Genomic DNA, 53,566 nt, shown 5'->3' on the forward strand with positions numbered 1-53,566 from the left:
ACGGTTGCCAGAACTAAATGTATTCATTTTTGAATAAGAGTAAATCCTTTCGAACTTTTCTTGCATGAATTTTAAACGAAAAGTATTGTAATTTTTTAATAATTTAAAGGAAAGTGCCGGGGTCGAGTGACATATGAAAAGGTATGGAATGTTACATGCGAAAATACGAAAAAGAACGGATGGGAGGTTGATGGTAATACGAACGGAGAAGAATCGATGCGGTATTGGTGATAGTGAAGAAAAAGCAAAGAATGCGGTGGTATAGAGTGGTGTAGATGAAGATGAAGAAGATGATGATGAAAGATGATGATAATGAAAGACAGAACAGACACATGGAGAAATAAGAACATTATCTGGTACAACCTGTTGTGGTAGTAGAGGCAACAGTAGATGTAGCAATAGTAGAAGGTGTAGTAGTAGTAGTAGCAGTAATAGTAGTAGCAGTAGATGAGGTGATAACAAAGAAATTAACTGTATTGCTTGCACCACGACTTTCGAACCCCATTTGGACATCTTCCGTCGAACTGATGGTGATGAGATCGCCATCTTCGTCTTGGTACTTGAGGCCGATCAATGTACTATTTACGTCATGGTAGTACACACGAATCTTGCGGTCGATACGCTCCAACAGCTCGTTGTAGGTAATGTCTAATGGTGCTACTACCACATAGATCCCATCCATGTAATTCAATTTGACCTTGACGTTCGCACCCAGCAGTTGTTGCTGCTGAGAAACCGGCAATGGAGGATGGTCTTCATATTGATGTCCCGTACTGAGCCGTTTCCGTTGTTGCTGGTGGTAATATAACGTCCGTGAATTGATCGGCAGGGGTACATCTTTTGCGTCTTCAAACAGTGGCGTTTGTTGATGAATGTTTGGACTGCTTTGCGACCGCATGCGGCTGCTGTTATTGTTGTTGCTCTGTGTTTCTTTACTATCCGTCGAAAACGGATAATCATCAACTCCTACTACGACCCCTTCGTTCAGGATGGTCCGTCCGTTCATTTCTCCTGGCAACAGACCAGCAGTATCACCTTGACGACGTTGCTGTTGCCATATTTGACTTGATCCGGAACTGCTGGTGGTGGATGCTCGTGTGGATGCAGATGGCGATGATGGATATGAGTTTGTGAGTGGTGAGGATGGGTATGAAATGGGAGGCGAGCATGAGTATCCGGGGCTCGTATCAACACCCGAATCACGTGGAAGTGGTGGCAGCGTCATCCCTGGCATGACAGGCTGGCGACTGTTGTTGCTGTTCGTGTTGATGCCGTTGACGCAGCTGGATGGAAGTGATACGGAACTTTGAGACTTGCTGTGCGAGTGATAAGAATCAGCACTTTGCGAGCTACTGCGCAACCTCCCATAAAAGCCAGAATCTTCTTCGTCGCTCGAATGCAACAGTTCGTCGTATTCATCTTCGTCGTCCTCGTCATCATCGCCAGGAGATTGCTCAGGGAAGGAATCAGACAACACCGGGTGAACGGGATGTTGTTGCGGTTGCGGTTGCGTAGGAGTCACTGGCATCGATGGTGTCTGCTGATGTTTCCAAACCAACGCTTCAGCAGCCGCGCGGCTTTCACGGGATAGGCGTTTCTCGTTTTGGATAAGCTTGTTTAACGCAGCCTCCCATTGCCTCAGCTGCTCGCCGTTACGACATTTCAAGATAAACGACTTTAGGTTGAACGACTGGATGCTGTAGGGTTTTGGATCTCGTTCTGACCAGAAGATCCGCAGTGACCATAAACCTGATGGTTGAAAGAAGAAGGTTAGGGCAGGTTGTTAACGGAACATGAATGAAATCAACAAACAAAACAAATAAGGGAGCGTGCATGTGTTCTGAGGGAAAGAAAGGCTAGCTTGTGGAAACAGGTATAGGGAAGTGTGTGTTTACATACCTGACTGGCTGACATCGGTGATCTGAGCAATCTGTGATATGAAGATACGGCCCTTGACATGCAATCCGCCTTCTTTTGTCGGCTTTTTCTTCTTGACGGAAATGGTGTTTGATTTCTTGGGCACGTCCTTCTCCTCTGTACAGATAAACAAGGACTTTTCAAACAGGTACATGAGCACGTCGTAATCGGCATCGTTACGATAGATGACGAACCGTTCGTGCAACAGCAAAAATCCGTAGGAGGGGATTGCCCCTTTCCAGGACTCGTCGAGGATGCGTCGTTTAAGATCATCGACAAACACCATGTTCTCTTGCCGTCGCTTCGTTTCATTGACTTTGCTCGTCACGCGTTGAATGGCCTCCAGCCCCATTTTCATTTCGGCATAATAGGTCCAATCCTCCGGCGTCGATTTGACGAGCTCCTGTAAAAGCAAAGGGTACTTGCATACACGCTGCACGGGCTTTATCAACATGGATGGTAATTCGTAAGTAGGCGACATGATATCGGCTAATTTCTGCAGCTTGACAGTCTCTTGAACTACCAGCGCCTGTGCCGTTTGGAAGTTGGCGCAAAATGGTTCGTACACCGAAAAGGCGTCTTCCAGCTGGACGAACAGGCTGCCGAATCGTTGCTCGCGTGGTGGTCGGTCTGCATTGTCTTCAGCATGGATCAAAAACCGTCGTTGGAAATCGACTAGGGCGTTCAGGTTGCCAAAGAGCTGATGCAGCGTGTCTGGTGGGAGCACTTTTTGTGCCTGCGCTTCTCGCATATAGTACTGCATTAGTGTGATAAATAAGGAAAATACAAATATGAGTAATGCGTTGGCGATCTGATGTAGTATGCGCTCAATTACACGCCCTTTATTCCACTACTACTGCTTACCTGAAGTGATTCAAGGTCCTGCACGTATTTACGTTCTGTCTCCAAGAGTTCGGTCACAACCTTGCTACGGGTGTCCTTTGGGGTACTCGTACTAGAATGACGACGATGGTATTGGATACAGATAATGCCGTTGACTTCGAGCAACTCGAGGATTTTTCTTACTGTATTAACGACCTAGATCATACAAGTACGCATGCATAAATTGTTTATCTCGATGTATGCCGATCTCGCTCTACAAGCCAATACTACAGAGAAGCGCGAAATTACCTTGACGAAGCCATTGGTATCGTCTTGATATAAGTCGGTCACCGTGAAGGGACCCTCTTGGTCCAAGCCAAGATGGTCCCGACAAGCGATAATAAAGTGATAAACACATGCTTTTGGCTTCATGAGATCGCCATTGGTTTGTTGAAGTTGGATAGCCACCTCGGGCTTTAGGGTGTTGAAGAGGAGGCACAAGCTTGCTCCTTGTCTGCATATAAACCATAGTTTGCTTAAAGGATCGTTCTTATTCGAAGCTACTGGTGCTGGTGTTGTTGGTGAGGCTGCTGGATCGCCGACGGTTGACGTTGTTGCCGTCGCAATAGTGGGTGAATATTGCTGCTCTGTTGTCGTCGAGGTAGGTTCCATCTTAAGATAGTAGTCAAAGCCGGGAACAGCGGCCAGGCCGTTCAGGACAGCGCGGCATGTGTGATACAACGATGCTTTTTGTGAAGAGGGTTTATTCGTTACGGAGTCGGTAGCGATAGGTAGGTCGATTTGAGACGGTGGTTGCATGCTTTATATATTGCTAAAGGAAGTTAAAGGAGTAGGAGAGAAAGAGAGTGTATATGAAAAAGAGGTAAAGACGGGTCCAGATTAGTGTTGCTGTTGCTATTGATAACGAGGGCAAGCCCCTGTTTTCGTAATGAGAGTGAAGGTGATGATCAAGCGTGGCCCGTCAAAAAAGCGATCGCAGAAAAGAGTGGATAAAGAAGGGGTTGCGAGGAGAAGAGGAGGAGGAGGAGGAGGACGTGTGCTTTTTGAGAATTGGCGATCGTGAAAGAAAGCGAGGGAAAGAGAAGAAGGGAAAGAGGTGTATGAAAGTGAAAGGAATGAGATGAGGAAACGGATCTTGGGAAAGAGCAAAAGAAATAAAGTAAAAGGAAAAGAAGAGAGAGAAAGAAAGAAAGAAAGAAAGAGAAGAGCAGATGTGATTACTGTGCGAGAATAATAATAATAATAGTAGCTATTTTCTGTGGGTTTTGCCATTTGCCATGCTTGGAAGCGTGCACATTTGAAAGGGATTGTCGGCTTTCCGTTCGTGGCACGCGGGGTGTGCAAATTACAGCGGCAGCACGATATGGAGAGGCATGCATATGCCATATATACACTTTACATATGCGGCAGTGCTTATGTTATTCTCTCAAAGCAAGTCCCCCCCCCCCCCTTCGCCCCCTTACAAAGAGCTCCTCGCTCCTTGGCCTCTTCATCTCTCTTTATTATTTGCTTCTTGTATCCACTGCCTTGCCATTGTATCCACCCGCTGCATACAAGTAAACACATCGTCATCGCCCGTCCGTCTGTTTCAAGACAGCATGCAATCGGATGAGTAGTTTGTGTCATGGTAGCCAACCCATTGGTTCTCCGCCTTTGACATTGCTCCGCGCATGGTAAAACAGAGAAACTGAGTGGTTTGAGTAACGTGCAGCGCGTGTTCTTGCACGACCTACTTGTCATCATCTCCTGCCTGCTTCCTCCACTTAGGCTTGGCTTGACCTGACTGGTGCTTATTGACCAGTCTGGGGACTTTATACTTTCATTTTCATGCTTAGACCAAAACAAGTAAGAGCTTTCTGCTTCTTGCGTCTTCTGGGCAACGATCCTCCCCTTATTATTAATATATACTACATACGCAGCAGGCGCCACCTCTTCTTCTTCTTCTTTAGCTTCTTCTTGTCGAGTCTTGATAGGGGAGTATGGATATGTACCAGCAATAAAGTGGTAAAATGAGATGATCGCCCTAATTCTCTCGCTTATCGGATCTGCTGTGGGTGGCGATGATAAGGACCACCAGTGGGTATAATTGCTATATACCAACTTGTTAATGATCGGAGAGCGAAGAATACTAATAAACGATGACGGTATTTGATCGGTCGTAACATAGTAGTACCAGATCGAGGGTTGTTTCCATGTTGACTGGCTTTTGTCCGAGACCCAGTAGGAAGCATTCTATGCAGTGCAACAAGACCCCAAAATGGTGCGATGTACCACTTTCGCACTTGCAAGAAGCTTACGCACTACTATTGTGATGGTCCAGCCATATGTCCTCTCTTCATCTTCCGTGCAAACTATAAACAAAGAACTTTCCTGATCACTACTCCCACTCTTCTCCTATTTTCTCTTTTCTACCAACGATATAATAGGCTTAGTGCTTTCACATTACACTCACACGACATACTGCCAACCTACCTGGCCGACGGTACTGCACAAAAGGGTATAAACATAAGATGGATAGCGACTTGGATGAGCCGAGTGCCACTCATTCAAAGCAGCAAGAGCATCAATAGTATCCATGCGTCATTCGGAATCAGACATAGATCAACCCAATCTTCCTTATTCCTTTGCACATTAAAGTCAATATGGAAGGAAAACAGGTTTTTATGCTGGATTTGCCATGGCAGCGCAATCTATACACCAGCGAAGAAAAATATAAATCCATATCGTAACTCCGACGTTATTTTTTCAAGGTACAAGCGCAGCCTCATACGCGTTTATTTTTCCATAGGCGTCGCCGTTCTCTGTTGCTTGCTTTGTGAAGCGTATTCTATGTGCTAAACCCTAACCCTGTGTGTGCCTGTGTCGTGTGGTTCCCAACCCCAGTTAATAATACTGTATACCAACTCTTTCTCTCTCCTCCACACACACATCTCCCCTGCGTCTACATACCATGGAAAGACCGATCAGTGGGTCCCAAGCAGCAACAATAGCAACAACCACCGTCGATAAACCTCCATTGGCAACCACCACCAACAATGCTGCTGCTGCTTCTGCAACACATGCAGGCGATTCCATTAAAAACCTTAAACAAAAGTTCTCCGAATTCAAGTTTTACTTGGATAATGTTGACGAACAAAGCATGAAAAAGATACGAGATCGGTTAAAACTTCTCAACTCTGTAAGTTTCTTTACGGGATTTTTTTTCCCGTGAGACTACTGACAAACATTCTGCTAATTCTGCCCGTTATAGTCTGCAGAACCATTCTTTTCGAACAAATGCACACACGTTATCACGACCAAATCCATTCCTGGAAAATTAACCGCCCTGGGTGAAAATGGACGAACGGTGGACCCGATTATTAGCAACTCACTAAAGTGGGGCCTAAAAGTGTGGAGTCTCGATTGTAAGCAGCATACTTGCAATTTTCCCGATCATACTTCTTTTACGTGTGTATGTACGCAGCCTCTCATCCTCTTTTTCTTTTTTTTTATGTAAAACAGACATGAACAAGCTATTGCAATCATTGATGACGGGACACAGTACTGGCCATCGGGCAAACCGTAAAGGTATCAACAAATTGCTAGAGGACGAAAAGAGGTTTGGCGTAGGCACGAATCATGGTGGATCAGCCAATGCCCGCGACCCAACAAAACCCGCACGACCTGTATTTGTACCTTTCGAAAATTACTATATATCTGTCGAGGATATGCGAGGGGTCCATCGACCTGTTGCTGTCAAGCAGTACGACGTCATAGGCTCGTGGCCATATATTAAAGGCACACCATCTGGCAAATCACCTTTCATCCGTACGCCAGGACGGCATCCGCTACTTCCCACGCAGCAACAGCAACAGCAGCTATTACAGCAACAACGTCAGCAACAACAACAACAACAACAACAACAACAGGCACCAAAAGCAGCATCACAACCCATCAACGATCAGCATCCAAAGGAGGACGACAAGGAAAACGGTCGTCCTTCATCACAGCAATTATTAAAAACGCATCATCCATCTTATCCACAACAGTCACTACTACTACAACAACAACAACAACAGCAACCACCTTACCAACCACATGCATTTGCAAAACCGCTGGAGCCATTCAAAGCAGCAGTGATACCAAACAATACAACAACCACAATAACACCACCCATGACACCCCATGATCCGCGCCTCTCTACCTTATTTAACAACGCCAATATCCATAATAGTACCGCTGATATTAACAATGAGAACAATAACAACAACAACATCGCACAACATTCATCATCCACTCTAAAAGCATCTGGGCTCGGCCCAACACATTCTTTAAATCTTACTTCACGCACCAACACCCGAACCGTTTTGACATCATCACGCATCGTATCCACGTCCGAAGCAACCACCAAAGCTTACACGGACAACTCACAGAATCAAGACGAGCGAGTTGCACGACTTGATAGGCGGATGGTAGATAATCGGGCAGGAAGGAACAACAACGGCGGAAACGCAAAGCAGTTGCTCAAGACTGCAGCCATGAACCAAACAGCTACAAAAGAGACCGATGCCCGCGCCAAAGAACAGGAACGAGAGAAACAACGTCAGCAAGAACGCGAGAAGGCGCAGGCACAGAAAAAGCTGGAGTTGGAGATGCATTGGTGCGAAAACTGTAACAAGCGTTACTCCAATCTGAAAGAGGTAACTTTTCCCTTTTGTTTTCGCTCTTTTTTGGCACGCTTACTTAATCCACTTTCTCTGCTTCTTCCTAATAGCATATACAAGAAAAGGCACATCAGACATTTGTACGTGATCAAAACAACTTTAGACGCTTCGATGAAGTGGTTGCCAAGTTGCGACGCCAGCATAAAGCACAGATACCTCCTCTTTCCACGCTGAATCTTCCAGACTTTGACGGCAAAACCAAGGCCTTGAAGGATGTAGATAGTAGCAATCAGCTGGAAACTCATTTCATGGATATCGACCACGAGCATGATCCAGTAATGCAAACTGTGGGTGAATAGAACAAAACGTAGTGTGCATTGCGCCACCTGATCAGCTAAGCTGCTCGAAGCAATATACAGTATTTCAAGAAATAAAGTCGCTGGTTTCGAATTTGATCGTGTTCAACAATGAACATGCTACAACCATTTAAAGCTATCATGTTGTTCCAAAGCTGTTAATTAGCCACCACGATCGAAGTATATTTGGCAAGCGTATCGTCACGTACCGAATAGGGACTAATGAAGGAAAAAACAATCTTTTGACAAGATCATTTAGTTTTTTTAGCCCTGCCTTTTTAATGGTAGTTAAGTTAAGGGGTAAGATCAAAGGTAAAATGAGAACCTGGGAAACAGGCTAAGGGATGAGATCAGACATGATAGAAATTTGGAATAAAGCAAGAGGGTAAGGCCAAATATAAAATCAAAGGAAATATAACACCAAAGGAATGTGTAAATATGCAATCAGAGAAATTTCGAAGGCAAAGAGATATCGAATGAAACGAGGCGTCCAATTGTTGTATACACATCTTTCCTTGTCGACAGGTACTTGCTTAGAGGCAATACAGTCGAAAAAATCGAGAATGCTGTATTTTGTCGGTTTAATCACTAAAAATGAACACGACTTTAGGTCATCCAGTGCACTATTTAGGGCTGTGGTTCCAATTGTCAATTACCAAGAGTGTCTTCATTTGATCTTGCTGAGCTTACGTTTACCTTTCAGGTTGGGCAAAGCCATAATGTGTGGGCTAATGCGATCCACGTCAACAGGCCATTCATTGCCATAGTTTTGCGATAACCAGGCCTCAGCAGCACTACAGTGATCACTTGAGTCCAAAAAACGCTTCGACATTGCCACAAGCACTCGGATGCGACGCCTTGGAGTTTCATTGTAGTTTTGCTCATCTTCTTCGTCGTCGTCTTGAGCTCTGGAGCTTTCATACAGAAAGCAAGTTTGTGTTGCCGTACAGTACAACATTTGCAAGCGGGAGGTCTTCTTGCATGTTCAACAAAAAGGTATCGAACACCGCTTCGTCCGTACTTTTGTAGTACGAACTGTGCAGAAGCTGCTGGAAGCGCCGGACGTAATTGTCTAGGCCTTCAAAATCGCCTTGTCTGCAAAGCAAGACTTGACGATTGCTTTCACGCTTTTGTACAGCAGTGTCATAGATGGAGATCAGCACATCTTTGGCTTGACTCCAAGTTGCCTTAGCAATGCCTCTACTAGAAAGGTGCTTGGACAACTGATCACGCTGTGACTGATTTAGAGCTTGTTGAATCAGTCGGCGCCAGTGGGGCTCAATATCCAAGTTGTGAACCGTGATTGACGTATCGAAATCTTTGGTCCACGCTTCTGCTGAAGAGAAGGTCATGGTGGCTCGTTTACTGCCATGAGAAAGACCATGCAGCTGCAAGTACGGCAAAGATTTTGGTATTGGCTGTGCACCTCTTTCATACGCGCGTGCTGAGAACCGTACTTCTCTGTGGTCCAGAACAAGGGCTCATTCGGATATATGCAGTTGAAGGTACGTCTCGCTTCTTCGAGCTCATTGTTGAACTTTTTCAAAACCAGCGACTAATTTCTTGAAATGACTGTAATGTTCTGCGCGGAACGAACCAATGAAAATGCTTTCTGATTGCTGCGGCAAGCGAAAATTCACAGTATTAAAAAAGACGTTGCAAGCTTGAATAAACCTTCGTTGTCGTTTTCCAATTCCAAAAACCACCCTTTATTAGAAAAGAGATAAAGTTACTTTTGTAATTGTGGGCGTTTTGGATCTTTTTTTAATTTGCAAAATGGCCTCCAGCATACCTTTCCCTCTTCGTGAACCTCAACAAAAAGATCAAGGACCCCAACAATTCCAACCAAACTTAAATGTTAGGCTGACTTGTCCTGATTGCCGTGTGAATCCACCTCACATTATTGAAGAATTCGCCTCTGGTGATCTTGTTTGCGGCGACTGTGGTCTTGTTTTGGGTGATCGTATCATTGACACAAGATCGGAATGGCGTACTTTTGCCAATGATGAGGGCGATGTATGAGATTCCTCTTTTTGGGAAAGAGAACCTATAATGAGAAGGGGTTAGGGCTTGGGGCTTGGTGGTTTAGTTGGACATGAATGGTAATAACACATACACACATATAAATAAAATAATCTATAATGAATATTCACGTATCATTAGGATCCGTCTCGTGTTGGTGCAGCAGCGAATCCATTGTTAGATGGAAACCAGCTCGACACTGTGATTTCTCGACGAGACGGTGGAACGGGTGCTGCAAAGGATCTCAACAAGGTCCACGGTCGTGCAACGGCCATCAAAGGAGAACGCAATCTCGTGCAAGCATACAAAGAGATCAGTGCCATGTGCGACTCGATTTCTCTGTCAAAGATTGTCAGCGATACCGCGAAGCAATTATACAAGCGTGTCGAGGATGAAAAGCTGTTGAGAGGCAAGTCGAGCGACGCCATTATCGCCGCATGCATTTTCATCGCTTGTCGACAAGAAAAGGTGGGCCGTACATTCCGAGAAATCTGTGCGTTGACACGGGTGCCAAAGAAAGAAATTGGACGATGCTACAAGTCGCTGCAGGCGAAGCTTCAGACCAACACTACGATCATGAACTCGGAAGACTTGATGTCTCGTTTCTGCTCCAACTTGCAGCTTCCCAATTACGTTCAGAAAGCAGGTGTCGATCTGGTCAAGCGGGCAAAAGAGTTGGGTACGCTGGCAGGCAAGTCTCCCATCTCGGTAGCTGCCGCTTGTATCTACTTGGTATCCTATCTCTACCGCACCCCCAAATCCACGCGTGACATTGCTGTTGTTGCTGGTGTATCTGAGGTGACCATCAAGTCTGCGTACAAGTCGCTTTATGCCGAACGCAAAAGCCTCATTGATTTGGACTCGCTCAAGGACAAGCCTCACGGCGAGAACTTGTCCTTTGAAGATCTTGCTTTCCCTTAATAATCATCGATCTTCTTTTTTCTTTCGCATTCCCACCATATGAAACCCATCCCATCCCATTCCATAACATAACGCAATCGTACATACATATTTCGGTAAATAACAATTAAAAAAAGGCAGCAGCTTCATATGGAAAGCAACGCAAGTATTGTTGTGCTATTATAGAATCAGTTTTTATGTAGTATATATTATATACAGAGAAGAACCCGAGCTCTTCTAGTTCTGGACTTTGTAAGGATTCGAGATAGGGAGAGACAATATATGCGTGGTGTGATAAGAGAAAGAGGGTAAAATTGTGTTGTTGTTGTTTTTTAGTATACGGTCATCAATGCAAAGCTAGCATAAAAGAGACCGACAGGATATGCCACCAGGACCCGCTGCTCACTCATATGAAGCACGCTAGTAAACATGCCAGAGCCCGAGAACGTACACCACAGGATGCTGACCACGGTCAAGACCAGTCCAACATAGCCGCCCAAGGGCAAGACAACGCTAAACCCACTCAACATCACCATGGGCAGCAGACAGTAACCAAGCACACTTGCTGTTCGTGACCAGTCAACACCGCTACCGCTCATTAGATTCAGGATCAAAAAGATGGAAACCACGCCGAGAAGACCCACACCATAAATGTATCCGAAATGCACCTTGCCCGACAGCATGAGAAAAACGCCAAATAAAAGCATGAACAGCAGTGGTCCTGCCAGATCAGCGTCGTCCATGATTGTATCTGGAACAACTCGGAACGGATTCAATACTGCAAGACTCTATTATTTAGAAAGGTGTATATGCAAAAATAACGTTTGAGTTTCCCCCATTATTGCATCCAAACATGAACACAGTGCTACTCTGTTTATCGGTCAATAATAACTGTAAAGAAACAAACCTTGGTTTTAATATGTTCAAAGTTGATTCCTAGTTCTTCCAACAGAGGTGGTTCATCTGCAAATCCACCCGTGCCAAACGCGCTCCAAAACGATCCTGATTGATAGTCGAAACCAGCACTTTGCATTTCGCCTGTAGCATCCGTAGGTGGACTGGCATAATAGGATGATGAGCCGTATTGATCGCCATATGAAGATGCGTAGAATTGAAGACCATCGCCTCCAGCGGCAGCCGGTGAATCGTAGTATCCGCCTCCTCCTCCTCCTCCTCCTCCTCCTGCTCCTGCTGCTGCTGCTCCTCCTTGTGGTGCTGAATTATCAAACAACACGGAATGCACGGGCTGATTGGACGCCATGTGGTATATGTATATATTAGTAATGCGTCTCGAGAGCTCCAGAAAGAATTAGAAACGTGTCTGAAGCAGGAGCCCTTTTCTCCCGACACTGACCTGAGCACCACGGGTCGTCACGCAATGGTGCTCTAAATGATTTTTTAGTTGTGTAACCCATATTCGTGTGTGCACATAAATCTCTATACTTTCATATGGCAACAGCAAGATGTATAATACACACTATGAGAATGCGTGCTGATGATGGTCGAGAATAGCGCAAGTATCCTAGTGGATCTCTCCTCTCAATACTGAATCCCTTGAGAAAACGACATTTTTCTAAATACATGGACTATGAACAGAACGTTTTATTCTTTACATGAAGAATGCGAGCGACTTTTTGGTGAAATAAGCAAGAAAAATGAAAAGAAAGAAAAAGAAACACAAGGGAAGATCGATATGCAAGATGTCTTGTTTTGTTACTAAAAGGCGTTATTAAGTAAATACTTTGATGGAAAGGGTAAAAAAAAACCAGAAATCGTAATCTCTTTAATTTTTTTTAATACACCAGTTTTTCGTACTATTAAAGGCAGTGGGAAAGATATTAGAAAACACTCCAGAACACAATGTGATGATAACAACTTACAAGGTCCTTGGTCGTAGCGACGCACTCGTCATACAATTCCTTGTAATCCGCAGCAGCCTTCTCATCCTTGTTCTTGCCACCGAAAACAATCATCGTCACCGATGTAGGACGCTTGGTGTGGCTAGCTTCTCCAAGCTTCTGCTTGGAGGGAACGAAGATATATGGAATATCGTGATCTTCGCAAAACACAGGAAAGTGGGCAATCACGTCCATGGGCGAAATGTCACCAGCAATCAGGACCAGACCCTTCTCGCCTTTACGGATAGCCTTTCCAACTTCCTTGACACCGCGACGAATGTGCTTTACTTTGCTGGCTGTTATTGTTTGCAACAACAGTGTCGATGGACCGAAAACAAGAAATTTTTTTAAATACCAGTTGTTTCTTGTTTTTCGACTGTTGATCACTCGACAAGAATGAATCTAAGAATATCTTGGTGACACTTACCCTTCTTGACAGTCTTGAACAATTTCTTGGACAATTTCTTTTCGGCCAATGGGTGTGCGATGGGTGAGATGAATTTTGGTGATTCGTCTTCGGTGTCCTGATCGACGTCCATGGAAGCAGCAGTAGCGGCAACCTTCTCCTTCTTTTGCTTCTTATCCTTGGCCATTTTCGCTTTTTTTTGGGTTGATTGTGTTGTGCAAAGCAAAAAAAAATGTCAAAAATGCATCCGCCACCCGAAAAGACGAAAAGTTTTAGCGGGGTTGCAATTAAGCTCACGCTTGGCTCTATATGGAGAGGGGGCATGGCTTGCTTAAACTAATCGCAGGCTATAGACTCATTTGGTGCGTTATTTAATGTTATTGCTTTTTCTTACATAGGATCGTTCCAAATGGCATATAAAAGCACAATTAGGTAAACATATTGGGTGGTCAGATATAATAACGTAGCACAACCAGGTTTCGGATGATGATGCTTGGTGAAAGTGTCAACGCCGGAAGAAGCGCAGTGTTGTTCATGCCCGCAAAGCTTGTTAAATGGAGAGCTTTGACCTTATACGGTATCTTGTTCTTCGCACGTTTATTGTTTTGGAGAGCTGGTCATTGCAGCTGGTGGTGTCTACTTGCTGCCACGAACGGTTGCCTTGGCTCTATAATGACAGATTTTGTTATTACAGGACAAAACGAGACGGCAGGGTGCATTTTAGTCTTCATTGACGGTCTGAACATATCCGGCAAAAGAAGGACGATAATGGATTGGTTAAAGGTAACTTCGGACAACCCGGATCATGTCTGTCATCATTTTTTTTCATCGAAGATGCAGCTGTCAAAAATTATAAGCGGCCCGCGCTTTTCGTCCTAATGTACCTGCCATGTTTACTTTGCTTATGATACGCAAATAACAGACAAGGGCATCGACATACAGTAGTTCAGTATCCACAGCGCCCTTTCCTTTTTCTTCTGGTGCTTATCAACAGCTCACATTGACTACTTCCGGTAAAATGTGCGTGGAGCTCACAGGAAAGGTGATGCTTGTCCTTTTAATTTCTGTCGAGCGCGTATTTCAGTTTGCAAGGATTCAAGCAACCTCTGCACAATGCTTTTTAGATGGTTGGCTGGTTCCACATTTTGAATTTGAAAATATGCAGAGTTATCAAAGGATGTGTTCTTGGCAGCCTAATTCAGCTTTGAGTTTTACTATCCAGTGAAGCTCTATCCAAAGTAACTCTGCTTGTATATACTGCTTTTCGAGGCTCTGCTGCTAATTCAGAAAGTTATTGTACATGTTAAAACGGCATACGCACTTGACAAAATATACGCTAATACGTAATCATTGTCCTGTAGTTACTACTTACCATTATTATCATTTTGCTGGTGCTGCTGTTATTGTTGCATATTAATGTACCCTCATTTAGGGTGCACTTGAGTACTATGTATATGATATAGTTATATGTAAAGCGATCAGTTGACCACAAAGTAAAAAACGATGTACCTGCACTCTTGAAAGAGTGCTCTTCTCTTAAAAGTAGTTATATGTATCATATCGTGTTGTTTTGCTGTTATCGCTACAGTCAGCAGTAGAGGTTAGCGTTCAAAAGCGTGTGTTACACGCCAACATGCAGCAGCGACAAACCTCGTGACCTCACTCCCACTCGGTCAATCACGTCATGTGACGTAGCATGAGAAGATCTGGTACAGGTGGGAAGGCTGTCATTGTCATTATGTGGGTATATTATGTCTACGAGAAATTTGTATGTCAAAAGAGACCAGGTGCATGTCAGTCCATGGCGCCAGGGGTGGGTCAATTGACTGACCGTTTCACAGCACCAAATAAGGGTTGCTTTGTCCGGCCCCACTTTGGAAAGGTGGCTTTTTTTTTTGCAGATGGGACTACATATCACCAATTTTAATCAGAACCGGACCCCGTCTTTCTGTAGGAAAGTGAGAGGATCATATTTTTTGGGCCGTTGTTCTTGACCCTTTCTCTTGCCAGTAGTTATGGGACACGTATCTTACCGTAATGCGGTACATATCATGTATGTAGTACATCCGTCGCGTTGTGATTTGTAAGGAATTTGCCAAGAATCATCTGGTTTTATACAAGCGACAACTGAACTGTTTACACGACGTTGCTGCTGTCCCCGTTGTTGCTTTGGAGAATAAGACACTAGATGCCATGTCATCTCCACAAGGCAAGCTGCCAAGTTCTGAGCAGGGCATCAGTCTTCTTAACAAAATGCCGCTACCAACCTGAGAAACCTTTCTGTCTCGAAAACAAAGTGGTCTGCCCGCAACCCCATCGTTTCGGAGTGTATCGAGCGCCCCTCAAACCCATCCTTAAGCAGCCCAGAGATTTCACGTGAACCCAGGCCTGGATAGTGTAACCATTCGAATCTTCGGGCCCTGCGGAACCCGCAAGAGTTGCGCTTTCTGCTTCTTCCTTCTCTTTCTTTCTCCTTCGCTCTGTTCAACCAGAATCGCCTTGCCCTCGACTTGCGAACACTTACACAGCAGAGAGAACATTAAGCAAACAATGAGCGTCGATTCGGAGCTACGCCACCGTAATATGGCACCGTCAGAGAACGATGGCCATGGAAAGAGCAGACGTTTGTCGCAATTGTCTTCAGATTCATCGTCGTCGTCGTCTGCCGATTATGACATGAACAAAACCGCGCGCTTTTCGTATGGCAAGACACCTGACGGCAAAGGTTAGTTGCAATGCTTTATCTCGTGGGGCTATATGCATATTTCGCGGAAGGGCTTACTCATCCCGAGGCAATATCTTTACATGTTCTGTTTGACAGTCTTTCGCGTACCTGCCACGCGTGATATGGTGACAGCATTGTTGAACCCCAAAGAAAAGAAGAGCTTTTTCGATCTTCTGACACTGGGCACCATGGCCGTCGAGATTGCTTTGCTGTTCTTGCTCCCTACGTGGGCCAAGCAGACACTGTTCATCTTCATCTTTTTCTTTTGGCGATTGGCATACAATGCCGGTCTGGGCGCACTACTGAAATACCAGAGCGATAGCCGAGGACTGGTCCGCATGGCCCAGAAGTACCAAATCTTTGACCAAGATGCAAACCCAAAGGCTTACCGTTGGCTCAAGACACAGTTGAGTATGAAGATGGGCGATGACTATGACTTTGCGGTAAGGTTTTTTTTGGATTTTGCGTTGAATGTCCGATGTAATCGAGCAAAAACGATTGGGGGGTGGGGGAGAGAGAGAAGAAAGCTGATCACTTTCGCGTTCGTGTATGCTGTTTTTTTTTTGCTGCAGTCGGCTCCGATAGAGTACAATACCTGGCTGCTGTACCGCCAGTTGGTCGACTTGATCCTGATGAACGACTTTACCTCGTACATCTGCTTTACCTTGGCCTGGTTTAATCTCTCTCCCCAGTCCACGTTCATCTTTGGCGATGCTCTGCGCTGGGCTGGCGGCCTCTTTATGATCCTATTCAACATCTGGGTCAAGCTCGATGCTCAGCGCGTAGTCAAGGACTTTGCATGGTGTAAGTGGAGCCCTCTTTTGTAACAATAGATGGATAGGCCTATGGGATGATGTTGATAAAAAGGGGCAACGGGAGGCAAAAAGGTACAATATTCCTGGTCAGGTGTGGATGCTAATTAATGAATGTGAATCGATATACTAGATTGGGGCGACTTCTTTTACCTGATCGAGCAGTCCCTGACCTTCGATGGCGTGTTTGAGATGGCACCTCATCCGATGTACTCGGTGGGCTACATTGGCTACTACGGTCTCTCCCTGATGAGTGCAAGCTACACGGTGCTCTTTGTCAGTATCGCTGCACATGCATTGCAGTTTGCCTTCCTTGTTTATGTGGAAACTCCTCGTAAGTGTTTCACATCACGCATGATTTTATTTGTGTGTCTCGCTCGCTTACCTCATCACTTTTTTCTCCTTTCTACTGCAGATATCGACAAGACCTACAACCCGCCTACCCTTCCCAAGCGCCAACCTACAGCTGGTGGCTTCGTTTCATCCGACGAAGATGCTCGAGATATCAATACGACCTTGGACAAAAACGCCACACGCGACTTTTACTCGTACTATTTCCGCCGCGATCTGATTGTGTTCAAGAACTTTGACCTCTGCCGCTCCACCGATCTTGCATCCGCCGTTCTCATGTTCTACTCGCTCATCACCCCGCTCATTATCGGTGGTGAGGCTGGTGTTGCATTTGCTGTTGGACAAGCCGTGTTCTGGCGCATCTTCCATTCGTACGGTCTGGGTGCTTTGTTGCGTGCACAATCCCAGAACAAGCTGTTCACGCGTCATTTCGTCAAGTGGGGTGGTGGTGTCGAGCAAGCCTTTGCCAACTGGAAGAGCATCTATAACCTCTCATTGTGCATGACTTACATTACCTTCTCTGTGGCCTGTTGGGAAATGTACTCCTTGCCGAGCAACTGGACATATGGTTTGACATTATTGCGACACACGCTCGGCTTGGGTTTCATTTCTTTGCATATTTGGACTGCGGTATCGATCTATGAAGTGCTCGGTGATTATGGCTGGTAAAGTATTGCAAGGAAAAAGCAGGGCTATTCAAACTTCATACTGGAAAGCATGTACTTAATAAGATACAAACGTAGGTTCTATGGTGATTTCTTCATGGAGGATCAACAGACCACCCTTTTGTACACTGGCATCTACCGCTACCTCAACAACCCTGAAAAGATTGTCGGCCACGCTGCAATCTGGGGCATGACACTCATGGCCAACAGCTGGGCTATCTATGTCCTTGCCTTGTTCTCGCAAATTTCGACCTTTTTGTTCCTGAACTACGTCGAAGCACCGCATATGCGCAAGCTCTACGGTAATCAGATCCGCAAGGAGGCCGGTTTGACAAAGACCCTGAAGTCTGCTGCTATTGCTTTGCCCAACGCTATTCCGGACAAATTCCAGCAAGAAGTCAGCAAGTTGATCCGCGAAACCGCCGAATTGCAAGCTGCTGTCAACACAACCAAGAACGTCGAACGTATTGTCAAGGAGATGGTTGAAAAGGTGGAAAAAACTGCTGAGGAAACGGCTGGTGCTGTGGGTGATATGGTCGAGGCTGCCCGTCCTCGCTTGCAGGAAGTTTTGGAGGAAACCAAGACGCTGCTCGAAACCTCACGCTCGCGCCTGATCCATCCTTTGGTTGACAACAACATTGGCACGTACGATTTGAGTCGCTACTCTGTTCAAATCAAGACCCCCTCTGCAGACGGATTCACTCTCGGTCATCCTATACAATTATCATGGACTGCGCCCGAGAAGCACGGAGAGCGTGATTGGATCGGCGTGTATAAGGTCACGGCAAACAAGCATCGACATATTACAAACATCAGCTCACGGGGCTTGTGGCAATGGACAACCGCTAAACAAGGCGAAACTGAGGGCACATTGGTCTTTAAGGGGACTCAGTTGCCTTGGAAGACCGGCACATACGAATTCCGATACCACCATGACGGCAAACACAATGTCATGGCACGAAGTGTGGCGTTTGAAATCACAGCACCCAAGGCACCATCTGTGCAGGACACTGATGCAGTGCAACGCTGCATGCTCCGCTTGATCCAGAATGTTCTCGGTAATGATCCCGAACGTATGCCCGTGACGCCAGTCGATGAATACATTGGGATGGGTGAGACTGAAGCACAGTATATCGCATATGCCATCAAGTTTATGTACGGTGTTGAATTCGCTTGGGAGATCGTACTAGCCGACAAGTGTGTGGCGCGACTGACAAAGCGAATTAGTCATGCTTTGGACGCGTTAGCACCATTCTCGGCAGTAGTGGAGGAGAAGAAGCATGCCGCAACAAATGGCCACGCACCTTCATCATCATCAACAACTTCTTCGTCTCCGTCCAAAAACCCATGTAGTCCAACTATGATGGCCAAGGTCACTAGTGATTCCGCACTGTATTGATTTACCCTTCTTCCAGCCCTTATTGCCACCCCTCTCTAAACCCACCCCTTCCTCTGTCAAATATATACATATACAGCATCCTTTATATACGCAGCTTTCTTTCCCCCTTCCCCTTCTGCTTTTTTCTTGCTTAATGTTCTTTTTATCTTTGGTTTTTTAGTATACTTTGCAGACAGAAAAAGAAAAGAATGTGACTTTTTAAATTTTGGGTCTTATGTAGATCAGAAAGAGATATGTGAATGATTATGTGTTATATACTATTTGTGTGTGTTTTTTACAATGTAGTCCAGCCACCAACATCGTAAGATGCTTCAATTTGTCTCGCTACGTATGCAGGTATACCATGTTGCAACCATAGTTTACGGGTATCTGCGTATCGCTTGGCAGCCAAAAACTGGGGTCGACCTCGTCGTAATCCTTCATCCACTTCACCATGTGCATCCAAATAAGGTGCTTGCATAAACCATCCATTCTCGTTATGGAGTACCAGTAAAGAACACCGTTTGATTAACAAGTACAAGCCGATCTCGCCACCACACCTATCAGACGAAGATTAACATGATTGCCAGTGGCCAGAAACCCAATTCATATGTAGCACTTACTCTAACATGTGCAAATTGCACTCGCCTTCTTCACCTTCAGAACAACAAAAGCTTTGAGCACATACAAATGTACCACAGAGCAGACAGACAGCTGGGTCTGTAGGTACGGTCTTGCATCTTGGACATATACGGCGCATACTTTCATCCATCAACGCGTCCAATCTTGTCGGTAATCGAATCAATGATAGTGGTGTTGGGAGATCTAATACGGTCCGCTGTGGTTCGCCTCGTCGCTCGGCTTCTTTGGCAAGTTGACCGCACCATCCAGCCACCATCTGCTCTGTATCCTGATGTCTCAGCAGTGTAGCCAAACTAGGAAGATGCAATATCCGTAAAAGGCGGTCAAACTCGCTTTCTTCTTGTGTCAATGATAGATCCACGATAAGGCCAAACCGTGCAACTAGCAGAATCATTGTGCGACGCAAAAATGGCAGTGCAAACGACTTGAGCAACTTGTCGAATCTGGCACTAGCACTAATATCGACTTGGCTATTGAGCTTGCTTGACACCATAGCAACAAACTCTCGCGTTGCAATGGCATCATCGCTATCGTTGGTTATTTCGCCGCCATCATTGTTTGCTTGATAAAGCGGGAGGGAGCCCTCTTGCAGCAAGCCAACAGTGATCTTGGTTAGCTCAGCCAACAGCAGCACGCGCATAAACGGATATACATCGGTCTTGGTAACTTGGACCAGATGGACCGAAAGTTCGGAAAGTATCATGAAGGGGTCATCAGTCAAAAGTGGGGCGTTGTCATAGAGACGGGTATTTGGGGCAGCCGCAGCTTGCTGATTGGTCGTCGTAGCCGTATCCGAAGCAAACAGCTGAAGCATTCTTTGTACAGCAACAGTATGCACTTGAACCATGGTGCTGCTATCGTGTGAAACAGGTGGAATGTTAAATAATCGCGAGCCTGAATGCGGCGGTTCACTCTGGCACATTAGACTTGCGTAGGATATCACCGTGTCGCTCAAAATACGCAACAGCATTTGTGCTTGACTAGGTAATTGGTCGTATAGTGTGTCGGATGAAGAGGATGCGCCTCGCATGGCTATCTCGACGGCCGCAATGGTATACCCGAGCACTCCCCAAAGTGTATCAACATTCTTGATGCTGGTTGACAGACTTCGAGTCGCTTCAACGCCACAGATATCGAGGATGGCAGAGAGGACATCAAATATCCGAGTGTATGCAGAGCTGATAGCAGGAATAACACCGACAGCCGAGCGGAACAGCATTTCTGGTGGGCCCAGTCGGTTCAACCGTTGTTGATGTTGTTCGTTGGCAGCCAGTCCAAGTAGCGTGGAAAACCCAGGAATTTTGTCCCGCGAGCTGCTATTTTCTCCGCGTAAAGATGGCAGTCGTGGTGCAAAAAGCATGTCACCACCAGCACTCCAAATACCGTACCCAGGCGGTTGTGATGGATTGATCGCATGCTGAAGCTTTTCTGCTGTCAAGTGAATGTCCGCTTGAAGAAAGTGGTTGTATGATTCTTCGTCTGCGTTGGTGAGCACGCCAGGATGGGATTCGACCTTGCCTTTCCATAGGATGGGCATCAGCACATTACCCAATGATTTGCACAGTGGGCAAGTGAATTCCTTGCGGATGCGGTTTTCAGGGTGGTTGCGCGTAAGTTGAGCCGTGTGTCGCTGCTCGATAGAAGCATAGTAGGCATCAAAGCACTTCATATGCATCAAATGACCGCATGTTGTCGCACAAAGACCAGCCTTGTGTCGGTCTGATGGAAAGCTGCCGCATGTTTGGCTTTCTTTATCGTCGCTGTTTGGTACTTGGGCATCAGGCCAGTCGCGGTCAAGACTGGGTCCCATCTCCGCCATGTTTTTAAATGTAGCGGGATTGTCCATTTCTGCCTCGCGCAAAATGTTCGATATCTGGATCAAGACAAGCATGCCGTACGGAAGGGATCGCTCGTTGACGTCTTCTTGACAAACAATGCATGTGCCTGTTGGATACGCGCATACTCGCTGAACCGTCGTAGCATCACCATCGACATCATTGATACCTTCTCCTTCGTTCTGCGCTTCTTCTTGTTCTTCCTCTTCTTCGTCGTAAAGATCTTCATTTTGCTCCATAAATGCAGACTGCGCTTGGGCAAACATGGCCATGATCTTTTGCTGCCTTTCCTTAGCCGCCTTCTTCTTTTGTTCTTGTTCAGACAACTCCTGCGTATTCGCATCCGCCGAAACATCATCATCCTTTTGTATGGTCTCAGAATACTGCTTTACTGCAAATTGAGCCTGGTCGCCACCACGCGTCTTCATTTGTTCCAAGATCCAATCAATCCGTGCGTGAGTTTCTTTGTATTGCTCGTCGTTACGATACTGGATCAGCACCTGGAATAAGCTCATCTCTTGTTCGCTGGCATCGTCAGGCGACTCAAATGTAAATACACGACCTGTTGCATATTGGCAAAACTCGCTTGGGTCTTGTACGGTCATGGAAAGCAGGATTAAATACATGGCCTCATCAAGCACCGTATCACTCTTGTGACTCTCGCGCAGGCGTCGAACGTTGTAAAGTGTGTACACTATCATCTGAACAATGACTGGCGAGCTAAGCAAACGCTCTAATCCTTGAAAAGGTCCTTGGACCCATTCGAAAGGCTTTGGCAGCACAAAAAAGGTCGATTCGTCCTGATCTGGATGTTCCTTCTTCCACCGGTTCTTGAGCACGAGTTCCGCCTCACCACGGTTATTTCGGCTGTAGTGCCAGAAATAGGGATCCACCATGTTAAAATACTCGTCACGCAACTCATACCGTCCAGAGTCATTGAGCGTAACAGGTTCTTTAAATATGGCAACCTCGTTGAGGATTTCGTCAAAGTCGTGGTGTTCAGTCAAACGTTCAGGTATCCGCTTGACGAGTTCCGAGTAAACTGTGTGGCCGAGGCAAAGGTGATGGACAATTTCACGTCTGATCTTGTCTTGAACCGGCTTGTGTGTGGCATTCGTGCGTTCAGAGACACACAGGATCAAAAGATACAGAATTTCTTCCACCATAAACGTAGACTGCATGTTATCGTATTGACCGTGTTCAGTGTCACCTGTAAACCATGGGACTAGGTCGAAGCGATCCATCAAGGTTGCAAGCACATAGTTGGGGTCGATCGTTACGAATGCGAACTGTAGGAGGAAAATATCACTGTCGTAGGTTGCTTCACGGAGTGATATGTCACGATAATGGTGGACCTGGAAAAGAAACAACAGTTAGTGACTTTATAACCAAATATGATATTTTCACTCATGTCGTACCTGATTTCGAATATTGTATCCATTCCTAACCCAAACACCAGCTCTAATCTGCGAAGAGAATGCCAGTGTGCGAATAGGGAAATCCAAAATACGAGGTAGCATATCCGTGTCCATCGAATTGAACAGTGCGACGGCGTTGGCAAATCCAGAGGACCATCCTGATTGTTGCAAAACATCATCGGTTATCCAGCTTGCCGCCTCAAGAACACCCGCCAAAAGCCAGTGGAGTGGATGATGGAAGGAAACCGGCTCGGAGGAAATATCGTACTTGATTAGACTCATATCGCCAAGGTAGGGCAAGGTGACGGTGTGTCGATTTACACTAGTTGTTGCGGGAACCATACCGTCTTCGATGGTACCCACGCCCCACGCATCAATGGCTTTAAGTATCCTAGCAACAGCACGGACCAGCGTTTGTGCAGATTGAATTTGTTGCTCCGATGTCTCGGACGGCAATGCATTGTAACAGTCAGAGAATGCACGGCAACACTTGGCGATCTGCAAGGTGACATTGAATGCATTGACCCATATTTCGGATTCGTATTCGACATGCGTATCCTTTTGACATAATTGTGGATTCATGGCCTGGAAGAGCGAAATGAGGTCGAGATAATGCCGTAAGAACACTGGATCTTGGGCAAGCAACGGCTTGAGAAGGTCGACGTTGAGGATATAGCGTAAGTCGTGGAATGCGTTAAAGTATCGGCGGGTGCGGAAAGCCTTTGATTCACAGCTAAGTCTTGTTGGTAGATTAGGGCGTTCACTAGGTGGAAGATAGTAGATTTGATCGGTGGTAAAGAACGCTGCTAATGTAGAGCAAATGAGACCGAAAAAGTAATATTCGTTCACGAGCAAACTGCATACTGATGGCACAGTGAGGAGCTGGACAGAGAACAGGATGAAGGCACTTTCAGGCTCTCGATCCCGGAACAAGAAAGCATCTGCCAATCTTGCGTAGTTCCGTACTAGTCGCTTGCCTATTTCAAAAAACTTCATCAATTAGCAAAGCTATCCTGTTCACTACCACTCAAAGGAGCAAAATATACGAAACTTACCGAATCGCTTCTTAAACACTGGGTTGGATCCAAGTGTTAAGATGTAAAGCTCGCGCAAAGATATCCGTACTTCTTTCCAAACTCGGAGATCATAAAGTAAGAAATAGTCGAGTCTACGCTTCTTTTCAAATTCGCGCTGGATAGCCAAGGCCAAGGCACGCGTTTCATTCATTTCTCTGACAGGGATCAGTTGACGTGGTATATCAAGGAATGCAGCGAAATTCTGTTCTTCTAGAGCCAAACGACGATGATCTTTGACCATTGGTGCTGGATCCCATTCGATGCTGGCGATATCGTTTTGGTTCTGATATATAATCGGGTAATTATCAGGATCGATATGCTCGATAACAGGTACAACAATATCCGCTGCTTCATCTGGCTCGTCCATCTCGACATCCTCTTCTTCCTCGACTTCTTGTGTATGGGCCACCAACATTTCTCCTTGCTCTGATTCAGATCCATTCATCACTGTGTCGTCCCCACTTGCAATGTTATAATCTTCCAAATCGTCTTCCTCATCTTCTGACAAGAGTCGTACCGGTGGCGAACCTGTTGTAAGAATAGCAAGCGGCCGTGGTAACTCCCAGCAAACACAAAATTCCTCACACAAGATTGTCCGGATAGTGTCGTTCTCGTTCAATGGAAATGGAGCCCGAGCAAGCTCCTGAAGCCAGTCGATCAGTACAGCACATACTTGTTCTCGAAACACATCGCGTGCTGGTTTAATCGTTACACCAAATCCAATATTCGTCAACGGTGCTGCCATGGACCGTAGTTCGTCCAAGTTAACTGACGTTCCGAGCTTTTCTCGACCTTGCATCTGGATTGTCTCGACGATACGTCGCGCATGTTCATAGTCGCAAGGCAAGGCACGCATTACCGATTCACACACGTCTTTGAGTGAATGTGTCTCGTCGTTCCATGCAATTAATGAATAGAGCATATCGTCATCCACAGCCTGTCGCGCTGCACTCGCACTCTCTTCTTGATTTTCCTTGTCCATGTCCATATCGTCATGAAATTGCTGCTGTGCGCGTTGCTTTCGCTTCTTGTGCAGGCCTGTCCGTGCTGGTACTTTCATTCGGCGAAAAATGACACACTCGTTCTTGTTCCACTGGATGATTTCGTCGTTTGTAGCTGGTAATGCGATTTCTTCGGATGCAAGGGAAAACACGCAGAGGATAAAATCGAGGATTGTCGTTAAGCATTTGCGTATGTGCTTTTCCATGGCTTTGGATGAAGCTGATCGCTGCCCAGGCGAGAACGCTGCACGAGAGCAGTGAGCGTCGCACTCTAATGGCACCTTCCATGCCTCGGGGTCGCCGCAGTCGCAACAACCGCCTGAGCCAGGGCTGATTGATACGAATACAGTGTGGTGTTCGTGATTGCTGGAATGAAAGCACTTTGAACAAAGCACACACGTATCATCAAGACCGCAGTTTCTTTTGAGACAATGAATATTAATACACATCAGCGTCCCTAGCTTGATCCGTATACAAGCTTTCAAATCGCAGAAACTATATGCTTACCTACACCGGTAAACCGGTTCTCCTTTGCGAAACACTCGGCCACAGCGTTCAAGATGAGGTCGTTTGTACGTGTGCATGTTGCTGGTGTTGCTGTTGTTGTTGTCCATGTCTGCATCCTCTTGTGCCTGACTTAAACCAGTGCGATCGCTTGTTCCTTCATCGTTGTTACGCGTACGTCGATGACGGTGCAAGAGTGACCGATCGATCGATTCGTCAAATTCTCGACGATCTGGGAAGAAGTGTTGCTGCATCAATTCGTTCTTGTTTTTCCAGAGCGATGCATAACATTTCTGCAGAAGAGCCCGTTTAGCTGCGTCGTCGAACGTGTAATCGAAAATAAACGGTGTTTGCCACAGAAAAGTGGCAAGATCGTACGATGCATAAGGTGTAGATGGGTCAATGGTAAACGGCATGGCTGAATTTTCCTGCTGTAGCTGTTGGTGGTGTTGCTGATCGTCGACACTGCTGAGTCGACGTTTCGACATGTTGGAAGAACAAGAGAGAGAAAGACGAGGAGACCTTTACGAACGCATGGAGGGTTTGACACTCAGATTCAGTCGAAGCGAAGAACGCCCGCAAATGCAGCAGCAAACGGCGTGTTTGAACGAATCAATCGCCCCGTCACCATAATAGTGGGTAGTAAATCAACCTCAGCTAGACATCCTTAACAACGCCATCCAGGGGGGACCTCATAGTAGTCCATCGTTTATTTGTTTTGTTGTAAAAGTAAACCGCTATCTATATAAGCTTTTTTTCCCTTCGATCATCTGACTTGATACGGTATGGTGTACATATAAAAGCATGGATACCCAAAGAGCAACTGTTGCCATCATTCAAGGATGAGAAACCCTCACAACCTGCAGCCATTTTCAGCACCCAAGTGCTAGGGCAAATCGTGCAGCTAGGTAATGCTCTACTTTCCGTTACGAGGACCCATGTCAAAAGTAGGTTGTATACGACTAGAAAAACACCCGTACTAAGCGATTATTGCGTATGCGTCAAACAGACAAAGAAAAAAGCCAGAGTGGCGTTTATCCTGATAATGGCGGAACTCAGAAGTAATAATGAAGAGGGGAGTGATGGGAAAGACTTACAAGATTTTGCTGTCGAACTCTATATGCTCAATGTAAGCCTCCTCGAAAACCCTTTTTTTCACTTTTTTTTTTCTAAAATTGACAAGAAGTGTACTGTACTCAATTTAAGGCCTAAGCGGCATATCACCATTTTGTGTGTCGGTGACCCTGTTCTTACCAGACAAAGTATATAATCAATTCGAAACATTGTTGCCCACTCAACCTTCTTTCAGACACTGGTTTTAGGAGCGATAAGATACAGCATGTATAGATTCGCGGGTGCTAAAGACGATACTCAAATTCCACATAATATGTACTTTAATCGGTGTAAAAAGAATCACAAAAGCAATTGATATCTTATATACAAAGCTGCATCATCCATTTCTGTGTTAGTGAATGACTCTCTAAGCAATCCAGTCGCTCAAGGACGAGGATTAAGACGAGGCGAGTCAATTCTCCAATACTGTTAAAATAGCTTTCGGCCATTCATTCGCACAGTCTTGGCCGATCCACACTAATTGGAATGAGGTTTTCTCTGGTCCGACCGGTTGGCTCCCTTCGTAGCGTGGGCTAACCGCCCATCAAAGCGCTGGGTTATGTAGACGACGCCCTCTTCTTCCACTCCTGTCTTAATGATTTTCGACGACTTTAAGACTCTCTGTCGCTATATAGCCGTGCCTCCAATGCCAGAATCAAGTACCAGAAGACAGCTACGTAGCTTAAAGTTACCAAATTTCTCATGTATTACATGTTTTCCCCAGTGCGCTATATTACTCTCACTTTCCCTAAATCCATTGGTAGTCTCGGGATTCTGGATGCAAGATTACAACAACAGGCTTAGCACATTTAGATGGCTTGCTACACTTTTTACATCTAGATTATACCATAAACTTTGTACATGTAGCTTTGCCTTGCCTGTTATGTAATCTTGTCTTCAGTCTCCCAACCACCGCCAATGAATTCGGCGGAGGAGGCCGTTATATCATATCTATCATAGGTTGCGTGGTTATTATGTTTGATGGAAGGTAACCAAGCGGGTATAGACTGGTGTAGTTATGTTTTGGTTCTGTGCTTTTTTAACCATTAGATACGTGCATTTAGAATGAACTGAAGATATTGGAATATCTTTCCTTGCGCCAAAAACATATTCATCTAAAGAGACACTCCTGAATCAATAGGGAGAATGATGTCACTGCATTGCTTATTGAGACGTTCAATTAATGACAATTGATAAAATCGGCATAAAGACTAGAAAATCTTTGTGTTGGTGAGGCACTTTAATTACAATTTCCTGTTCAAATATGGATCCCAAGGATGGTCTTCATTTTATAGGTAGAGATTTTCGCTTTCCTTATACAAATCCAAATGGTATCATAATGTCGGCAGCTGAGCATTTGTAGCGGGAGCCTTCGATAATGTACGATGATACGTAGCATTTTGAAGAGGTCATCAAGGGCGTTTATTATATCATTCTTTATCTTGGGTTTTGCAACTGTCACAAGTTCATTGAGCGTATAGATACTAGGATGGAGATGTGTAAGTGCATAGAATGTAATTGTTGTTCCAAGTGCTTGAAAACACAACACGCCGGTCAAATTGCTGATGACAATCTCCAGTTTTGCAAACACTCCCAAGCGGTAAAAATCTATGATGCATTCATAACGATCCTTGAAAACCAAAGGAAAACAATTGGTCTTGCGCTTAGTCGTACTCATAACCGCAGCATCTGATGGTCCTTCAACTTTCAGTTCCCCAAAGCATGTACGAATGGATGGTTGGTATCGTTCGTAAAGACGGTCACTTCATAATCAAGTCGTCGTCCCATATCTATGCCGTTTTCAGGGATGGTGTTCGTGCATTTGGCCTTTTTCTCAACCATTTATATGCAAGTAAAGATTGAATGAGGGGGTGAACAATTGAACAAGCCAATTCGAATTCACCCATTTCGCCTGTATCTAAATCCTTCATGACAGATAGGAGTCACTCGACCGCAACAATAACACTTCCTTCTGGGCCATCTTTTGTCATGGCAAGATTGATAAGCTTTTGTCGCGTACCCAAGTTGCTGGTTTTATTTTCATGATACATTGGAGGATGCCTTTGATAGACATGAACAAGCCAGGGTCAAGGATGCTTGGTACTACAAGGATGTGGAACCGTCTCGATGTAAAGTTGCCAACAAAGAAGGAGGGAAATGTTCGATTGGCACAGTTTCGTATCTTACGGGATTTTGTAGTACCAGCACGGATGAAATGCACCTGTGAACAACAACGAAAACTATATTAACAAAATGTAGAGTCAGTTGAACTGAGAATACTTACAGAAGTCCTTGAAGCATCGATCAACATCCATGTTGTTGTTGTTGTTGTTGTTGTTGTTTTTAAATAAGCAGTTCATGCGTTGCTGTGCAGGAGCAGCATGATTTCCAACAATTTAGAAGCACGATGCTGTTACTGTTGTTGCAACTTTACTGTGTGCAAAAATGGAGATAGTTTGATATGCAGCAGTAAGTATATATGTTATTGAATCCGACAACGACTGTGTACTTTCAATCGCAAAGAGTATAGGTACTCGCATATGTCATGATGAGCATCAAAAGGTGAAAATTCGGATATAATGTACTATATAATATCGTAGCACTGAATAACTCGAATCCCATCAGCGTCAACATCTTCTCCAACAAAAGCTCTGCATCTATACAGTACACTCTGTGGGCCGACCGCCTAGGACCGTGCAATAAATAATAATTATTTCCAAACATGTACATATTATTCTATTTTACCACCGACCACATATGATAACAGCCGCATTGATCTGTGGTTTTATCAAGATATAAAGCAAGGCAGTGCCATTTTCAAGATGAAAAGTAATAAGAGTCCTCCCTTACAGCAGTACCCTGCTTCTGCCAGTAACAGTGCTACACAGACTGCTAATTTTGATGAGGCTTGTGCGCTTCTTACTTAGCCAAGACCTGAGATCTCTGTGGGAACATGCAGCACTGGTGACACACACAAGTTATTCTTCTCTTTGTCCATGCAGAGAGAACGAATCAGCAAACAATAAGGTATGATTTTGCACGCACGTGAACAATAAGGACAACATCTCCAACAAATCAATAATATTGATACACTCGCTCTCTTTCTCTCTGACCGAATCTCGACACGCACAAAACAGTATAAAGGGAAAAGATGAGTGTGAGCACAGCAATACCATCTCGATAAGAAGAAAACGAGGGACTTCAGGTAAAGAAAAAGAATATACAGATCACTTGTGAAAAAAAAATATTGAAAAAAAAAAAAAAACTGTTCAGCCACAAAGCGCCACAGGTTATATAAAAAAAAAGGAGGGGTAACAAAAAAAAAAAGAGTATAGAGCAGACCCAGAGAGGCCAGTGAGATTGAATAGTATGCTTAGGTAATTCATGGGATGCAAAGGTGCGACTTGTCCTAGTCGTCTCCGTGAGGAAACGAAGCGGGCAATAAGTCGGGTGAGGATGGGGTGGAGGATGCAATAGAGATCGAATCCATATCTATGTCGTCGTCGGTATCGTCGCCATCGTCATCATCGATCCGGATAGACTTTTCGTCATCGTCATCGATCTCATGACCATGCTGCTGGTGTTGATGTTGATGATGATGGTGGTGGTGCTGGTGGTGGTGAAGGTAATGATGGGGTTGTTGTTCCTTGGGTAATTCGTCCTGTTGTGGATGGTCTCCTTGCTCCTGTCGTGCTTGCTCTTGTTCCACTCGCTTCGTATCCAAGCTCACAAGGATAGCAGCAGCTTCCAGCATTTGCACTTGCTGGTGTTTTGTGAGTAATAGCTTGCTCGTCAGTTCCCATTCGTCCGAATGTTCCCACCGATGCTTTGAGAGACAGCTTGGGTGCTTGTACACTTTTCCACAGTCCTCGCAGCGATGCAGCATCTTGCCGCTACCACCATGCGTGCTGGTGCCGGTGCTGCCTTCCCGGCTCTTGCGGATGGCACCATTGCTGTGAAAATTTGGAAGCGACGACGACGACGAGGAGGATGATGATGATGATGCCGTCGTATCCAATTTCTGGCGGCCATGATTGCTGTTGCGAATCGTCCGTCCGCCCGTGGCAGCAGCAGTAGCAGTAGGCGATAAATGATGGTATATAGGGGATTCTGCGCGTTGTGGCAGTAGCTTAGTGTTGCCGTTGTTATTGCGAGAGTGTGGGGAAGAAGACTGGATCGGTATCGGAGAGGAGGAATGCTCAATGGTATAGTTCTCAGGGAGTGACGTAGAAAAGTGCTGCAACGTTAGCGCATTAAAGTGGGTCGGCAGTGAGTCTCTGCGCTCTTGTTCCTTGGACGGACCAACGTCTGCATTGGCAATGGAAGCCTCATCACCGTAAGATGAGTTGGGTGGTGACGGAAGGCTCACGGCAGGACCGAGGTGCTTCACGGCAGCAACTTTGTCTTGCTGTTGCTGGCGGAGCTGGAACGTAAGCGAGGACGACATTCTGGAGCGACTGGGAAGAATGGAAAATGAAAGAAGTGAATGAAGAGTAAAGAGTAATAAAAAAAAAGAAGGGCCTGCAGAGTGAGTTAGAGTGAGGCCAAAAGGAGGTGTGCTTAATAGGGCTAATAGTGTGTGTGTGTGTGTGTGTGTGTAAAGGTGGATAACGACAGTGCCTGGGTTCAGGATAGCGGAGTTGTTTCCTGATAGCATCTTGCAAAGGGAAAAACGAAGAGAAGAAGAAGGATTGAATGAAAGGAGTACCTTTTTTTTTTTTGCTTAACGAAGCGTTGCCGTATTTCTTGTGTGGGATGTGGATTAAAGAAGAGAGAAGAAAGAAAAAGATTATTGGCACAGAAAAAAAAAAAAAAAGAAGAAAAGGCAGAGGGCGAAAGCCACTGGCGCCTGACCCCCCCCCCCCAAACCACCCCCACGCACACCCCCTTTCCCTACCACCAAACCCGCATGAGTTTACTAAATCCCGACGGTCCCCATTGGGTAACAACCGTGCGCGACCCATTTCCTCTTGTTCGCCGTCCCTCAAAAAAATAAAACAATAAACACAGAATGCTGCCCGCTCCAGTGCTGTTCAAAAAAATTCCTGCATTGTCGGCATTGGACCTTCAACCACTCTTCCCAAAACTCACATTCCTGCTTGTAAAGAGGAACGCATTCAATGTCAAGGCAATTCCTGCGAAATCCCCACAAGGCTCGGGAGGGTATACAGCAACAGTGATCACTGGCAAAAAAGCCATTTCAAAGCTTGCTGTGATAAGATGCAGAGCGGCCCGGCGATTAAAAGCAGCGATCGCCGACAGGTTTCCCCACCAGGCACAAAAAGGTCAGACAGAGGAAATACTTGGTGATAACGGAAGAAAACATTAAAACACACACACATGCCCTTCTACTGCTGACTTGTCATTAACGCATTGTTTCCTAGACTACCACTACATCTTTTATGCGTTTTCGCCGGTCGTCACTATGCCCTGGTCTGCTCTCAAAACCGAACTCTCGGGCGCCCTGGACGAGATGCAAAAGAAAACGAAAAAGTCAGCGTCCCGTCCCGTGACGCGTAAGCAGCGAATAAAGAAGGATGTCACTACCACGACCGCACAAAAGTCGTCATAGCCTTCCGCTAGTACTTTAGACCAACCCTTTGTTTAGTGTATATATAAAGTTCATCTTTTTGCATCATCATTAACAGTGCATAAATGTCACATAGTCCAAATAGACTGAAGACCATGGATCCCGCCGTCATCATGGCTTGCAGACAGGTATATCAAGCGCACATACCAATTTGTCATGCGACCTACATCCGAGCCACTCGATTTGCCACTTATATCCCACACCTGTAGTACAGCAGCAGCAGACCCTTCAAGGCACCATGTATCACTGCTACTCGATCCATTAGGTGCAAGTGTATCTAAAAAAAAGGAGCGAGCAATGTGTTGTATGGCCAGAATACAATTCTTTGCGTTCTTTGCGCTTAGTTTCGATCATGTTTGTCTCTTAAAGCTTCTCCCCCAGAGTCCCCCCCCCAAGCATACCAGTTTTCTTTTCAACGATCTAGCTTGATCACATAAATATTAAAAATTAGTTACAGGTGCATGTTGTTGATCCCATCATGCACTTTCAGTACACAGCATCACCCGTTTCTAATTGATACATAACTGCTTCTTACTGGGCACCATCAACGATGAAAGTCAAAAACATGCACCAAGTGATGTCTATTTGAACTACTATGCAGTCATTCATGCAGTTAATAAACTATAGTACTAGATACAGATGTAGGGAAAGTACACACAACAAAGCATTTTATAGTTCTAGAGGAGGTTAAAATATCCGATCTATCATATAGAATTAATATCAAGGGGTTTATGTCAACTTTGGCTACATACAGTAGTAGATAGGATACAGTAAGTGAAATTGTCGATCATGCAAACGTAACTTTCATGTGGTATATCTTGCAGCGTACATAGTCGGCGGTGGTGTTCATATTGAGATTGGGGCCACTTTTGCTTCTGCCAAGATTTTCCAACAACACTAAAGAAATTATAAATGAACAACATAGTTTTTATGAAATCTTTTCAGCATTTTACTGCTCTCTGTATATCGTTCTATAACAACACAATGTAATCTAAACTTTGAAGCCTATGCAAATGCATATGCATTGTCACTACTCTCCCGGAATAAATCGCATTATTGCTAATATTTTCTTATGTGGCTTACTATGGAAATAGCCCAAGAGGAACTGTCTTTTGTTACTTTGTTTGATCTGCCCTCAATACCGGAGGATTTTAGTCTAGCCAAGCTACTAACACCATACTACTACACACTATATCATAAAACAATACCTTATCATTCAATTGCTATTCTTAACGTACAGGATGCACGCCATGAAGTTGTTTCGTTTCTCAGTAAGTGAAGAGAGCTTTGGTATATTGTTGCACCAGTACTAATCAGGTATAGCCATGAACTCTCGACTTGTTTCATTCTTGGCATAAGCTACAATAAAACATAGCAGAGAGCAACCCAAGTAAGCTTTGTGGATATGACTTTAGAAGTAATCGAAAAAAGAAGCAATGAAGACACATTATGCTGGACAATTGTCACACCGCTCAAGCAATAAGCAATGCGCCTCCACTTGATTGTTTATGATACGCTGTCAGGAATACTTCTTAAACCCGCAAAAAATGATGTGTCATTGTATCGGCTTACGTATGCTCTGTATACTTTTGAATATACTACGTCAAATAATACACATATATGTGATGTTCTATACATAGTAGACGTAAACAGCTCTTTTCATCAACACTGCAAAATTGGTGACAGATGACAGTGTTGTGTGTGTATTATAAAATCTCTTTGAATCGCTATTTATAGTACAGTGTATTAAGCGAGAAAGATACTCTATTCTTTACAGCAGCAGTCATTATAAAAAAATAAAAACACCACGACGTTGTTGAGATGATCGATCGAGAGCGGTTACACACAATGCGTGGATAAATGTTCTCATGTTGAACAGAGCCTTATTCTTTATCACAACACGTCACCTCCATTTTCATATTCGAAGGCACCACCCTATTGCAACATGAGAGTTCAATCACCGTATCGGTGCTTGCTTTAGGCAAAAGGGAAAGAATTTAGGTAAAGCTGAGAAAAAAAAAAGGGAAACCAGATCAGCGCGTGAAATGTCGGGACAATGCTGTATTAAGCAACTAAGTTGCTGCAGTGCCACAAAGGAAACATCAGCAGCTCTTTTTTTTTTTTTTCGTCCCTGTTTCACTCTCCTTTTTTCTCGTGTTCCCTTTTCTTTCTTTCCTTGTTCTTCCTCTCCCGAATCTCCATTCCTGCTCCAACGCTTGTCATTCCTTTTTTTGTTCTGCCGAGATTGTCCAACAATGACCGTAGCTTCTTCAAGCAGCGGAAGGCAAGTTGTATTCAAGAAATTGAGGCGGCGAACAAGTAGTAGTAGTAATAGTAGTAGTAGTCGTAGCAGTAATAAGGAGTATACAACGCTAAAAAGAATGCAACACCAACCATTACTACTGCTATTACAGCAAGGACGACGACTACCCAGAGTCACCTACGTTACCTGCTGAAGGTGGTCCTGACGAGCTTTCGATCCAAGAGCTTCGCTTGATGACTGCAGCCAACCGACCGCAACGGTCTGTTTCCACGCCAACGACATCTCGCACGACAATGTACAGCACCAATAGTACTAACAGCAGCAGCAGCAGTAGCAACGGATCCTTATCACACAAGCCATCCACTTCTTCCAGTAAGAGCGAACACAAAGATAAAGGAAAACAAGTTAGAGTGACAGGAATCTGTATCGAACCAACTACTTTTTATGCAATTCCTCAAACATAACAAAAAACCAAAAAGAGCATGCGCGTACGTTTGATGCCATGACTAGTCCAACGTTTCAACCTTCACTGTCATCCACACCCGAAGTGATACCCCGTCGTACCTCGACACCCAATGTGAGCTACCGGAAAAAGAAAGTGCAAGGTGAAGATTCGACCGTGAAAGGCGGCGACCATCTTCATCATCATCACCATCACCATAACTTACAGCAGCACCGTACGCTGCGCGTGGTAGCAGATCATGTTGCAGCAGCGCTCGAACTCACTCGAACCAACGCCAATGTTCGCCCTGCACCAGCTGCAGGCATGTACTGGTCGCGGTGCGTCACGTATGGAGTCAAAAAAGACGCACCACCTTTACGTGCTCATTCAGCGTGCATCGTACAAGACCGATTGTTTGTTTACGGTGGATCAGATAGCAAGCGCTGCTATAATACATTACATATTCTAGATATGGGTAAGGCCGGAGCTCTTTATTTTCTAGTTTTCCTCATGCGACAATACACACACACACACACACACACACACACGGCATCCATGTCTTTTTTAACTGGATTATTACTATACCAGAAAGCATGACTTGGTCCAAACCCGTTGTATCTGGTCGGTTGCCTCCGCCTTCACGTGCACACTCGTGCAATTATGTCGAGAGGAAAGTAGAGAACGGCAGCATACGACGTGAATTGTATGTCTTTGGCGGTGGTGATGGACCGTATTATTTTAACGACGTCTATGTGTTTGATACAGGTAAAGATTTGGTGCAATCACACACATTTGGATTCCTATAACGAGAGAGGCTGTGTTTTGTGCGACAAACATTAACCATAAAAACTGTATGTGATTATGTAACAGACAAGCTACGATGGTCGAAACTCACAACGACCGGAACGCCGCCCATGCCTCGACGTGCCCACACCTGTAATGTGTGGAAAGAGTCTTTGGTTGTAGTCGGAGGTGGTGACGGAGCGCACGCGCTGGCCGACGTGCACATGCTCGACCTTACTGAGGATCCGCCACATTGGTCGTTGGTTACGACTACGGGCACGCCACCGCCCGAGCGTGGATACCACACTACAACGCTCGTGAAGAATAAGCTCGTCGTCTATGGCGGCAGCGACGGGAAATTATGTTTTAGCGATGTTTATCTTTTTGATTTGGGTAAGTAACAAGTGGGCAGGAGAGAGAAGGGAGGTGCATTTCATTGTGCCCTTTAAACACTCACATTGGGGAGGGGATGATTCCTTAGAGACAAGCCATTGGACGCAGATTGATACGCTGGATCGTACCATACCGCGTCTAGCGCATTCAGCAACCCTAGTAGGCAGCTACTGTTTCTTCCTTGGAGGGCATGATGGGTCGAAATATTCTAATGAAGTTCTTATGCTGAATCTTGGCAAGTTACAGTAATTATCAAATGTTGTGATCCGCTCACAGAAGCGCTAATCTCCTACCCTACATCTAGTGTCAATGAACTGGGAGTTGCGTACAGTCTATGGCACACCATTTACTCCCCGAGGATACCACACTGCCGTCTTGCACGACTCTCGCCTCTATGTGCTAGGAGGATACAACGGAAAGAATGTCTTTGATGATGTTTACATCTTGGAACTCGCTGCATGTGCTTATTTGAGTCAGATCACAAACTTTGAGCTGGAACCTCCTATATCAGACAGAGCCGTCGACGACTTACAGTAGAGACAAAAAAAGAAACTATAATATGAATTTTTTTAATATATACTAATGACTTTCTCTTCATCCGCATTTATTTCGACGTTTTTTGTTTCTTATTGTTGCTGTTGTTGCCACTTGGTGTTTCTTCTTCTTCTTCTTCTTCTTCTTCTTCGTACTCCTCCTTGGATGTGTCCATGTTTTCATTGTTGGCTGCCATGCGGCTTGTTAAATATTGATTGATATCGTCTTGCATGTTTTTTATGGCTGTTGTAAGGCCATTAATGTTGCCATTTTCTGTTAGAATGGGGTGTTCGAACGTTCGGTTTTCCGATGCTGAAGTATATGATGCTGTAATGGAGCTCATTGGTAAATTGTAGAGGTGTATGTGCGCGGCTGAGAGGAAGGCGAAAGACGCGCTGAATCAATCTGGATTGGATTTCGAAAAGAGCAAAAAAAAATATATTATGCGCGTGCTTTTTTTTATAGAGTGCAGGGATGCGTTTTTTGAAAGGAAAAGGAGATGATATACGTAATAAAACAAACTAAATGAAAACCGAGACGTAAAAGTACAAAAAAAAAGAGACATGTAAAAGTGTATGTATTGTAATTGACTATTTCTTCTTTGACTGCTGTTGCTGCTTCTGTCGTTCTTGTTGAGCATCGAACTGCTTGTATGACCGCTTCTCGTAAACCTTGGGCTTGTACTTTTTGAAGGGAGTAATTGGTACTCGTGCCTCGACGATGTTACGCTTCTGAATGCTCGTGAATCGGTCCTTCAGGTTGTTTCCTTCGGGCTATGAAGGCAGGTTTAATACACTTTTACGATGACCCCAGTTGTATATTGAGAGATACATACCTTCAACTGGCGCAAGGTTTCGCTCAGTTCGTCTTGTAGCTGAACTTCGAGGGACTGCTCCTTGATATAATGTCGACCCAATCGTCGCGATCCCTTCTTTTCCTCCTCTGCCTTGAATTGACGTCGCTTTTCAGCAACCTCTTCCAGCTTTTCAATATGTGCCTGTAGATCAGCCTCGATCGCCTTGACCTGATCGATCTGCTTTCGGATATCGCGCTCATGAATCTTTTGTTCTTCCAGCATACGATTGTATCGTTTCCGCTTCTCCTTGTTTCGCTGTGTTGTTGTCTTGCGCATACCACCTGACTTCCGCTTAGCGCTGCCGGCTTCATCCTTCTGTGCTTCTTCTTCCTCTTCTTCTTCATCATCATCCGAAATAGATTCTTCAAGTTCGTTCTTCAATTGGTCTAACTCCTTTCTGTACGACAACTGCTCGTTCAACTTCTTGATGGCTTCTTCCTTCTTGGTCTCAATGCCATGTGCCTCTCTCAATAACTCTTGATGATCCTCCATGGTTGGGTTATATGATGCACCAGCATGGGGTACTTCAACAGATGGCTTGTGTACCAATGCAGCTGGCTTTGACTTGAGCGTGGATGGTGCTTTGACTTTACGTTCCTTGACAGCATCAAGGTATCCACCTGTACTATCATCCTCTTCCTCCTCTTCAGCGCCTTCTAATCAAGCAATGTCAGTTAGTATATGTCCGTGTATTTCAACCACCCGTTATCACTACCACTAGTTTGATCTAGCATCGCATTTCCAAACAGAGACATATACATATGTATAATTACCATCGCCCCACATATCATAAGTTGCTTGCTTTGTCTGCTTCTTTTTCGTGGGTGCAGGTGTGGCGCCACCTTCACGTTTTCGCTTGGCGATCTGATTCACCTTTTGCAGATCGTGCTTTGATTCTTTTCTCTCGACATTGGCTGCTTTTACTCGTGCAATAACGGCAGGTACTGCAGAGCGCTCGGCCAAGATCTCGTCCACACGCAAAGGCTTATCTCTTGCCAACTGTCGCTTTACTAGCAATTACACAAAATACGTTTTAATACAACCAATTTGAACAAGAAAAGGAGGATGGAAATGTAACAGGCACAAGTCGAACTATGTATATATGCGTTACCTTGTAAATCACCGGTGGTATCAATCGTAAACAAATCATCGATTTTCGTTCCTTCACCACTAAATACATATACAATATTAAGGTCAAAAGTTAAAAAGGTGCAAGATCGATCATTGACACTGGCAGGAAACCAATGAAAAAGTTTGTTTTTCTCCTAATTACCGAACACGTTCTTCGACTCGTAATGATTCCAAAGCCTCGTCAACAGGCTGCATGTCAATGTTTTTACGCCATGCCTTTTTGCCTTTGCGGCTGGGTTGGAGCTTCTTCTCGACTTGTGCAGACATGGTGTGTTGTCAAAAAGTGTATATGCCGAGATAAAAAAAAAATTTCGACGTCTTTTTTTTCTCTTTATTGAGGCTCAGTTTCTTGAAGAAATGCTTGTGTCACTTGAAAGCATAATCGGTTGCCTGACAAGAAGATTTAACGTCACCATGGTTGCCAAGAGAGAACTACATCATGTCAGTTGCGGATAAACCACTCTACTTTATAGAAACCAATCAAGAGATTTCACAGCATTTTCCTAGGATTCTGTCAAGCGTAAATGGTTTAAGACGTCACTATTATCGCTAGAGAAAGGTAAAGCGCTAGACCAAGACAAAAAAAAATATCACGGGGGTACGAGATATATTATCTTCAGTTGAGTACACTGCAAAGGAAGCATCACACATTAGCGAAAACTATATGAATACGCAAGGCTGCTTAGAATTGTGCTAAAGCTATCCAAAAAAGTCCTACAAACCCTAGGACACGGGACTTACTGTCTGTCTAAAATAATAATACCAGAATCTCTATTTAAACTCTTGAGTACACCATGAATAAAGTGTTGGAAGGACATCTACAATAACATCATCTGCTCGGTGTACATATTTATGATGTTCTAACATGTTCTCCATTCATTACACAAAAGCATCACCAACATTATTGTCATGTAGCAACTCCATTTTCTTTCAGTATCATGTGCAGTATTCAATAAGTATCATCGTTTTGTTTTACTTCCCTCTCCTACATGATAGAATCATTCTACATCTAACACAGCATATTACGATGGTTTTTTACTCTCATCTTCATCCTTTACCATTGTTTATCTAAACGGATAAGATTATTTAATTAGTATTATATGAAATTCTTCTTTATGATACTTCTACTAATTTTAATTTAGTATAAGTGAAAGAAAAAGATAAGATAAATACTTTTTTATGAGGGATAGTCTTTGGAATTTTATAAAAGTCGTTGGGAATATGAAGAGATACATCACGGAGGATTGCTGGGCGTTTAAAACGTCCAAAAGTTTCCGTTAAATAGAACTGCTGCTGCTTCATCAATTGTACTTTTCAGTGACATCTTTGATATTGTTCAGCAATACCAAGCCCTTTTTTCGCTTGATCAGCATTTTTCTCTGTTGATGAGGGAGATAATGTTATATCAAAATACTAATTCCTCATTGTTATACATATCATCAAAAAAGTCGTATGACTACACTTCGTTTATACAACAAGAATGTGATTCATGCGTGGCTGTTGTCTCCAAGGTTAATCGGCTGCTATATGGATGGTATATATAACATTGCCTGGTCTCGGAGTGATATGGTCCAAAATTCTCTCTTTTCTCTCTTTCTTTTTATGTCACAGTGCGTAATATCTAATACGATACAGAGCTTTCATGCCCAAGATCGGCCTGGGTAGCGTGAGAGTTACTCGCCAGAAGGCTCTCACTTTCTTTGATTCATGAGTGTATAGCTAACTGCTAGCTTTTTTTCTTGGTTACGCATAGAAGGACTTCAATGACAGCCTCTCTCTGCATTTTATGCTCAGTCAGTGTTTGGGACAAGATCAACAAGGTTTGACAATTGGATTAAGGTCACATAGCTTCAACATGCTGATTTTCAAGAGGTAAGTATAATCGTTCATATGTTGATTCCCTCAACTATGTGAGACAATCTAATATTCCTGATGGTATATATACAGCTTGTTTAGCTCTCTTTAAATAATAAATTGATCAATGGATGAAGCAATCATGCCTATCTCGACTGTACAGGCATAACAAGAGATTATTTTATCTTTCTTTTCGGCGAGTAGAGATTAATTGTCTGCGTCAAAGTATCAAGTCTCACTTTGATGCTGTTGATTAAACGCAGATGGAATCATTGGGGCGCCAAGGACGACGGTGTTATGCTATTTTTGCTGTTGCATTTTGAATATTGTTTCTTTTACTGCTATCCTATCCGCTTTTTTTTCTGTTTTTACCTGATGTGATAGCATTTTTTCATTTGCAAATATGCTCGACCATTATGGTCCATTTTCAATTATGCCTGGCAAGTTTCGCAGCTGCTTCTTTGAGTGATGATTTAGCACCCGAAGAAGTGATGGATACACGATGATCAAACATCAAGTAACGTTACGTATTTTTAAAAGTTACGGCTATAAGTCTAAATCCATCGATTAGCAGTGCAAGCTGAAGTTGTATAGTTTCCTGAAAATTTGCCAAAGTGTCACAAGATTTGATGCCTGGAAGGTCAGGAAAGGTCCATAATCGTTTTCAGCACATAGAGGCGACAACTATACTACGTTACAAAGAAGATATATTACTGGTGCTCGCGGTGCTTGTGATGACAGCGCAAGTACCGATAACATCACCGCTGTTCTTTTTTTTAAGTCCAGGGGTAGTGAGTATGAAGACGACGACGCCCAAAAACATTCGCCAACAGTATAGTCAATGGACTGATGCAAGAACACGTCAACAAAAGGGAGGAGAATCAGCGTTCTTATTGATAAAGTATGTTCCAGATTTCGATAATTTATAGTGAGTGGCAATATGCAGCTAGTAGATACAGTATACAGTAATTCTGCGCCGTTCCCACCCCTGGAGATGGTGGCTATTTATTGTTTAATTTATGTATAGAACGTCCAGTGTACACGCTGTACAAAGAAGCAAAGTTGATGAATAATATGATGATAATATGTTGCGGATGAAAATGTAAGGAGAAAAAAGCGAGAAGGGGTATGATACAACAAAAGCACCTTGATTATCAAGGTATACAATCATTATATAGACAAGTAGAGAAAGGGTGCGTGTAAAATACAATTATAAAAACACGTTAGTAAAGAATAAAAAAATGAAAAGGAGGCTATTAATATCCTACACCAGAGAGGATACCATAACCTAAGGTGAAAATGAGGACTGTGGCAAACACACTGGTAGGTATACCAACAATCAAGAAATCCTTGGACGAAAGATATGGTTTACCAGCAGCATTTTCAAGCATGACTGCCGACATGTTGGGATAGCCAGAGACGGGAAGGGCCATACCGGCCGAGCAAGCTAAGCCTGCACCCATGACCAACAAGTTGGCGCGAGGTACGGGCAAGTTTTCACCAACTTGCTGGACGATAGGAACAATGATCAAGGCAGCGACGGTGTGAGAAACAAAGGTGGAAAAGACCAAAATCAGGCATGCGAAAATGCAAAGAATTGCAATGGCCTCAAGATCTTGGATACCCTCCTTGATACGCAGGGCAATGTCTTCGAGTAAACCAGACGAGGTAACAGCGTGACCAAGAGCCATACCACCTTGAGCCAAAACCTAAATATTAAGTTCATTTTGTTTATTAGCCGATGGCAACTTTAAAACTAGAATGCAGAACATACTGATTTATTAGTACTTACCACAACACTCCACAGGAACTGGTGCAAGTCGTCCTTTTTGAGGATACCAGTACCGAAGAACATGAACAAGGGGATGGCAGCAATAACACCAGTGCTGCCGATGGAATCTTCGATCGCCGTTTCAGCACACCACAAAGCAATGGTGGCAAGCGTAATGGCCATGATATAGACTTGGGACCAGGTGATCTTGCCTTTGGTTGGTTTGATCTTGTTGAGGTGGGGTGTGCACTTGTCCGGACGGTAGACGAGCAGCAAAATACCCCAGCAGACGAACAAGGAAATGATCGCAATAGGCAGAGCTGCACCAAACCAGATACCCCAGCCGGGGTTGGGATTCATGTATTGAAGAGTGACAATGTTTTGAGGAGACGAGATGGGCGATGTCATACCACCGATACATGAAGCAAGAGCAATACCCAATAGCAGACACGGTGCCACCCGAGAACCGTCGGGCAACGTGCGAAGGATGGGATCGGCCAACGAGAAACACAAGACAGGCGTGGCCACATTGGAAATCCACATACTCAAAAAGCCAGCGACAAACATGTTGGCTAAAAGCACCCATCGTGGTCGTGTGCCAGCGCGCGACAATACGTGGGATGCAAAAGCCTTGGCAATACCGTATTTGGAGAGAGCACCAGCGAGGGCAAAACCACCGAGAAGCATCATGATGGTACCGCTGAACATGCTAGCAAAAATTTCGCTTGCAGCGTCCTTGGCTTCCATGGTGGAGCCATCGTCGTTTCGAAGAATCTTCATTGGTACAGCCATGAATGGAATCAGCAACGAGGTGGCGTACAAGGGGACGGCTTCAGTAGCCCACATAATAGCGGAAAAGATGAGGAGGGCAAAGCAGTAATCTTCTTCACGCGAGTTGAAAATGTCCACATTAAGCAAGATTATCAGCGCAACAATGGATATACCAAGACAAACGATCTGGTGGAGCAGTTCTTTGGGAATCGAATATTTGGTAAACGGAACTCGAACAGTCTTGGCAGGCTTTTGTTCGACAACGTGGGCATCGAGCGTCTTTCGTTCTTGGCCGATCATATCGCGCCAAACGGTATTTCGATCATACGTGATCTGGTCCCGCAAATGGGTCTTCATCTGGCGCACAGCAATCTCGACGATGCCACCACAAAAAGTATCTGCATACATACGCTCGAGTCGTTCAATATGGGATCGCAGCTCTTCTGTTGACTCTGGCGTAAAGGGTTGCGATTCTTGGACCATCTTCTTGTTGTAAGGCTCGCGCAAGTTGCCATCGAGAACCTTGTCATGCTTCTTCAGAATCTTGTCAAAGGCGCTTCTGTTGAGGTCGACATAGGATTCCAATTCGGAAAGGGAGACATAGAGAGTGATCATCAATGATCGTGTATCCAGCATGGCTTGCACATTGATGCCACCGGCACCTTCGCTCTTGCTAGAGAAGCGCGATTCAAAAGACATTTTGCGCTGTGGTGGCTTCTCGAGATGAGGTGTCGAGTCAATCTTTTCCAACGGTGACCGTTCGAACTCGCTCTGCTGCTCGTGGAGATACAGGCCGCCATGGGAAGTAGTTGTTGCCAAAATATGTGGTAGCTGCTCAAGTTGGTCGTAGAGCTCCTTTTCTTTGGTGGAGTAGAAGTCGACAACCTTGTCAAGTTGCAAGTCCATTGCACCGAGGAAAGTGTCTTCGCTGCCTTGGAGTGTCTCTGGTGGAGAAGGCTGTGCTGATTCGAGATCGTTATTTGAGCCATTGGAAGCTGTTGATGATGAAGACGACTCTGATCGATGGTAGGCGGCAGCAGCTTCAACTCGTTCCTTTTCAATTTGGAAAATCAACTTTTTCAACTGATCGTAACTGTATTCGTGATTAACTGTGTTAGGCGCTTAAAAATATACCCAACATATAGCATCCTGGAAGAAGTATTTAGCTTACGCGACATAGTAGTCAATCCAATCAGGCACAGCATTGAATCGCAATGTATGAGAGAATTTCATTGCTGTCCTCGAGTTGCTTTTCCTTGAATAAAAAAAAGGACGAGAAGAAGAAGAACGGGTGAAAGAAAGGTTGAATAACAAGTAAAAAAAAAATAGAGAAAACGACAGCTAGCGGGGATGAGATCAACTTATTTTAAGTGGAGAAAAGGCCGAACGGGGTCCTTCTCGTTGTTATCCGGCAGCCAAAGGCGCGCTTCTTGTAAAAAACCGCCAAAAAAAGAATAATATGATGTCCCGCTGGACGTTAATTTCATGGCAGTGTGTAACAGTGATAGAGGAATTGATTGGATGACACACGACACCACGCAACCTCACGTGTGCTACTACTTTTGTCCGGGCGGGCAAACTTATTGCTTTGTGTACCGTCAGTACCATAGAAACGCTTAAATACACAAGCTATTAATGTACTGAGCATGTACCATTTGTCCGGAGAACATTCCGTCTGCCATCGCACCAAAAGGCCTACATCGCTTCATGAAGTTACAAGAATTTGCCTAGATATAGACAAAATGTGTCCATAACTGGACAAAAAGTAAAAATTTAGACGAAAAATCCACAAACCAATCATTAGCCGCACGTGTGGATTCCAACGTTTCTGAATGGATTTTGATTTTGTGCTCCGAGGGTGGCAAAAAAAAAATGTCTGGAAGAAATATCGCTACTTATGGATAATTGGAGGCTAGGTTGCTTGGCTTGGGGAATTGGTCCGGCGATGGGAACTGCAGAGAATTTTGTACGACAATCAGAAAAAAACAAAACTCAAAGTACTGTCGTCGCCACTCCTACACGCAAACAATGTAACGAGATCAGGTCCCTGATATCACGTTGGCTTACACAATCTTGCTGCTGATGTTTCAGGAACTGGATGACTTTCTGCTGTCGTCGTTGTTACCAATAGGATTTCTATGACAAAAATTATTATCCGATGCTAACGATGCACATAGTACATACATGTTGTGTTGTTTGTGGTATTGGGCTAAAATTTTCTTTCAACTCTTTATTTGGATCGCAACGTTTGCCAGTACAGAAAGCGAGCATTTCCTTTTCAGCAGTATGTAGCAGCCTCATATCCGTAAAGAGATTTTGACGGAATCAACTGACTTTGATAGCAAATAGCTCAAACTGAACTTGGTTTTTTTCTTGTACCTGCTTTTTTTGCCAAGGTCTTCAAAATACTACGACCGGCCCGGATTCAAGCGGCAAGTGAAACAAGCAGCAGGACTCAATGCTGGTTTACTGCAAAAACCAAAAAGCAAGGGATACGCAGCTAAAATTGTATGCATGAGTGCATAACATGCATACTGAGCCTTGTCCATACTGCTGCTTAAACAAACATCTTGGGGGTCTTTTATTCATCAAGAAAAATTAGAAATTATAATCGGAGAATAAATGCAACAGGAAGAAGTGCATTGAAGAGTATGCATGAAAAGAAACAAAAGTTAGACAGCTGTTACAAAAGTAAAGAAACGAGTATGGAATAAGATACTTACCTCCCCCCAGTTTGTATCTCGTTGGAGTGGCCCTCCACTCACTCCATGACAGGCGCCAAGGCCTGCTCTTCTTCTCCTTCTTCTTCGTTTTCCTCTTCCTCTTCCTCTTCAAACTCGTCGTCGTGGGCATCGTCTAACACATTTTCTCCGGCGGGACGACGCATCGACGGTGGTCGCGATCTCAAATTACCAGTTTGGACGTTTTGAATGAAGATACGACCAATGTTTCGCGCAGCATTATTATCACGGTCCCACAACTATATGTATAGATAATGTAAGCTTATGCGCAAGTCGTATGATGCATTATCAAGGCACTGATGTAATAAAACAATCAAATACTAGCTACTTACAGTAGGTACAGGACAATGATCGCAGAACTTCAACGGATACACGGATAATTGGGAACCAGCTGAAAATAAGTTTTGGTATATTATTAAAACCATAATATTAGCTATTGAAGCTCTCTCACTGTTTCACAAACTTTTTGTATACACGATAGAAAGTAACAAAGCCTATATTACGTACCAGCGTTTTGACGGTCGTTGCAAGTCGATGTTGGCCAAAGGTTATGGCCGTCGTCATCCACACACCAGAGCTGCCGTCGGGCATTGTTCCTGTGTCCATCGTCTTCAGCACGTTCGCGGATCCGACGAATTCTCCGCTTTGTGTGCTCGCGGCACACTTGAACACTTCCTGGACGGTCTCGAAATTGACGCGTGTTCGCATCGCAAGCACTGCACACAACACTGGTTCGATACTCATCGATGAGCACGACCATTACACGTCTTGCTAGAACCGCCCGGAACGTCTACAAAGTAATTTATAATATAGGCGTAAATTTATAGCAAGGACACTCGCTTCATTCGTCACTAATTAACGTTCCACCACGTCTGCCAGATAAATTTTCTTATTTACCTCAACAGGAATAGGTTCAAATCCTTTGAAGGAGGGCTTAAACCTTCCATCACCATATGCTACAATAGAATTGTCTTCCACTCTGAATCCTGCATGTGCGCGGCGCGGTCGGCGAAACCGGCGGCGGTGAGCTTTGCGTTCGCGTTTGGAGGCCTTATTGAAGAAAGGGAGAGGTACCTTGAAGCAACCATATTAGCTTTTGCGACTTATCAAAGAAGTACTCATACACAGAAAGATACTTACATCGTCACGGTGATCCAACCCTATCAATCTGTTGGCAAGATTCTCCAATGCGCTTTTGCGCGCAGAAAAAAGAGTGAGTAATGTTTCCCGGTGAAAGAAATGTTTGTTAAATTGTTCATGGACGCTATTTTTTTTAAGAAAAACTAGAGTAAATACTCATGCCAAAATGATGATCGCGGTGTTCCAGTATATATCGACATAGCTGGGTAACTTACTGTCTGTGCACGCCACTCAACATTCTGATGTAGTTTCGGAAACCTTCCGAGGTAGGCGCTGAAGCCGGATGTCCTCTCAACATATCATACACCTCCTGTATCTCCGGGATATCTTGATCCGGATGAGCCTGTCGCTCGACATGAGCATAGCGTGCTCGATTTTTGTTTTCCTTTTGGAGCGCCCACTTGAACATGGACTGGAACCTAAAAAAGGGTTATGTACAAAATCAAACATGTTGGCATCAGATGTAAAAAGCGCGGACACACGCTCATACTTGCTAAAAGTAAATATACTGCACGCAGTACTCACTGGTATGTTCTGTTATTTAGCTGATATACGTGCTCTGCTCTCGCTTCAGGTGTGTCGAGCGGCTCAAGAGTGTCTACAGCAGTGACCAGAGACCGGATGCCTAAAATAATATACAAAATATCTACTTAGATAACGCTACATATTTTGAGAATGATTAGATATATACCTGGGTCTATGAACACTGTTCGAAAATTTTGAAGCCGCTCTGCATCAAGACCATCTGGCTCTTTGGAGAGATGATACATTCCTCTTCTCCACTGTGTGACGTCAATTTCACGAGGAAAGCGTTTAACTTGGTTGGAGCTAGAAGGCATATACTCTAACAATAGATTTATGAGATGTCGTCATGACTAAATACATACTTTTAATATTGCATGCTATGAGGGTACTACCAACCTCCACGCCGCGTTGTCACAGGCCTGCGAAAATGGAACACAATGGCGACACCATCCGTTTCAAATGTTTGATTAAAGAGTTTGAGCTCGCGGTCTTCTGGGGGACAACACCTTGACCTGGGCACACCATATTATATATATGTATATGAGATAGATGAGTTTAGATATAACTATCAAAAGATACCACTTTGTGACTATTCAAAATGTATACGGAATCTACCTTCGACTGCGTATCGGCAACGTCGCGGCTCTACGTGACCGATATTAAATAGCGACTCCCAGAAGCCTTCAAGCAGCTCAGGATCTTGCTGTCTGAAAACACGATATGACAAGCAACGTCCACGGCCAGGAGCGTTATTTAGTCTCTAGATTTATGCATCGATGGAAACAAGCCAGTAAATAAACAAATAACATCTTTTAATAATTGGAAACACAAAGAGAGTAAAAACGCATATCATTACCACAATATTATCTGGCACTTGTGCAGGATCTCGCTCGTCCACTTCGCGTACGATGTAATACATAGTTTTAAGGTCGACCGGCATGAATCCAATGCGGTGACTGGCAAGTGGCAGTGGAGTCCACTTGGGACAGAATTGGAAAGGCTGGGCTTCAAGTGACAGCCAGATATAAAAGGATAGCGAATTCACTAGCATTGCAGGGCCAGATATGGACGGTCGCTGTACTATGCGTGCGATATTCACGCCGGCATATGCTTGTTCGAATCGTGCAGTGTGTTGGCTAAAAAAGTTGAAAATAGTAACACCGTCTTAGTTATAACTGTGTGTTTATCTATGTGTTGTATCTATATAATCATCGTAACAAATTAAAAAGAAATTATGTGTAATTTCTTACTTGAAATATTGAAGCACCTCAGTAAAGATTGCTGCTGGAATTCGTTCAATTAAACGCTGAGTCAAATGAGTTCTGTGCGTTGTGATCAAATTACAGATTTGTTTTGCTATAAGCAGATCACCATAAAAAATAGCGGTGAGATATTTTTCAACACTCCAGTATTACCAATTTAAGTAGAAAAGTAAATCATTCTTTTGTTTACCCATGCTAGAGATGCTGATTCGAAAGGTAAGGTTATGTTCATGGCGCAGATGACTCAGATATGCGACCCATACACGCTTGAGAAAGACAGGAATATTGGTGCATAGGTGATTCATGGCATCTACATATATTATATTTTTGGTTACTATCTATTTCTATAGTTCAACAATCATACATAGAGCATGTAAGAATTGCGTGTACACTACACTTACTGGTTTTAGCTTTCACTGCAAAAAGCTGTGCTAATCGAGCCAACAAGGACATTGATAAGTCTTGACGAAGAACAGGAAGACCATATAACGCTGTTAAGGAAGTCAGCATCAAACGTCTATCATATCTACTTTTACCCAGTTTCAAAGCGTCATATCATTATATCTAATACCTTCTCCTGTTTCCGCATTCCGGCGTTGTGGTTGATAATGATTATTGAAGATATCGCGTAGAACGGCGTAGCGATTTGGAGTCTATTGAAGTCAATAAGTTAAAAAGCTTGTCAGTGCTGCATGCTCCGCGACATACACATTATGCACAATTCATCCCAAGCAACAGAAATTATTCTCACGCGAGCCGGTATAGGTGCCTCTTGCGTTGGATTGGTGATCACCATCCGAAATGCCGTAGCCCAATACGTTTGATTGTCTAATTCTGGCATGGGTATCTCACCGTTGCTTTCGTATGCAAGCAGAGCATGCAGATTAATCAAGTTCAAGGCGTCTCTGCGAAGTACTTGGTACCACTCAGCTAACGAACGAAGGTAAGCCTAGCGGTAATATAAGATTGTTTTAGCTTTTCTGTCCAGATAATCATAGATAATCTTGGTGGCTTTATAATGGTGTACGAACCCTGTACAGCTCACGATTTTCATTTAATGCTACCCTCAACTTGCATTTGCGACTGGCTAATCGCCATGTATTTGCACGGCCGTAAAACGTGTCGCGAATGAAGTCTGGCTCCGGTTCTATGTAGGAAATAATATAAAGGTACAACCATAGTGAGTCTACTATATACATGCTCATAAAAATCATAACAGAAGAAAGCGGAAAGCAATATTAACAGTACCTGCTGCTCCTTCTTGCTCCATGTACGCTATTTCTCATAGGAGTACTCATTCTCGGCAAATGATGTAATGTCCGAGCTAGTGTCGTTGTCCAGGTCGTCATAGTAGTCATTAACGTTGTCAAAACCAATATTTTCGTCGTCCACATCCATCATAGCCGCACCGTCGCTCGCTTCCGAAAAAGCATCAGTGGTTGGGTCATTATCGACGAGCATATTGTCGGTATCAAACGAGTCGATTGATGACATAGTCATATCAGTGTCGCTGTCGTCCACGCACTGATAGACACCATTTTTAGTATTGAGTAAAAAGGTGCAAGGCTTTATGAATATAAAACAATAGTGATAAGATAGAAAGAGAGTTATTGGAGAGAAAGTTGTAAGAAGGAGAAAAGAAGACCTTGTTTGAGAGAAGGAGTGCTGTGATGAACGTGGGTTGTGAATAGATAATAAGAGAAAAGAGATTGAATAAAGACAATATGAAATACTGTGAGAGTCAAATATGAGATGATTTTTTTCGAATGAATTAACAACCCTTTATATACTCTTGGATATGCTGTCAAGATTTCCGTTTGGATGAACTGATGAATGGATCGGGGCATGCCGGGTTTCGGATGTTTCAAAGATGAAGAGGATGGTAAGGTTGAGTTTGCGGTCATGACAATGAACGTTGCCTCCGGTTGTAAAGAGTCATCTTTGTCTTGATCAGTGTGCTCCTTGTTTGGCGAATTTCACCTTTGTCTGTGCTGGAATTGGTATCTGCTCTTTGACATTAAACGTGTGACCAACCAATAAATTTCAGCCTCCACCCGGCTCATCCAAAAAAAAATGCTCTTTGACAGGTACACTTCGCTCAACTCATATAAGCTAGATTCAAAGGAAGTGCTGACTAACTCGAGAATAGGACAATGTGTATACAATGGTTGGTTCTGAGTTATTCTCGATTGTGATCCATGTTTGAGAGATTATTGATATGGCGCTAATTATGTAATATTGTGATTCATTCGTGTGTGTGGTGTTCTCTCTACTGCTTTCTAATGGTTACAAAGACGGCGGAGTGGGATGAGTTGTCCGGATCAATCTCAAAGTAGTGTGGTTTACCACAAGTGCACTATGACTTTGAAAAGGCACCATTTATAAAAGAAAATTCTTGAAAAAAATTGATGATAATACTCGCAGGTGACTATTAACAAGAAGATATATCTTTTATGCAAATGATTAACCCATGTGTATATCACCTGTTGAGCATGTGAAAGAAAGATAGTCGTGCTAGAATTACATGCCACCCACGATTACCCGCTAGCCATACTACGGGTGGGGGGCGTGCTACACTCTAATCAAACAATTATCAGAAGCCTCGTGATATGCTGAAAAATGAAAGTGATGAAAAGAGACTTTAGAAGCCCCTGAGAGTGTTGGCAGAATTATACATATCAGTGATTTAAAGATGAAGGCTGTTACTTCTAAATTTAAACAATTAATTATGCTGATTGAGAGGATTGTGTCTACAGTAATCAGATATGTATGCTTTCTCATGGACTAAAGTTTTTGACGATGCTTGGACACTACATATAGAGGATAGAGGATAATATTACGCGTGCGGTTCTTTTTTGAAAGTTGATGTATGGAACAATAACAACGTGTATTGCAGGATTGTATGAGGGGAGTTCGTTATTGGAATCCCGGGAATACGACAAATGTCACTAACCAAAGTGTTTAATATATAGATTTCTCTTAATGTTCACAATATCTTTCTATACCTTGTTGTTGGTTTTGAACACGGACAGAGCTGGTTGAGAGCGGGGAACGTCGTGTTGAGGACGTCAATAAGATGTTTGTCATGGTTTCTCCATTGTTTTAACGAATTCTTGGATCTGCTATCTACACGATGGATGACAAGAAATATAGAGTAAGATGTTTGTATTAAGCAATATAATAACTGTATATATAGCATATAAATCTATTAGCTTAGTAATAAGTATAGCATGAAATTTAAAATATTGTATGGAATCGTTATGAGTATGAGCAAACAATTATGTATATGCAAGATAAAACAGCAGCAAATTTTTGTTTTTTATTTATTGTAACAGTGTCGGCCCAGATACTTACAATCGGGAACGTAAATGGGTAGACAGTGTGGATCAATGAATAAGGTGAGACTCGGATATATCAAAGGATAAAACGATGGGGATCCATATAACTCAGGATCCCGTCTTTATATATACGTCGAGTAATAGGGGGCTAGCTATCGTCTAAGTATTAATCTACATCATAACTTCTATCTAGAATATCCACGCCTATTACTCCATATTCAACCATGCAGTTGACCGTAAGTCATCCTATCGTCTGAACCGTGCGTCGTCGATCGTCAACCATGCAGGTTGGATATCGTCGTAACGGTATGCACCGTTACATTTATGCTACAGTATTCATATATGAGCATGATAACTTAGTATTTAAAACTGTACCACTTGGATGATACAGCATTGCTAGTACGGTGCAATTCTTGAGCAATGTCATCAAAATGATGACCCCTCAAGCGCATGCGGATCAGAGTAACCAGCTCCCCTTGGGTCCAATGCTTGTTGCGCCGATCACCTATGATGGGACCCCGAGGTTGAATAGGATGCAACTAACAAAAAAGATATTAATTTATCCAACTTTTTATTTATTAATCAACTTCTATTATATAGTCAGTGTAAGATTGGACGATGATTACTTACATCCATTTTAAGCTGTATTTGCTCTGCTTTTTTAATTTCCCCTTCCACAACTCCTCTGGCATAAACGATTTCTCTGTGGTTTATCTGGTCACGATAAACCTCCTCACATTCTTCTGGCGGATGATCCACCCACGAAGTTATTTCGTTCCATGATAAAGGGGGTTTGGATGCGCGCAGCTTTGCAAGGTAATATCGCTGAGTTGGAGTCCAATGAGAAGGTAACGGTGGCTAGAAATATGCAACATATTATGATAAATTTATAATACACGATACCGCAATAGCTCTTTCTGTTTTTCAAATATCATACTCACCTTGTATTGACGATATCGTGCCTCGCAGGCTGAAGGTGTGTGGCGATAGCCAATCATTCGCGCAATATATTCCCAAGACACATGCGGATATTGCTGCTTTTGTTGTATCAAAATTGCGATATCTTGGGCTTCCCATAACGGCATGGTTGATAATGTTTAAATTGACGACGAAGGATCAAGAGGTTAAAGTTATTGTATCAGCATAGACACAAAAACTTAATATATCGGATGATATATATCTGTGTATCTTTTTTGAAGACTCTGATATACTACCTGTCTGATTCTTGTTTCTCAATACGCTTCTTTCCCTATTTAGTGCTTCTTGGTTGATGTGTATTACTATTGCTAATGATGGCACATGATCCATGCACACTTATGGCTTTGCCTTTGTTGATAATTTAGATAGCGGCGCTATCATTGATCATCTCACAAATCCCATGTCCCATATTGCAAGTCCAACAGCTTTATCTGAACAAATATATACCAAGTCCAACCAAGAGTATTAGAAAACAAAATATATGTAATAAGTATCTCTGCTAAATATTTATTTTAATCTTCATCGTTGACGAGAGGGACATGCATTTGGATTGATGGTTTTTTCTACGTCTGTGTATAGCCTTTTCTGTAGAACAATCATTTCTCTAGTTGTGTTGTAGATATGTTTGCTTTGTTTCTTGCAAATAATTTATCAAGTTGATCTTTCGAGCGTTCATATTCAGCGAGCAG

General features: G+C 43.9%; 18 protein-coding genes across 18 annotated transcripts; 6 read left to right on the forward strand and 12 right to left on the reverse strand.

Moving 5' to 3' along the window:
* On the reverse strand, window positions 1-439 carry BDB00DRAFT_861832 (uncharacterized protein). The gene has a single exon (XM_053126048.1). The coding sequence runs from the start codon at window positions 348-350 to the stop codon at window positions 96-98; it is 255 nt and encodes an 84-aa protein (XP_052972530.1). The 5' UTR covers window positions 351-439; the 3' UTR covers window positions 1-95.
* BDB00DRAFT_948253 (uncharacterized protein) lies at window positions 1-4,055 on the reverse strand. The gene is made up of 4 exons (XM_053129544.1): window positions 3,049-4,055; window positions 2,782-2,955; window positions 1,900-2,674; window positions 1-1,749 (listed from the first exon to the last, which is right to left on the reverse strand). The coding sequence occupies exons 1-4, from the start codon at window positions 3,556-3,558 to the stop codon at window positions 350-352; spliced, it is 2,859 nt and encodes a 952-aa protein (XP_052972529.1). The 5' UTR covers window positions 3,559-4,055; the 3' UTR covers window positions 1-349.
* Window positions 4,056-5,710: 1,655 nt separating this feature from the next.
* Window positions 5,711-7,762, forward strand: BDB00DRAFT_879948 (uncharacterized protein; the record flags this gene model as incomplete). Its single annotated transcript, XM_053127931.1, has 4 exons — window positions 5,711-5,938; window positions 6,011-6,164; window positions 6,262-7,439; window positions 7,514-7,762. The coding sequence occupies 4 exons, from the start codon at window positions 5,711-5,713 to the stop codon at window positions 7,760-7,762; spliced, it is 1,809 nt and encodes a 602-aa protein (XP_052972531.1).
* Window positions 7,763-9,447: 1,685 nt separating this feature from the next.
* Window positions 9,448-10,841, forward strand: BDB00DRAFT_861840 (cyclin-like protein). The gene is made up of 2 exons (XM_053126049.1): window positions 9,448-9,775; window positions 9,923-10,841. The coding sequence occupies exons 1-2, from the start codon at window positions 9,536-9,538 to the stop codon at window positions 10,700-10,702; spliced, it is 1,020 nt and encodes a 339-aa protein (XP_052972532.1). The 5' UTR covers window positions 9,448-9,535; the 3' UTR covers window positions 10,703-10,841.
* Window positions 10,842-11,013: 172 nt separating this feature from the next.
* BDB00DRAFT_879951 (uncharacterized protein) lies at window positions 11,014-11,942 on the reverse strand (the record flags this gene model as incomplete). The annotated part of the gene is made up of 2 exons (XM_053127932.1): window positions 11,014-11,469; window positions 11,589-11,942. 2 exons carry the CDS (start codon window positions 11,940-11,942, stop codon window positions 11,014-11,016), a joined length of 810 nt encoding a protein of 269 aa, XP_052972533.1.
* Window positions 11,943-12,246: 304 nt separating this feature from the next.
* BDB00DRAFT_861843 (RNA-binding protein Nhp2) lies at window positions 12,247-13,326 on the reverse strand. The gene is made up of 3 exons (XM_053126050.1): window positions 13,007-13,326; window positions 12,562-12,875; window positions 12,247-12,495 (listed from the first exon to the last, which is right to left on the reverse strand). Exons 1-3 carry the CDS (start codon window positions 13,170-13,172, stop codon window positions 12,475-12,477), a joined length of 501 nt encoding a protein of 166 aa, XP_052972534.1. The 5' UTR covers window positions 13,173-13,326; the 3' UTR covers window positions 12,247-12,474.
* Window positions 13,327-15,790: 2,464 nt separating this feature from the next.
* Window positions 15,791-18,937, forward strand: BDB00DRAFT_776720 (phospholipid methyltransferase-domain-containing protein; the record flags this gene model as incomplete). Its single annotated transcript, XM_053120285.1, has 5 exons — window positions 15,791-16,153; window positions 16,283-16,514; window positions 16,656-16,856; window positions 16,938-17,538; window positions 17,617-18,937. The coding sequence occupies 5 exons, from the start codon at window positions 15,791-15,793 to the stop codon at window positions 18,935-18,937; spliced, it is 2,718 nt and encodes a 905-aa protein (XP_052972535.1).
* A 32-nt stretch (window positions 18,938-18,969) lies between these two features.
* On the reverse strand, window positions 18,970-26,089 carry BDB00DRAFT_239489 (uncharacterized protein). Its single transcript, XM_053116610.1, has 5 exons — window positions 25,396-26,089; window positions 23,867-25,308; window positions 22,812-23,788; window positions 19,540-22,748; window positions 18,970-19,476 (listed from the first exon to the last, which is right to left on the reverse strand). The coding sequence occupies exons 1-5, from the start codon at window positions 25,878-25,880 to the stop codon at window positions 19,212-19,214; spliced, it is 6,378 nt and encodes a 2,125-aa protein (XP_052972536.1). The 5' UTR covers window positions 25,881-26,089; the 3' UTR covers window positions 18,970-19,211.
* Window positions 26,090-27,839: 1,750 nt separating this feature from the next.
* On the reverse strand, window positions 27,840-28,820 carry BDB00DRAFT_885531 (uncharacterized protein; the record flags this gene model as incomplete). Its single annotated transcript, XM_053128419.1, is given in 8 exon segments — window positions 27,840-27,875; window positions 27,890-28,135; window positions 28,187-28,268; window positions 28,345-28,430; window positions 28,458-28,566; window positions 28,578-28,608; window positions 28,626-28,745; window positions 28,790-28,820. 8 exon segments carry the CDS (start codon window positions 28,818-28,820, stop codon window positions 27,840-27,842), a joined length of 741 nt encoding a protein of 246 aa, XP_052972537.1.
* Window positions 28,821-29,755: 935 nt separating this feature from the next.
* Window positions 29,756-31,281, reverse strand: BDB00DRAFT_861857 (uncharacterized protein). The gene is made up of 2 exons (XM_053126051.1): window positions 31,214-31,281; window positions 29,756-31,026 (listed from the first exon to the last, which is right to left on the reverse strand). Exon 2 carries the CDS (start codon window positions 30,950-30,952, stop codon window positions 29,915-29,917), a length of 1,038 nt encoding a protein of 345 aa, XP_052972538.1. The 5' UTR covers window positions 30,953-31,026; window positions 31,214-31,281; the 3' UTR covers window positions 29,756-29,914.
* Window positions 31,282-31,516: 235 nt separating this feature from the next.
* On the forward strand, window positions 31,517-32,077 carry BDB00DRAFT_879956 (uncharacterized protein; the record flags this gene model as incomplete). Its single annotated transcript, XM_053127933.1, has 2 exons — window positions 31,517-31,790; window positions 31,890-32,077. The coding sequence occupies 2 exons, from the start codon at window positions 31,517-31,519 to the stop codon at window positions 32,075-32,077; spliced, it is 462 nt and encodes a 153-aa protein (XP_052972539.1).
* A 2,147-nt stretch (window positions 32,078-34,224) lies between these two features.
* On the forward strand, window positions 34,225-36,725 carry BDB00DRAFT_861864 (uncharacterized protein). Its single transcript, XM_053126052.1, has 7 exons — window positions 34,225-34,379; window positions 34,510-34,730; window positions 34,838-35,275; window positions 35,389-35,565; window positions 35,671-35,976; window positions 36,065-36,211; window positions 36,281-36,725. The coding sequence occupies exons 1-7, from the start codon at window positions 34,351-34,353 to the stop codon at window positions 36,511-36,513; spliced, it is 1,551 nt and encodes a 516-aa protein (XP_052972540.1). The 5' UTR covers window positions 34,225-34,350; the 3' UTR covers window positions 36,514-36,725.
* Window positions 36,726-36,905: 180 nt separating this feature from the next.
* BDB00DRAFT_899239 (ribosome biogenesis protein Nop53/GLTSCR2) lies at window positions 36,906-38,764 on the reverse strand (the record flags this gene model as incomplete). Its single annotated transcript, XM_053128542.1, has 4 exons — window positions 36,906-38,019; window positions 38,140-38,376; window positions 38,478-38,536; window positions 38,640-38,764. 4 exons carry the CDS (start codon window positions 38,762-38,764, stop codon window positions 37,298-37,300), a joined length of 1,143 nt encoding a protein of 380 aa, XP_052972541.1. The 3' UTR covers window positions 36,906-37,297.
* A 2,548-nt stretch (window positions 38,765-41,312) lies between these two features.
* BDB00DRAFT_861874 (SPX domain-containing protein) lies at window positions 41,313-44,288 on the reverse strand. Its single transcript, XM_053126053.1, has 3 exons — window positions 44,065-44,288; window positions 42,144-43,986; window positions 41,313-42,060 (listed from the first exon to the last, which is right to left on the reverse strand). The coding sequence occupies exons 1-3, from the start codon at window positions 44,124-44,126 to the stop codon at window positions 41,608-41,610; spliced, it is 2,358 nt and encodes a 785-aa protein (XP_052972542.1). The 5' UTR covers window positions 44,127-44,288; the 3' UTR covers window positions 41,313-41,607.
* A 716-nt stretch (window positions 44,289-45,004) lies between these two features.
* Window positions 45,005-45,502, forward strand: BDB00DRAFT_239730 (uncharacterized protein). The gene is made up of 2 exons (XM_053116612.1): window positions 45,005-45,177; window positions 45,243-45,502. The coding sequence occupies exons 1-2, from the start codon at window positions 45,052-45,054 to the stop codon at window positions 45,417-45,419; spliced, it is 303 nt and encodes a 100-aa protein (XP_052972543.1). The 5' UTR covers window positions 45,005-45,051; the 3' UTR covers window positions 45,420-45,502.
* Window positions 45,503-46,758: 1,256 nt separating this feature from the next.
* Window positions 46,759-47,318, reverse strand: BDB00DRAFT_861896 (uncharacterized protein). Its single transcript, XM_053126054.1, has 3 exons — window positions 47,300-47,318; window positions 46,922-47,193; window positions 46,759-46,847 (listed from the first exon to the last, which is right to left on the reverse strand). Exon 2 carries the CDS (start codon window positions 47,181-47,183, stop codon window positions 46,986-46,988), a length of 198 nt encoding a protein of 65 aa, XP_052972544.1. The 5' UTR covers window positions 47,184-47,193; window positions 47,300-47,318; the 3' UTR covers window positions 46,759-46,847; window positions 46,922-46,985.
* A 941-nt stretch (window positions 47,319-48,259) lies between these two features.
* Window positions 48,260-49,214, reverse strand: BDB00DRAFT_239820 (uncharacterized protein). Its single transcript, XM_053116613.1, has 5 exons — window positions 49,133-49,214; window positions 48,957-49,022; window positions 48,752-48,871; window positions 48,567-48,655; window positions 48,260-48,435 (listed from the first exon to the last, which is right to left on the reverse strand). The coding sequence occupies exons 2-5, from the start codon at window positions 49,012-49,014 to the stop codon at window positions 48,307-48,309; spliced, it is 396 nt and encodes a 131-aa protein (XP_052972545.1). The 5' UTR covers window positions 49,015-49,022; window positions 49,133-49,214; the 3' UTR covers window positions 48,260-48,306.
* Window positions 49,215-52,145: 2,931 nt separating this feature from the next.
* On the reverse strand, window positions 52,146-52,984 carry BDB00DRAFT_879961 (uncharacterized protein; the record flags this gene model as incomplete). The annotated part of the gene is made up of 4 exons (XM_053127934.1): window positions 52,146-52,226; window positions 52,289-52,438; window positions 52,530-52,757; window positions 52,841-52,984. 4 exons carry the CDS (start codon window positions 52,982-52,984, stop codon window positions 52,146-52,148), a joined length of 603 nt encoding a protein of 200 aa, XP_052972546.1.
* Window positions 52,985-53,566: the final 582 nt, after the last annotated feature.

The sequence above is a fragment of the Zychaea mexicana genome, assembly GCF_025766255.1.
Source record: "Zychaea mexicana strain RSA 1403 chromosome Unknown BDB00scaffold_203, whole genome shotgun sequence".
NCBI classification, from domain to species: Eukaryota; Fungi; Mucoromycota; class Mucoromycetes; order Mucorales; family Lichtheimiaceae; genus Zychaea; species Zychaea mexicana.

Coding starts and splice junctions, on each gene's coding strand:
- BDB00DRAFT_861874 (XM_053126053.1), bottom strand. CDS start 44,126: ATGAAATTCTCTCATACATTGCGATTCAATGCTGTGCCTGATTGGATT. Junction 43,987..44,064: donor TGGATTGACTACTATGTCGC/GTAAGCTAAATA, acceptor TCACGAATACAG/TTACGATCAGTTGAAAAAGT. Junction 42,061..42,143: donor AGTTCCTGTGGAGTGTTGTG/GTAAGTACTAAT, acceptor CTTAATATTTAG/GTTTTGGCTCAAGGTGGTAT.
- BDB00DRAFT_861840 (XM_053126049.1), top strand. CDS start 9,536: ATGGCCTCCAGCATACCTTTCCCTCTTCGTGAACCTCAACAAAAAGAT. Junction 9,776..9,922: donor TTGCCAATGATGAGGGCGAT/GTATGAGATTCC, acceptor ACGTATCATTAG/GATCCGTCTCGTGTTGGTGC.
- BDB00DRAFT_948253 (XM_053129544.1), bottom strand. CDS start 3,558: ATGCAACCACCGTCTCAAATCGACCTACCTATCGCTACCGACTCCGTA. Junction 2,956..3,048: donor ATACCAATGGCTTCGTCAAG/GTAATTTCGCGC, acceptor TGTATGATCTAG/GTCGTTAATACAGTAAGAAA. Junction 1,750..1,899: donor CACCGATGTCAGCCAGTCAG/GTATGTAAACAC, acceptor TTCAACCATCAG/GTTTATGGTCACTGCGGATC.
- BDB00DRAFT_861864 (XM_053126052.1), top strand. CDS start 34,351: ATGACCGTAGCTTCTTCAAGCAGCGGAAG. Junction 34,380..34,509: donor GCTTCTTCAAGCAGCGGAAG/GCAAGTTGTATT, acceptor CTGCTATTACAG/CAAGGACGACGACTACCCAG. Junction 35,276..35,388: donor ATTACATATTCTAGATATGG/GTAAGGCCGGAG, acceptor TTACTATACCAG/AAAGCATGACTTGGTCCAAA.
- BDB00DRAFT_861832 (XM_053126048.1), bottom strand. CDS start 350: ATGTTCTTATTTCTCCATGTGTCTGTTCTGTCTTTCATTATCATCATC.
- BDB00DRAFT_239820 (XM_053116613.1), bottom strand. CDS start 49,014: ATGTCCTTGTTGGCTCGATTAGCACAGCTTTTTGCAGTGAAAGCTAAA. Junction 48,656..48,751: donor AATCAGCATCTCTAGCATGG/GTAAACAAAAGA, acceptor ATCTGCTTATAG/CAAAACAAATCTGTAATTTG. Junction 48,436..48,566: donor CAGCAGCAATCTTTACTGAG/GTGCTTCAATAT, acceptor CAACTTTTTTAG/CCAACACACTGCACGATTCG.
- BDB00DRAFT_239489 (XM_053116610.1), bottom strand. CDS start 25,880: ATGTCGAAACGTCGACTCAGCAGTGTCGACGATCAGCAACACCACCAA. Junction 25,309..25,395: donor GAACCGGTTTACCGGTGTAG/GTAAGCATATAG, acceptor TTGTCTCAAAAG/AAACTGCGGTCTTGATGATA. Junction 19,477..19,539: donor TGCAATTTGCACATGTTAGA/GTAAGTGCTACA, acceptor TTCGTCTGATAG/GTGTGGTGGCGAGATCGGCT.
- BDB00DRAFT_861857 (XM_053126051.1), bottom strand. CDS start 30,952: ATGTCGTCCTCGCTTACGTTCCAGCTCCGCCAGCAACAGCAAGACAAA.
- BDB00DRAFT_861843 (XM_053126050.1), bottom strand. CDS start 13,172: ATGGCCAAGGATAAGAAGCAAAAGAAGGAGAAGGTTGCCGCTACTGCT. Junction 12,876..13,006: donor GTTCAAGACTGTCAAGAAGG/GTAAGTGTCACC, acceptor AAACAATAACAG/CCAGCAAAGTAAAGCACATT. Junction 12,496..12,561: donor TCGCTACGACCAAGGACCTT/GTAAGTTGTTAT, acceptor TGCCTTTAATAG/TACGAAAAACTGGTGTATTA.
- BDB00DRAFT_239730 (XM_053116612.1), top strand. CDS start 45,052: ATGCTAACGATGCACATAGTACATACATGTTGTGTTGTTTGTGGTATT. Junction 45,178..45,242: donor CGAGCATTTCCTTTTCAGCA/GTATGTAGCAGC, acceptor GATAGCAAATAG/CTCAAACTGAACTTGGTTTT.
- BDB00DRAFT_861896 (XM_053126054.1), bottom strand. CDS start 47,183: ATGTTCAAGTGGGCGCTCCAAAAGGAAAACAAAAATCGAGCACGCTAT.